Here is a 72,089-nt window from a genome sequence, read left to right on the forward strand (position 1 = left end):
TGTTTAAAATTACAATGTACCCCCCTTTGATTCAAAATAACTCTATTTTTAGTCGTGGAGACCTTGACCTTGGAAATATTAACGTAATTCTTTTGTGCGACAAACCGTCCAATGATGGTGAACAAATGTGCCAAATGATTTTAAAATCTCACATTGAATGACATAGTTATGGCCAGGACAAGCTTGTTCCGCCTGCCCGCCGACATTCGCCAATCTAATAACCAGTTTTTTCCTTCGGAAAACCTGGTTAATAAGTAGCCCATAGCTGGGCTCTAACCACTGGCCCTTGGATTAACACTTGAACCACTTGGTCATCTGTGTTCATTCAGTGATTGGTGTATTTAAAAACATTGCATCAGCAATCCTCATGTCACAAAATATAATGACAATAACAGATATAGATCTCTCCAAATTATTCAATTGTTTTGAGTTTTTAACACTCTATAATTTTCAAGTTTTTAAATCGTCAAAAGATGCATATAATGGATATTTTCGAGCATGATAAATGTTAAGTTTAACTGTTTTCTTGCAAATATAACTACAATGAAAATTTGCAAATCTGAATTCTTTTTTTTCCTATTTTGTCTAAACTTAAAAAGGTCCCTTCAAGTGTAAGAAAAAAAAGGCACACAGATTAAAGTCATTATGAAAAGGTTTTTCATCTATGTATTAATTGTATTAACATTATTATACTTTGAAGTGATGTTTAATTGTCTGCATTTTAGTATTTTATTTAACCAGATGCCTCTTAAATACTTATGACCCCAGAACAGGTTTTGAAACAAACAAATCCAGCAGTAAGTTGAAGATTACTTACTTAATTCCACAAAATCATCTGTTTTACAAACAACTCTTTTAACTTGGCAGGCTTTAGGTGTACAGTATAAGAATAACTGTCATCTCACAATGAATTCTGATTACTATTTTTTTTGCTAGGACTACACAATTCAAGCTGAAACAAGAGTTTCACGATCGGAGACATATGCCCCCCCCCCAACAGGGCTTTGACCTAGTGACCCCAATTTCAATTGGTTATCTACTGTCTAAGGCGAGTTCACAAGTGAAGTATAAAGCCAATCGGTCAATCGGAAACGAACTGGTCTACCGACAGACCGACATCCAGCAAAACAATATACACCTCTTCTTCGAAGGGGGGCATAACAAAACAAGAGCCAAAAAGACACATTGACAGTAAAAATGGTTTATTAAAAACATCATTAACACATTGTATTTATACTGCAAACTTCATGTTAACACAAGTTCTATGACACAAAACCTTTTCTGCCATGTGATTTTGTTTCTTATTAAAAACATAAAATAACCTTTTAGCACCAGTTCATTATATCTGATAACAAATCTCGATTTACAAAAATAAAATTGCATATAAAAGAAATCAGTATGTGCTTTAGTGTGAAATATATCTCCATTACTTCTTATTTATTCTTATGTCTTTTAAACAACTACATTGCTGTCGTCATTGCTCTGAAATTCAGCGATCACATGTTTGTGTGTATACACAAATGTTTATTCTAAAATTATGAAAAACAAGACTATTGTCAAGCAATAAGTCCCCTACCGGCTCCACCATTGTCAGAAATTCCAGATTTTTTTTTATATATATTTGTTGCCATAGCAACCAAATTTTGTCCATAATGTCCATATTGCCATCTTTCCATGTTTCAAGTTTCATAAAAAAATGTTAAGAACTTGAAAAGTTATTGCAAGATCCAGATAACCACCATTTTCAGCAGTATTACTAGTCTATTTGTTGCAATAGCAGCCAGAATTTTTTACGTCCGAACGCATAATGTCCATATTGCCATCTATCCATGTTTCAAGTAACATGAAAAAATATTAAGAACTTTAAAATTTATCGCAGGACCCAGAAAACCACCATTTTCAGCAGTATGTCTAGTCTAATTGTTGCCATAGCAACCAGAATTTTTTACGTCAGAACGAAATGAAATTATGTGCATAATGTTCATATTGCCATCTATCAATGTTTCAAGTTTCATGAAAAATATATAGAACTTTAAAAGTTATCCCAGGATCCAGAAAAACCACCATTTTCAGCAGTATTTCTAGTTTATTTGTTGCCATAGCAACCAGAATTTTTGACGTAGGAACGAAATGAAATGACGTGCATAATGTCCATATTGCCATCTATCCATGTTCCAAGTTTCATGAAAAATTATTAAGAACTTAAAAAGTTAGCGCAGGATCCAGAAAAGTGTGACGGACGGACGGAGACAAAACCATAAGTCCCCTCCCATGAAACCAGTAGGGGACTAAAAAACACTTGTATTTAAACAAACATAAGTATGCACAAAAGAAAAATAATATAAAAATGGTTAGAATATTTCTCAGAGTTTGGCACACACAAGAAAACAAAAGAAAAAGTCTGTGTTACTTAAAGACTTTATTTTAAAAAGTTATGTTTTTGAAAAAAAGCAAGCACCAACCAAAAACATTTATAACATATAAGTTATAAAAGTGGGCTGAAAATATTATTGTTCCATGAAAAAACTATTACATGCTCGCATGTTTTGGTATATGTAAACAGGCCTCAAAATAAGAAGACTAAGAAGTTGGTGATATGTTCCACACACATATATGTGCAGGTATGTGTAATAATACAATGCTATGGTTGGGTATACCATACTAGATTTTGAGACAAAGTTTTGAATATATACTTAAGAAATAAATAATAATACAGGTTTTTAAAATTGATTGTTGCAAAGGATTTAGGTTTTGCGCTGATCAAATCAACAGAAAATACAATAACAAGGACAATTTGAATGAACAAGGCTATTGTCAAGCAATATTGTCCCCTACCGGCTCCACCATTGTCAGAAATTCCACCATTTTCAGAATTTTTTTGTTTGCCATAGCAACCACAGATTTTGATGTAGGAACGAAATGAAATGACGTGCATAATGTTCATATTGCCATCTATCCATGTTGCAAATTTCATGAAAAAATATTAAGAACTTTTACAGTTATCGCAGAATCCAGAAATCCACCTTTTTCAGCAGTATTTCTAGTCTATTTGTTGCCATAGCAACCATAATTTTTGACGTAAGAACAAAATGAAATGACGTGCATAATGTCCATATTGCCATCTATCCATGTTTCAAGTTTCATGAAAAAATATTTTGAACTTTGAAAGTTATCGCAGGATCCAGAAAAGTGTGACGGACAGACGGACAGACAGAGCGCAAACCATAAGTCCCCTCCGGTGAAACCGGTAGGGGACAATAAAGAGAATTACATTTTGACAAAAATGATCATAATTTACACTATTGTAAGTAAGTCAATTTTACATATATATACATTATTATTCTGTGGTATTTTGATTTCAAATGTAAGTGCTGTTAGCTGATTTTAACAGTAAGAAAATTACAGATTCATAAAAAAAAATATTCTATAACTACTTAAAAGCATCTAGTGTCATATGAAAATGATATTTACATTTTTACCAGGATATATTTGTTCAGCAAAACAACAAGTTATAAAAATTGTTGAGAGCCCAGATCTGTTAGTAAAATGATTAGTAAAACTTAAAGATTGGTTTTACTTCTCATTAATCCAATAACTTGTAAATGTATTACACTGTAAATCCAGTCTAATGCGCTCCACTATACCGCTGATTCCAATATGACACGGGTGGGTCTTGGCTCCCCTTTTTTCTCAAATCTTGCATTTAGATCAAGAGCATTTTCTTGAAATTCAAATATTGCCCACAACTCATAACGCAATACCGTGTATAACTCTGTCTTGTGGCTTGGACCCCATATTCCACATTACATTGGAGCTACAGTGTAGACCAAATACTGTAAAAAAAATCTTAATGTATATTATGGCAATTAATTTCATAAAAAGGGTTATTACATAAAGGTCAGACCTACAAAGTCTAATATGAATTGTTCACAAAAGCGGATTAGACGTTTGTCATTTTAAAAAATTGTAAGATTATATACAGGTAATATAGAGCGCATGAGTTATTGTACGATTCATGTCTCAATGTACATTGTATGTACTGGTATTATGCATCAAAGGTATTCTCCATATACAGCCCACACATGACATACATGTAAGGTATTCTCCGTATACAGCCCACACATGACAAAGATGTAAGGATATGCATCGCAACTATGTGCACAAACAAAAAATTCCACAATTCTGTTACATAAGTCTGGTATACTGGTCTTACAATAAATGTCTGACTTAAACTCAAAATTATGATTTAAAATAAATTGAGCCTTGAGTTGCAAGTAACATAAATTTTAGGTGTAAGTTTTTATGAATAATTTATCAGAAGAGAGCGAACAAATATTTCATTATTCAAATGGTTGTCATAATAAACTAAGACAAAATGTGTTTATAATATCACCAGTACTTTTTTACAGAGCACACACAAATGGACAGAAATGAAATCCAAGCCACTGATGCCTGAGATAGGATACCAGGCTTTATACATATACGGTCTGCACATTTAGTATTGTTCTGGATAACATTGTCAATTTACAATGGAGTTGAGTTTGCAGCAGAATATACAATAAAAGAATATCTGAAAGAGTCATCACATATAAGCCTGTTTGGCTGCATTAAGTGATCTGTGGACACTGCAGAGTCATCACATATAAGCCTGTTTGGCTGCATTAAGTGATCTGTGGACACTGCAGAGTCATCACATATAAGCCTGTTTGGCTGCATTAAGTGATCTGTGGACACTGCAGAGTCATCACATATAAGCCTGTTTGGCTGCATTAAGTGATCTGTGGACACTGCATATGCATTAACCCATTTATGCCTAGCGGACTCTCGCATCCATCTTAATTGGATCAATTTATTTCCAAAATTAGGGATGTCTAGTATATTTATTTCTATAATTCGAATATTTCTAAAAGAAACTCCTTTAAGCAAATAGCGCAGAACCTGATGAGACGCCGCATCATGCCAAGGCCTTATTTTTAGACGCTAGGCATAAATGGGTTAAATATGGTTATCAAATCAGAAGCAAAATATATCTGATGTTTGTTCATTAAAGGATATATATTTACATGCGGGTAAATACTTAATATGTAATTAATACAATTTTGACTAGGAAATTCTATAATGCGCATTATGTATAGCAGCAATTTCTATGACAATACTCGTAAAAAACATCAAAACATAAACAATTTAGTATGATTATCACAAAGGCTGAAAATACCTGACAGGTTGGTGTATAGGCTTATCAGTACCTAAGTACGGGGACAAAAAAGCATATAACCACAAGAAACAAGCATCAGCAACTGACAAATTCAAGTACATAAGTACCTACATACAAACTAACTAGCTATTACAAAAAGAAAATCTCAATGTTGAACAAACATATATCAGAACACGCAGATATCTGGCTTTCACAAGTCGCCAATACATGTCCATATGCAGGACGGCTGAGTGTATGCTTGGTGCAGGAGATTAGAACTCATCATGTCTGTTGAGGGCGTCTCCAAAATCTGTTGCTTGTGACCCCACAAATACATCGTACTTGTCAAGAATCTCTTGCTTGGTGAGTTTACCATCCTGAAATAGAGTGGAAGGATTGATAAGAGTAGAAGGATTGATAAGAGTAGAAGGATTGATAAGAGTGGAAGGATCGATTACAGTATGAAAGGGTCAACACGATGGCAATGAATCTAAAACAGAAAATTTGTCTGTAGTTAATTGTATGATTTACAACTATTTGTTCATCATATAAGCAATTTTTTTCTCCATTCTGTCAAGCTATCAAACTCTTGTACAAAGCTTGTATATACCGGTACATGTATGTTGAATCATGCAATTATGATTAGGGCATTACAATTTTTTTAAGATATCCATTTTACAAGACAGTAAGAAAGTCTTGGAATAGGTGGTAGATAGTAGAGTGGGTACATTCCATTCAAAACTTATGTTACACAAAATTTCTTCGACGTAACATTTTTACTTAACATGCACAAGATATATACAAAAGTGTCTTCAACAATGTGTCAATAAGAAGAGGTAAGATGACCAGATTCCAGCAACCGAGGCTTGGCTTTCCACCAAATGACCATTCAGAGACATGCCAAGAGGTTAAGCATGTAACATGTGAAAGATTGCATGCAGCATACTTAGTGAAATTTTTTAGAACATGACCTAACGATAAAAACTTATTCTTTAACATTTCCAAACAAAACATATATAGCAAGTTGGTGCCCAGCTGATAAAGTATTTTTCACAGTTGTATACCCTTGATTACTTTTACCATTTTTTAAAATGCCTCTCAATTTAAAGCCATATCAGCAAGAAACTTATAAGTATTTATTTTGTTTTCATATTTGTTATATATCTCGACTTTACTCGCTACATCTCTTAGCTGGACCACAAAATTACAGGTCCTGTTAAGAAAATTTGCAGCAAGTTAAGTCGAGATATAAAGCAAATATAAATAAAACAAGAGATGTGTTTGTAAGAAACACAATTCCCCTCATTGCACCGCTTTATAAATAAAATTTCAATATATCATTTGGCAGGTTTAGAAATTATCTCCCTTTTAAAGCTTATTACTTCCCTTGGATTGTATTTTTTTAACTTTTGACCTTGAAGGATGACCTTGACCTTTCACCACTCAAAATGTGCAGCTCCATGAGATACACATGCATGCCAAATATCAAGCTGCTATCTTCAATATTGCAAAAGTCATGGCCCATGTTTAAGTTTTCAGACGGACTGACGGACGGACAGACAGTTCAAATGCTATATGCCACCCTACCGGGAGCATAAAAAACATGTTTATAACTTTCTTACTCATATGGGTGTAAAGTGAGTGGCATTTAAAATTTAATTAAAAGTAATAAAATGTATTAAATGTATTAAGGTGAAAAATACCGGTCCTGCATTGACAGTGCCATCTTTACTGCCTATGTTTACCTAGTTATTTTATACCAGTACTGCTATATTTTGAAACCAATATTATCTATTAGACACTTATATTCATAGATTTTTGAGGGTTCCTACCTCCAAAAATTAAAAAGTTTGACAATGCTTATTTCTCAAGTCTAACATTCAAAATATGTGCTCAAAATTGTGACGTAAGCCCCAAAGAGGTGGTCCATTGAATGTGTTTGCTCCTTTGATTTACATTTTAACTCAGTTAAAAAAGTGCCTTTTAATAAGAAGCCGATGAGCCTAGTGTGTGGAAACAGAGTTACTATTTTCAGGTCCACATATAGAGACGTCTTGCTGATATATCTTTACACATGGAAGGGAAATGTGATTTTACAATGATATTATCCATTAAAGTTTTAAGTTGCAATATTCACCTATGCAATCTTGACATAAATTATTTCTTCTGATGTTAATAATCATACAATGTTTACTCCTGGAACAAACATAATAAACTGACATAATACATGAAAGGTACAGATGGCTTTATTGTCAGTGCCTATTAATTTGCAGTGTGTTATTCGTTGATTGTCACGAGTCCTCTCTTAAGGATGTTGTGAAGAAACACAGATACATGAAGCAATAAATCACTCACTTGTTAATTGTCATGCACTTAACTGCAACCATATCTAGCTGTCTGAAATGCACTGTTCTTTTTATTAAATTACACAAGGCACGATCAGTATACCTAATTTTTTTATCAGTTAGTTGCGATGCTAGAAAATTTCACCTACTGATAATCCCGCAAATTGGATGTCACATAACCCCTAAGAGACTACATTATAACAATATTTTGATGATAAGAAATGGACACAGAACTTATTGAGACATTACTGTTTAAGCATGAGTTTGTTGGTCTAAAGGGGTTTAGGAATTGGCCAAGTGTTAATAATAAAATAAAACATAAACAATTAAATTGATTGCAATAGGGTTAACACTTTTTAAACTTATTGTCATTTAACCCATTTATGCCCAGTGGACTTTCCCATCCTTCTAAATTGGATAAATGTATTTCCAAAATTAGGGATGTCTAGTATATTTATTTCTATATTTAGAATATTCCTTACAGAAGTTTCCTTAAGTAAACAGCGCAGACCCTGACGACATCATGCGGAGTCTCATCTGGGTCTACACTGTTTGTCAAGGTTTTTTTAAGACGCAAGGCATAAATGGGTTAAAGAAATCAAAGTTTGTCAGTATTCATTAGCGCTCAAACGGGTACCCGAAAAAACCCGAACCCCCGGGTCAAAAAAATACCAGCGGATCCGGGTCAAAGTTTCTGCGAACGATACCGGTTTGGGTCGCAAGCTACGAAGAACAAAATTACATGTTCAACGTGTATGTAGTCAGACCATCTCTTTTAAACAAACAAATTAAAATAACATCCTTTATATTAAGCAGTGCTGTTATAGTCATAAATGAATAGAAGTTACGCACTAAAATAACGAAACATGTATTATAAAATATATCGACTTCAAAGTAGAAAAGGCAGTTAGAGCTTACAGTGAAATTTATTTTGGCTTCTCACCTCAAAATAAGACAAGCTTTAATTTTGCTTGACAGGTTGATTTTCCTATACATGCACTTTTGATCGCCAATCAAAGTAATACTAACATTTGCTGATTAAGTTCAACAACTTTGTGTGAACCTAATGAATTGGTATATGCAGTTCAGTATTTCATTCATAATTAATTAAATTAAAACAATAACAAGTATAATATTCTAAAAAATATACTTGACAAACAGTTAAATATTTAAGAACACTAAAACATGATATCACAATTAATTTAGTTTTATTTTAATTAACTTATGTATTATCTGACCCGACCCGAATTTTCTGGGGTATTTAAATTTTGACCCGCCGACCCGACCCGAAGAATATTTTTGACCCGTGTGAGCCTCATGTCACCATCAGTGCTTTATCAATTTTACAGAGCAGTCATTAAGCTCATGGGTAACAAACATAGCCAGAATCAAGACTGATGTGTTGCCATGAAGATTTATTATCAAAAAGATATGAGCAAGACTTTAATTTCGTTATTATCAGGTTATTGAAAACAGAAAATACATTCACTATAAAAAATATGCTTATTCTATGATTTTCAGCTTCCAAATAAACTGACCACATGTGTCATTAAAGATCAAGGTTTATATATATTTTTCCATAGATACAATTATTATATTACCAACCACCAGACCACCAACATGCAGGATAACAATGCAAGCACAAAGCATCTTTGACCTTGTCATGCAAAAGCCCACATGCATGTACACAAGCCTTACAGAAAAGTATTGGTGCACAAACCTTATTTGCATCAGCTTCATATATCAAATGCTTAGCCTCTGCTTCTGAATGGTCATAATTTGGGGGAATAATCCAGTTTTTCACTTCGGCGTGGTCCATAAAGCCATCACCATTAGTGTCCCGATAACTGGAGAACTGAGTTCTCTCCCCCTTAACCCATTCAGGTTCCTCCTCTTCTTTATTGGGCCACATGTCGCCTAGAACAGTCAAGACTACATGAGAACCTGTAAAGCATCTATAGGGAGTGTTGCGAAATCAGCTGAAATGCGGCAACCTTGAGAAAATTTTCCAGTCTCCAAAGTAAGTCACAGAATTTCAGCTGATCAGCATATACGCACAACCAGCCAAGCATTCTTACTGCATATTTGTCATTGGCAACTCTTTTAATGTAAACAATTATGTATTTATCTTAATTATTTTAGTTATGAACAAGTTGCAAATAAAATAAAAAAAAAGTTTATGACCCTTCAACAATTCTAACAGTAAGATAGCCTTGCATGGTTTATATAACACTGAATACAAGAAACAAACCCCATCTTGATCCGAGACCATGGTCAAATGCTTGGCCTCAGTAATGCTGTTTTCGTAACTCTCTGGGATAATCCAATGGCCGACCTCATCTGGGTCAAGATGGCCATCACGATTTTTGTCCCGGAAGAGTACAAACTGCTCTCTCTCTGAGTCCACCCAGTCCGGTACTCCATCATGATTCTCATCACCTCCATTATCATCATGTTCATCATCATCATCTTCCTCAGGGTCATATATATCGGCTAGTAGTGCCAACCAAAAGAAGTCAGCATCTCAAATTTTAATAGCTTTCTGCACATTTTAGTGTGTGTTTTTTATCCAAAGTTCATGTGCATTTTTTTTTATAATTTACAGAAATTAAGTTAATGTTCACAATTTAATATTATAGTTTTGAAATAAGTATTCAGAATACATGTTTTCTACAAAAACAATCATCAACTGTTTGTTTTGGGAGTATGCACATTCAAAATCACTCACCAATGTACTCTTCAAGGCTGATTTTGCCGTCCTTGTCTTTGTCAATATCTTCCATGGTTTCCTGCAATTTTTAACAACCTTCTGGTATTTATTCCATTTAAATGTTTTACATCCTTATGCTTATTTCAAATGCCCTGCTATGAAAAAAGGTTTATGTATGTTCATTCAAATTGCATTAAGTGTTTAAGAATAATACCTCACTTATTCGATCTTTTTTCATTTTTTTAAATAACAGCAAGAACTTCTAACAAACTTTATTATCAGATCCATAAAAATAATATTTATTCAATGTGTGACCTTTTTTAATACCATTTAAACAATCAAGAAATATAAAACTAAAATGCAAATGTCAAGAATATAATAATTGTTTGATGAAAACCTACAAGAACAACAATTTCTTCCATGTGTTTCACATTCTCCGGGTGCACAAATGTTGCAAACTCATCAAATGACAGTTTACCATCCTTGTCAACATCGGCGGCGTGAAACCTTCTCTCATCTCTCATTAACATGTTCTTAAACTCCTCACTTTGATCACCTAACTCTGGCAATGGAGACCAAGAACTATTACTTTAATATTTTATTGGTCTGTGCTTCTAATGCAAATACACTAGACAAAAGTCATAACACACCAATAGAGCAGATTTCACTGAAGCTATCTAAACTCTAATCTCGACCTTGCCACGACTTACAAGCAATTATTGCTTGTTTACATGTTTCATTTAAATCAAGCAATAAAACCACATGACCGAGTTACTGAAATTATTGTGGACAGCATTTTTAGCTAAGCATTTCAACTAGGTGCATAGAACTGTCCCCTATGGTGTGTTATTTCTTTTGTAACCCGTGTAAGTTGGCATTATTTTTGTTAAAAAGCCATGCATAGGGTATAACTTTGAAATGTTTACACCCACATGTGTAGGCATGAACACATTTCCACACACTACACACTTACTAATACAACAATGTCTTTCATATGATCATGCTCTTCTGGGTGTAAAAATGCAGCAAATTCTTCTTTTGTGAGCTTCCCATCACCATCTTGGTCAGCCTGTTTAAATTTGCGTTCATCTCTCTTGACCATCTCTGCAAAATCTTGTTCCTCATCAGGGTCTAAAAGTTGCATGTTAGATATAGGCAGGATGGGTAGAAAGCATTTTGCAAACATAAAATTTTGCCATATTTTTCAATTACCTGAAACAGTATTAGAGTCTTCAATATCAATTAGTTATCCCCACGCTCCAAATCGGAGCGGGGGAATTATGTGGTTATCTCCGCCGTCTGTCTGTCCGTCCTGGCCACTATCTCCTCCTACACTATTAGCACTAGAACCTTGAATCTTAAACACTTATTAGATATGAGCATATGATTGACAGTGCACTATTTGGAATTTTGATCTGACCCCTGGGTCAAAAGCTGCTGCATGGGTATATGCCTCGGCCGCGTCCGCGACATTTCTAGTTATGTTATGTTTTTGTTACAGGCAATAACATAGATCTAGTCAAATAACTCTTGTTGGTTGTCAATCTACGTATAGAAAAAACTTGTAGGTCCTAATAAATACCAATTAAAGATTGAACATAATCAGACAGATCATATTTACATGCAGTTTAAAATAGATTTAAATGCACAAGGCTTTGTTATGGTTTTCTTCATGACCTCTAGTCTGTCATTTTCGCAAAAGCAACAAGAACCTTTTTTTTTTAGAAAATCCAGTCCCTAAATTCATAATTAATGGTCAGATGTTTGGAAATAGAGCTGATAAGCATAAAAAGAAGAGTTTTTCACGGATATCTTTATGTTAAGTATTTTCTGTTTTCTATAAGTTTTATGAAAAATTATTCAACGGATATACCGTAATTACCCTAAGTTTTCGGACATCTCCATTTTTGGCCAAAATAATTATATTTTGTGATTCTTTATTTCCAGACATGTGCGTTTTCGTCTATAATTAATCACTCTAAATTTTCGGGCAGTATATTTTACAGCGCTATTATACCAGATATTGCTTAACTAATGACACTTTTGATCATGGATTTTTACAAACCTATAAAGGTCATAAAACCTGGGAGACTCATGCCTGAGGACAATGGACGCACGTTTTTTTCTGGGGACGCATCATTCTCAAACATTTGCGTTCTCGGGATGCATTGTTTAAAAACTCAGATTTTCAACATCGTCGAAGTTGTACATGATACCGAGTACGATTCGTGGATATAAGCAAAACACATGTCAACACTGTTTTGAAAAGTAGAACGGAAGTCACATTACTACATTGGGAATGTAGTACGCGTATTTTGATTGGTTGAAATATATCAATTATCCAATCAGTTACGGCGTTTTATTAAAAGTTCGTTGGACAATTAATTGGCTGTCCCAGATGGTAAACAAAGAAAATGCGACCAAAAAAGGTTTTCGAAATTGATCCTCAACAATTTAAACTCGCTGTGTAGATATTTATTGATAACGCAGCCTCGGTGTAAACCATGTGGTTTAAATATGAAGAATAAACGGAGGAAAACACAGTTTGCGTTTGTCTGTTGTGAGCGCAGACAGTTATTATTTATATAGTAAAGCAATGTCATTACAGTGACAATTCAAATTTGCAAGTTCTGAAATAAAAAGCATCTTTTATTTTTATACGGTACATACATAATAGTGATACAGATCGTACAGTATTCCGTCCTATGTTACGTAAAATTGTTAGCCATGTCACCCACCATATGTTACGTAGAAGGCAAGTACATATAATAACACAGACATCTGCTGTTCATACTGCAGGATGTGAGAGGGGTTTTTCTATACAGAATAAGGTCTTGACCAAATTCAGGAACAGGTTAACTGTAGAGAAACAAGACAAACTCATGAGAGTGAAGTTGTGCAATTTTGCCCAGAATGAATTTGTGGAAAAAGCTCTCCCTGGTTGGAGAAAAAACAAGGCGAGAAGGCTATACACCTTTAATACAGTATGAGTGTTGTTACACTAAATCTGTATTGAAGTTGTAAACCTTTTGACCAAAGGAGAAATTGTATCTTGTCACACTGTTTAAAAGGGCTAATTTTGACCAAATCAGTCCGAATTGTTAAAAATGTTCTCTGTTTAAGATGCTATATGTTTCACTTTTTGTTATTAAAAGTAAAACAAAAAAAGATTTTACTTGCTATAAACCTATGTCTGTTTTTAGCTGTAAAATTGCATAAAAGAGCCCCTGGCTAAGGTGTATCATGTTAAGTAGAATATTTGTAACGAATTTACAAAGATACAATTTGGACCCATTGTTTCAAAATATGCGAGTCCATGCAGGGACTCATTGATGTAGATTTCAAAATGAATCACTCAAGTGTCTAAAAACTTAAAGAGTACTTACGGTAATTCAAGCAAATATATACCAGGCATAGGACATATTCCCAAACAGTGAACAAAAGACCTGATGTAGCTGATTACAAAAGACCTGCTGTAGCTGATTACTTGCAGTGATATCACATGCATAGTGTTAAATAAAAAAGTATTAAGTCAAAACAATGTCTGTACTTTTGTGTTTCATACAGATTTTCAAATTGATTTTAAAATTTGGAAAAAAATGCTCGCACAATCATATTATTCTTTTTGATACATTGTATACATTTCATATTATTCAAAATGCAAAAGACATGCATTATTTGTACAGAATAACCATACATTATTTATAAAAAAAACTCGCAATATTTAAGCATATATTTGACATATGCTAAAAAACTTCAATTATTAAATCATGAAATTCATATAACAACCATGCTATGCATGCATTTTCCTGATGTTAACATAAACTAGAGCTTTGTCACAGACGTGACGTAAACCCCCACATGCCGCATTGACACAGACTATTTTGCAAGCTGTCTTCAAAAAACAATCTAAATGTTGATTTTTAAGAATTATTATGCCATTATTATTTATGGTCATTTTGACCTTTGAACTCTTGAATTCTTTCGCATGACACGCTGTCCAATTACTGTGAACAAAATAAATGTACAGTCATTTTAAAATCTAACAATGAATAACATAGTTACGGCCCGGACAAGCTCATTTATGGCCATTTTTCACTTTTGAACTCCAAGTGTGACCTTGACCTTGAAGATATCGACGTAATTCTTTCACATGACACATTGTCCAATGATTGTGAACAAAATGTACCAAGTAATTTTAAAATCTCACAATGAATGACATAGTTATGGCCCGGACAAGATCATTCACGGCCAGTTTTGACATTTGAACTCACAGTGTGACCTTGACATTAAAGATATTGACGTAATTCTTTCGCGCGATACACCATCTAATAATGGTGAACAAATGTGCCAAATGATTTTAAAATCTCACAATGAATGACATAGTTATGGCCCGGACAAGCTCATTTATGGCCATTTTTGACCTTTGAACTCAAAGTGTGACCTTGACCTTGGAGATATCGGCGTAATTCTTTTGTGTGACATACCGTCCGATGATGGTGAACAAATTTTCCAAATGATTTTAAAATCTCACAATAAATGATAAAGTTATGGCCAAGACATGCATTTGACCTTTCTTTGAACTTTAAGTGTGACCTTGACCTTGGAGATATCGACGAAATTCTTTCGCGCAACACACCGTCCAATGATGGTGAACAAATTTGTTAAATGATTTTTAAATCTCACAATAAATGATAAAGTTATGGCCCGGACATGCATTTGACCTTTGAACTCCAAGTGTGACTTTGACCTTTGAGATGTTGACGTACTTTTTTCACATGACACACTGTCCCATGATGGTGAACAAATGTACCAAATTATTTTTAAATCTAACGATAAATGACATAGTCCAGAAAAACTTACGGTTTAAAACACACTAAGTGACCCTGTAGCCTTGTTTTTGACACCGCATGACCCATATTTAAACTTGACCTATACATCATCTAGATACAACTTGTGACCAAGTTTGGTGAAGATCGGATGAAATTTCGGGACAGACAGACAGACCGACCGACAAAGTGACTCCTATATAGCCCCCATTACCAATGGTAATCGGGGTATAATAATTTACAACCTATGGAATGCATTCAGAACAAGACATGTATTCTTAAGCCTACATGTAGATGACCCCACATTACTTTTTGGCTTAAAACTCCACTTAAGTTTTATGTCCAAAATGGACCTTTTAGTTCTTAGTTTGACCTTGACCCTTGAGGTAGGGAGACAGATGACCACATCATCTGATGATGCTTTGCATGTGCCCAAAGTCATTTTAAAATCCATCATTGATAGTATATGTCAAAGTTATGGCTGAAACAGGAATGTCAAGCTATTATATAACAAATCTTATGTTTTTAATTTGTTCCAAATATTTAACAAGAGTTCCGCGGTCGGAGATGACCGCATTGAAGCCGGATTTTTTATTTAAATGACAGGAAAGTACCTTTCGTGTTTTTGTCAATGCAATACTTAAATTACTGAAATATTGTTCAAAGGTCAAAATGAAATGTAAGTACTTTTCAAGGCATGAGCAAAGTTTGAGATTCTAGGTCCAAGCATACCAAAGTTACAACAATTTTAACATTTTAACATTTAAGTTCACAGTGACCTTGACCTTCAAATGAATGACATTGAAATGAATGACCTTGAAATGACCAGTGGTCATCTAAGTGTGCTTGCAAACCTTTACGTCAAGTTTGAGATTCTAGGTCCAAGCATACCAAAGTTATAACAATTTTAACATTTTAACATTGAAGGTCACAGTGACCTTGACCTTCAAATGAATGACATTGAAATGACCAGTGGTCATCTTCTAGTACTGGCCAATCTTTATTTCAAGTTTGAAGACTCTAGGTACAAGCATACCAAAGTTATAACATGAAATAAGAACTTTAACATTTTTACATTCAAGGTCACAGTGACCTTGACCTTCAAATGAATGACCTTGAAATGTCCAGTGGTTACTTACTAGTTCTGGCCAACCTTCATGTCAAGTTTCAAGACTCTAGGTCCAAGCATACCAAAGTTATAACAACTTTAACATTTTTATATTGAAGGTCACAGTGACCTTCACCTTCAAATGAATGACCTTGAAATGACCAGTGGTCATCTGTTAATCCTGGCCAACCTTCATGTCAAGTTTGAAGACTCTAGGTCCAAGCATACCAAAGTTATACCATGAAATAAGAACTTTAACATTTTTACATTCAAGGTCACAGTGACCTTGACCTTCAAATGAATGACCTTGAAATGACCAGTGGTTACTAACTAGTTATGGCCAACCTTCATGTCAAGTTTCAAGACTCTAGGTCCAAGCATACCAAAGTTATAAGAACTTTAACATTTTTTATATTGAAGGTCACAGTGACCTTGACCTTCAAATGAATGACCTTGAAATGACCAGTGGTCATCTGTTAATCCTGGCCAACCTTCATGTCAAGTTTGAAGACTCTAGGTCCAAGCATACCAAAGTTATACCATGAAATAAGAACTTTAACATTTTCGAGCACGCCGCCACCCCGCCCGCCCGCCCCCCCCGCCCGCCCGACAACATCAATCTATAAGCCGAGATTTTTTTGAAAAAAATCCGGCTAAAAATCATTAAATTATATTAGCCATCGCTGAGACAGAAATGTTTGCCTCAACATCGCACTTTGGCAGAGACAGACAGTTTGACTGTGCCGTGTGGTATAAACCCTTCTTCAGGGGTGGGTGCGTGCGAGTTATTTTATTTTGTTATGGTATTTCAACAAAATTTATTGCATAACGATGAAATGTCTAGTACATATTATGTGTTTTCCAGGAAAAAAATGCACCGCAAAATTATCTGCTTTTTTGTTTCTATTTCATAATATTAAAGCATAAATCAAAGTGAGAGAAAAAATTAACAATGATTGAAAATGATTGCCCTGGCTGACATACTTACCATACTCGTAGCCATATGTTCTCTTGCGGTAGGAGTCCCATGAGAGGGCCCCACCGTCCAGTTCATGGTCCTTCCACATGCGGTCCGTGTCCTCCAACACGTACTTCTTCTGTACATACTGGATCCACTGCTGGAGCTCCTGCTCTGTGACAAACAGGTCATGGTCCTTGTCAATCTTGTCCACGATCATTCTGGAACAAACAAGCAAATATATTTATGTCTGTTCATTTGATAAATTTAACTAACAAAAGAATACAGTGTTATCTTGAAATACTTTTTTTTATAGAATTTTGTCTAAATGATATTTATCAAAAGGTCAATCCATAGCTTACAATGAATTTGTTTATGTACATAAAGGTCAAAATTCTTTGCAATCGTGAAATGTTGGGAGATCCATTACTTTAACTTCATTTTATCAAGAACAAATTAAGAGTTTTATGGTTGTGATAATAGTCCTTCTTGTCCACAATTGTTATATTTATTTTCGATGTATTTAAAGAATAGCACCCAATTACTACCGTTTCATTTAATACAATCCAAATTCAAAATTGTATCTCCTAGGTAAAACTAACAAATTTACCATTTTTGAGTGAGTAATTGTCAATTTGAGAAATAGAATCTGTGTTTTTTTCTCCCAAAATTACAGCCACGGGAGGAAATCCCGTATTTCCCAATGGCTGTTTCCCAATTGCATAAAGTAACAAAGGCTTTTTCCCAATTGCAAAAAAAAACATTTTCTCAAAAATCTTACAAAAATTTGCCCCAAAAGTGTGCCAAACTTTTCCAATAAACTAAATTATTGGTTATTTGAGTTTATTACAAAGCAGTTTAATTCCCTAGCACATCATAATACATGTATAAGTTTAAGAAAGCAGTTAAACATGCACATATACAAAATTTGTATACTGTTTTTTATAATCATATTAATATTTTGTTTCTCCCAATTTCATGGTCTTTCGCGTTTTTTGCTTCACGTTTTCTTCCTTATCAAAAAGCAACACTCTGTAAAATATTTAGTTAAAAAAAATCACTGTGCCTTTGGGTTATTTTTAATACATTATTTTTGCTATTTACAGTTCAAACTTGAATGCATGATATGGGCGGGTATATAAGATTTTACTGCAGTCTAAAAAAACTAACTTTTTAGTCTTCATAGCCAATGGGGCTATGAAACATTCAACATTTCATATCCTCTTTATGATAATTTTAGTTGCATTATCATGACATAAATATATACATACTGGTATTATAGTATACATGTATGTATAGCAATGAAGTTGTAGTGTTCACACATAAAGTTCATTATTGATATTCTCGCTTACATGAGTAAATCTATTTTGACTTATTTTCAAAGTTAATTAATAATGTTCCAGTGTTTCATTGTCAACTTCTAGTCTATCGTAAGAGGATTTGTTAGTTTTATTCAAGTATATGCCAGACCAGGCATTGAAGAATTTTTTCAGAGCCACTCACCCTGCAGGGCGAGTAGGCATGACAATCCACTCACCCTTCACTTAAATCTACTCGCCCTGCATTTAAAACAAGAGGGCCTAAAAGGCCCAAAGTCGCTCACCTGAGATAACAAGATATTATTGGGACAAATCTTCTTACCAAGTTTCATGAAGATCGGAAAACAAATGTGGCCTCTAGAGTGTTAACAAGGTTTTACTATAGCCATATAAGGAAAAATGCCCGCCCCCTGGCAGCCTTGTTTTTCAATCAACAGGCATCATTTTTGAACTCTTCCAAGATATAATCGGCATGAATCTTCTGACCAAGTTTCATGAAGATCGGACAGTAAATGTGGCCTCTAGAGTGTTAACAAGATTTTACTATAGCCATATAAGGAAAATTGCCCCGCCCCTTGGAAGCCATGTTTTTCAAGCAAATATAATTATTTTCGAACACATCCAAGATATCATTGAGACCAATCTTATGACCAAAGTTCATGAAGATTGGACAATAAATGTGGCCTCTAGAGTGTTAACAAGGTTTTACTATAGCCATAAAAGGAAAATTGCCCGGCCCCTGGTGTCCATGTCTTTAAAGCAACCAAAACAATTGTCTTACTCATCCAAGATATCATTGGGACAAATCTTCTGACCAAGTTTCATGATGATCCGAAAATAAATGTGACCCCTAGAGTGTTAACAATGTTTTACTATAGCCATATAAGGAAAAATGCCCCGCCCCCGTGGTGGCCATGTTTTTCAACCAACTGGCATCATTTTTTAACTCGTCCAAGATATTATTGGGATGAATCTTCTGATCGAGTTTTATGAAGATCGGACCATAAATGTGGCCTCTAGAGTGTTAACAAGGTTTACTATAGCCATATTTGGAAAAATGCCCCGCCCCCTGGTGGCGATGTTTATAAACCAAAGGGCATCATTTTTTAACTGGTCTAAGATATTATTGAGATGAATCTTCTGACCAAGTTTCATGAAGATTGAACAATAAATGTGGCCTCTAAAGTGTTAACATTTTTTAACTATAGCCATAAATAGCCATGTAAGGAAAAATGCCCCGCCCCTTGGCAGCCATGTTTTTCAAGCAAAGGTTACCATTTTCCAACTCATCCAAGATATCATTGGGAAAAAGCTTCCGACCAAGTTTCATGAAGATCGGAAAAAATGTGGCCTCAAGAGTGTTAGCAAGGTTTTACTATAGCCATATAAGGAAAAATGCCCCGCACCCTGGTGGCCATGTTTTTCAACCAACCGGCATCATTTTCGAACTCTTCCAAGATATTATTGGGATGAATCTTCTGACCAAGTTTCATGAAGATTGGACAATAAATGTGGCCTCTAGAGTGTTAACAAGATTTTACTATAGCCCTATATAGCCATATAAGGAAAAATGCCCCACCCCCTGGCGGCCATGTTTTTTCACCGATCTGGACCATTTTCGAACTTGTCCGAGATATCAATGAAACCAATGTTTTAACCAAGTTTCATGATGATTGGACGAAAATTGTGACTTCTAGAGTGTTCACAAGGTTTGTCTATAGCCATATAAGGAATACAGCCCCCCCCCTGGCGGCCATGTTTTTAAACGGACCGGAACCATGTTTGAACTCAACGAACATATCATTTAGACGAACATTTTGACAAAGTACCATGAAGATTGGGCATCAAATGTGACATCAACAGTGTTCACAAGTTTTTTCTTTTTTTTTTACCCAGTGACCTAGTTTTTTACCCAGCACAGGGGTTTTTATCTGATTTTGGGGAAAGGGCCTGGCATTTTTTGAGGGGAAAAAAATCGCGCAAAATGCCGGATTTTGGGGGAAAAAATCACGCGAAACGCCAGATTTTGGGGGAAATAAGGAAAGTCTTAAATAATCAATTCAACATATTTTGCTGTTTTTAAAACAAAATCAAGGCAACAGATAATTTAATTATGCAATATGTTATATTTTCTACACTGGATCAGGTTAACTTATGTATTTAAAGTTTTTTTTAGGGGAAAAAAATGAAGTCTGGGGGAAAATTTACCTGCTGAGGGGAAAGGGCCAATTTTCAGCGGGTCCCAAAGAAGGAAAAAAAGCCCTGCAGCATGACCCAGTTTTGAACTCAGTCGAGGTATCAATGGGACAAATCTTCTGACCAATTTTCACGAAGATTAGACAATAAATGTGGCCTCTAGTGTGTTCACAAGGCAAAATGTTGACGACGGGCGACGCACGACGGACAAAAGGCGATCACAAAAGCTCACTATGAGCACGTTGTCCTCAGGTGAGCTAAAAATATATTTATAGTTATGATCAACCAGAACCTTTTTAACCTACATAACATAGTGACATTAAACTGCAAACAAATTCACTACATTATCTGATGGATTTTATTTGCTTTCCTTACGTTTTCTGCACCTGTTTGCTTTTCTCAATACTTTCTGCTTCTTGTTTTGATGACCTTTCTTTCTGTTCCCTGTCTCCACCACCTTGCAGATATTTTAACATAGAACCCTTTTCCATGTCAGACAAACTTTTACTGAATGACACACTTGATTGACAAATGGGTACAATATGGTAAATTTTGGCTAAGGCTTCTGATCATGAATTATTCTTTTTATTAATAATTATTGTTTCTGTTTATTTTAAAATAAATATAAGAAGTATTATAATTAACCAGTTATGTATTATTTTTGTATTGATATTTACATTAAAATGAAATTTTATTCTTCATGGAATGACCAATATATTAAACTGTTTTTTTCACTTCAAACCGATTAGCTAATTAGAGCACAGACACCTACGAAAAGATCGCAGCCGATTTCGATTATTATTTTTACTGTGTCTGTGACGTCATTTTTCATTGTCAAAACAAAAGTGCAGTTTCTTTGTGTACTTAACCTATTATTTTGTTCGTTCGAAAAATTCTTCGCAATTTGTATCTTTGTGGCAGGAGTTCTGGAACAGAATTTATATTTCTCCACTTGAACAAGAGCTGTCACCATAGGATGACTTATGCCCCCTATAAACGCTTGATAGAAGTTATGAGCTTTTTTCGAAACCTAAACACAGATTTCAAAACCTAAACGCGGACCCTAAGTTCAAGGTCAAGGGGTAAAAATGTGTGTGCCTATGGAAAGGCCTTGTTCATATACACATGCATACCAAATATGAAGGTTATATCTAAAGGGACATAGAAGTCATGAGCATTTTTCGAAACCTAAATACAGATTTCGAAACCTAAACGCGGACCCTAAGGTAAAGGTCACAGGGGAAAAAATTTTGTGCGTATGGAAAGGCCTTTCCCATATACACATGCATACCAAATATGAAGGTTATGTGTCAAGGGACATAGAAGTTATGAGCATTTTTCAAAACCTAAACGCAGATTTCGAAACCTCAACGTGGACCCTAAGTTCAAGGTCAAGGTCACAGGGGTAAATATTTTTGTGCGTATGGAAAGGCCATGTCCATATACACATGCATACCAAATATGAAGGTTATATCTAAAGGGACAAAGAAGTTATGAGCATTTTTCGAAACCTAAATTCAGATTTCGAAACCTAAACGCGTACCCCAAGGTCAAGGTCACAGGGGTAAAAATTTTGTGCGTATGGAAAGGCATTTTCCATATACACATGCATACCAAATATGAAGGTTTTATCTCAAAGGACATAGAAGTTATGAGCATTTTTCAAAACCTAAACGCAGATTTCGAAATCTTAACACGGACCCTAAGTTCAAGGTCAAGGTCACAGGGGTAAAAATTTGTGTGTGTATGGAAAGGCCTTTTCCATTTACACATGCATACCAAATATGAAGGTTATGTCTCAAGGGACATAGAAGTTATGAGCATTTTTCGAAACCTAAATGCAAAGTGTAACTGAAAGAAAGACAGATGGACAGTCCGATTACTATATGCCACCTTTTCTTCGAAAGGGGGGCATAGGAACAGCACACGCCCGGTCGGTCAAGTATTTAACAAACTTTACTCGCCCCACCGTCAACTTCACTCGCATATGCTAGCGGCCGAGTGGATTCTTCAATGCCTGCAGACAATTTAATTTATAAGTAGCTGCCTGTACAAATAAGATTTAATGCAAAACACTTCCAGTTCATATTTAACCCTTTATCTTACATTGAGACATCTGTTGAATTTGATTGTGGCCCTAGATTTTCAGAAATTTGACTCAGACTGACTGAGGTTTGAATTTGAACATTCCTTTTGATGCAACTGTGAAAAAACAAAGGTTATTGATAGCAAGTAAATTCCATACTTAAGGTTATCAATCGAAATTATAAATAATAACAGGTTTTTTTCCACTTTTTGGGAAGATAGCCCATGGCTTTGGATTTGGGAATTTTATCGGCATTTTCATGAAATTGGGAAAATAAATTCATTAGCCTTTTTTTCCACACGAAAAGTCCACAGATAAGGGAAATACTTAATTTGATATAACTCTTTAAAATCAAATTAAAAAAACAAAATCATATAATACTTTGTTTATAGTAATTGAATTAAAATTGAGATAAAATAAACATTAGACACTTCTACAAAAAAAAAAAAAACTTTTTTTTTTGTAAATTGGGAATTTTTGGCCACATTTTGGGAAAAAAGTATACTTTTTGGGATTGGAAACAAAGCCGAATTTCGGCTATAAAATCGGGCCAAGAAAAACCCTGAATAATGATTAATCATGTTACAGTTACTTCATTATGTCAATGCTATCATAAACAAAAAGTAAAGCTATTTACTAAATGTATAAATTAGCTCTTTAGAAACACAAGCTCAGTGCATCAGAAATTTATATTTTAAGTTATTTCAAAAACCTGAGTTGATGATAATACTTTCTCTGAGAACTAAAGGAGATAATATGGATAGGAAATATGCTAAAGAACTACCTTCAAGTGATGTGACAAACATTATTTACCTATAAAATGCATTATTATTTTTTTCAAACAGTCTTTGCAGTGCCCCAGATAAGCTGCGTATCTGCGTCTTTCACCCTATTAAAATGTTTAAAAACGCAAAGAAATACAATATCATGCGTATTGAAAACGCACCCGATTTGCCTTTTACGCACATTCGTCTTATTTGATGCGTACAATACAATAGCTTTGATCGAAAATACTTTGCTCATTTTCGGTATTTTTTGTGATTATTTTTGTTACGCGGCGACGCTTTTATTCAGCAAGCGCCTAGATGACGGAGCAATAAAACAGTCAAAGCTATTCAAACGCTCTGCGGACTAGATTTCATAGTTAAATAAAGCGGCTGACCAAATTATTTACGACGACATACATGCGTTTTCAATCTGACTTAATCCGTCGTTCATTGTGCATGTATTTGTTAAGTGTCTGTACTTTCAGTTTCTAATACGATGCGTAATAAAAATGTCTAAGAGAAAGACGTCAGCAATTGTTGCGCCATAATATCAGTCGATCGCTAACTTTTTCGAACCAAGAAAGCAAGAGCCAATAAGTGCCGAATCATTCGTGTTATCGATTTTTTTAAAGTTTAAACTTTATTGACAGTTTCAAGGATTAAAGATGTTATGAAACATCAGTTTATTAAAGTTAATTATATTAGTTTACAGTTTTATTGAATCAATACAATTGTGTGCAGCTTCAACAGAAGTAAAGCAGCGATGGTTTTACTGTATGCATCTTATAACTCATTTCACCCTATTCCAAGAATGAAATCACCCTATTTTTCAAAATCAGTGGGTGAAAACCCTATTTCCGAAATAATTATCTGGGGCACTGGTCTTTGGAGTTTTTTTGTATTGCATATCAGACTTTAATAACCAAGTTTTCTTTTGACTGAGCTGAGATTACATTGCATTAGTAATCAGGCAATGGGTTCATATTGCAGACTGACACTGAGATTTGTTAACATAGGTACCATATTATTTACTTATATTATAATTCATAATTAGACACATATAAAATGAAATTATACGTATTAAAACTGAACATACAGTGATCTAACAATTACCCTAGTCTTTTTCTGCTCTCCTCTGGTGTCAGGTCTTCAAACTCACCAGCCTCCTTGCCCATGAACGCATCATGGTCATAGTCAGCGTTGTGTTCTCCATTCAAATCATGTTCTTTATTGCTCAATTTCTGTAAATAAATTGTATATTTTTACGTCTAACTTAGTATTACTTTATATGTATTACTTGTGCCATAATCAAATAAAAGTCAATACAAATGACATTTTCTGTACATTTTAATGATTTTGTAAATAACATACAACTTTGCTTGACACAAGCAAAGTATACCAATCTAATTCAATTTGCCAATTTAATGATCATTCATAATACTATTTTCCTGAAAGAACATAGTCCAATCAGTATAGGAATGTGTTTACGTTTTATGTTCTATGTTTTTTGCACGCTTATTTTTCCCATTGGGACTGGTTCTTTTCCCTATCTGGCAACAAAAACTCGCTGTCTATTCATTGACATTTCTCTAAATCTGCAAACACCATGAAAAAAACTATGTATATCATGGACAAACCATCTTTTGAACCTCTTAATTTTTGACATGTCAAATATAGTGACGATTAAGATTGAAAATAGTGAAACATATAACTTGTTTCTACATGGCGGGCAACTTTAATTGTTATGTTAATCCTCTTTTGATAACATATTTTTTGCAAGTTTTCAGCTCCACCATATCATGTAAAACTTTCAATGCCGCCCAAACAATGAGTTCCTGTTTTCAGCCTTTCAAATCCTTCAGTGTACACCATTAATAATGCAGTGCTCCAGCTAGGACTAAATCGAAGGGCACTGTGCCCTGCCCTCCCGAACCTCCGCCCTGCCCCCCCCCCCCCCCCCCCCCGAACCTCCGCCCTGCCCCCCCCCGCCCTCAAATTTTTTTTTTTTTTTTTTTACATATGATAATTCATTAATCTCTTATTACATTGTAATTAGTTTAATCCTCATTGTAGACATTATATTTGGATTGTTTAATAATAATGGGAATAATACAGTTATTTATAACATATAAATTAACATGCAATAGGAGGCATTCCAGAAACACCCGCGCGCTCGAACGTGCCCTTTTCACAAAATTCTACGCGTCGAAAGTAAGGGTAACACGTTTAAACGATGGCGTTTCGTGTTTTGCTCAAAAACGTTTACAAAAACAGTAAACATTTAAACGACAGTCAATGTCAACAGAATCCTTTTTAGTTCATTACATTACGATGTTGCAAAACTCATTAAAAGCTGCTGAAAAAGACTCGTATTTGTATCACGTGCGCCAGATGGCCCTTATTTACAGTACCCTAGACATAACAATACACCTGTACGACCTAGACATCTTGAATATTTAACCTGCATCGGCACAAAGTGCTCGGGAAAAGTTTCCCGCTATTTCTTTTTGCATGATCATGCTTCTAATCGTCTTGAACATTCAACACGCGTCGGCATGAAGTGCATGAGGAAAATTTCCTACAGTTTATTCATCGGCATTCATTTTTAATTTAATGAACAGATACTCGTTTTGATGTTCATCTTGTTAAGTAAGACAATATAAATAATTAACACCAGTGTACTCTTATTGAAGAAACGTGGGTTAAATATTAATTCATCTTTGTTACAAAATATAACGGCATGTAAGTAGAAAACGCGTAAACCAATGGTTAGACAACGACGAGAACAGTTGGTTTTAATATGACGTCATTGTGCAAATGGGTTATGAACTAAATATAACTTCAGGATATAATCACTACTTTCAGTTTGGAAATGTGATGGCACTGATGCTTTTAAAAGGGACGTATGGATACCGTTTAAACGGTATCGTTTCGTTTATTTCATTTCTTTTAAACATTTAGAAAAATCTGTAAACGTGATACCCTTAGTCGAAAGTGCCATTTCGACAAAATACTGCGCGTTGAAAGTGCCCTTTTGACAAAAAAAACCCTGCCCTTTTCAAATCCTAACTGGAGCACTGATAATGTGACTTATTACAGCAGCCGATTTGTGTAAATTGTCAAGCAAAGTTGAGAACGAAAATAAGACCATGTTTTATAAGTTTTTTTTTAATGAAAATCATTACATATGTAAAAAGTATTAAGGAATACCCTGATTTGTACATGTTTTATGATTAATCTACTTATTCTACAGGTTTTTGACACATTTTCAATTTGGCCGCTATGTGTGAGTCAGAGTAAACAATTTACTAATTTAAAAAAAACGGTGATGAAGTGCATGTCCGCGCATAAGTATGAAATGTAAACAAATGAAGGGTTCGAAAAGAGGTGAGGTTCGAGAAGATGTACTTGAAAGATACTTAACATTTTTATTTGGTGGGTATTATCAGTGCTTAAATCTTCAGTCCTGTAATATGTGTATTGCAGGAAAACATTTCCTCATTGATTTAATAATCATTCTCAGGAGACATTTTAACATTTATAAAAATTTATTAGCTTCATATCATTGACCAAAGTTCTTCAATAAGTATTCATTTTCAGCTTACCACATCAACAACTCTTTCCTTGTGCTCCTTGTTTGGTGGCAATGCAATACAGCAGCTGCTTGTAAGCAGAGCAAGAGCAACTCCAGCAGAACCCAACTTCATTCTGAAAATGAAATGTTCGCCAAGTAAGTCACTCTTTGTCAATGCCAGCTTGATTTGCAGTGTTGTTTATAAACATTAATATGTTTAATAAGCGTTTGATTGAGTATGATGCAGTTTTGACAGCTTAACAATCGCACGGTCAATAACAATAAAACAATCGAGTTAAACAGAAAACACTTTCCAGAATGAAAACAAAGTTGTGTTGCTTACCTGAAATATCTACCCCGGACAACACAATGTCTATTAGGCACCAACTTCGAAATATTCTGAGCAGTGTTTCGTCAGCTAAAGAATCAATTCTCGGCTACTGACACTGATGAAATCGCTAATCCAATCAAAGGAAACAAATCAGCTCACATGATTTTTTAAGCCAATGGTATCTTGTCAACGTGGAGCGGAAGTGAGTTGGTATATAGCTCGCGTGCCGGCGGGTACTGCGTGGCAGTGAAATTTGATAGCCCGTACACTTCATAAGTTGAAACAAAAAGGAACGTTCTGGAATAAGTGATCCACTTTCATGTTGATATATCTCAGAATAGTTTCTATTACGTAAAGATAGTAACTTGTGTCAGATTTAATAATACATCTGGCAAAAAACTGTTTACATCACAGTGGAAATCTGAATAATGTCCCACCGAATATATTGCTTTTAAACTTACAACATTATTATTGCCAGACGATTAGTTGAGTAATTAAACAAACACATTTAGATCCAGATCTACGATCTAGCAAGATTATAAAAGATTGGTTCTGTCTTCGTCATGTTATTTTACATATAGAGATCTAAATCCATATTTAAATTTAAAGTAATTTAATTTAAAAATAGTGTTTTGTATTACCATTTATAACGTTTTTATACCATTTGCAATCTGCAAGCAGCCGATTGTATAAAATTAATTTAAATATGAATATATATGCACATTTTATTGATATACATTTCGAATAACAGGACAGCTATTCAATGCTGGACATGCACTAACACATTTCTTCCTTTAGGTCTCTGTGTTTGAATCATGGTGCCTGTACCACGTGACTTTTTCGGCTATGTGTGGGACAATCGGATGTTAACAAACCATCGTTTCAGGTACGTTTCTGATAATTTCTTCATTAATTCAAAACCATTAAAAAAATAAAGACGAGAGCCCGGTCATTGTCAAAGTACACAACTGTGTTAAGTTTGCGCAAAATTAATTAAGTATTTTTTTCCAAAAAGTGCAACCACGTGTTTGAAAACACACAAAGTGAAATGTTATGTGTGGTATATTTGTTATTCAATCAACAAAAACGTTCATTATAATATTGTTGAAGGTTTAAAAAAGAGGGCGGACATTGTAATTCTTCATAGAGAAGCTACATATATTGTATGTTTGCGCATATACATCTGATTCGGAGTCTGTGTATAAAAATGCAATAATGCTATGTGTGGAACACATTTTTGAAATGGTACGTGTGGTATGCAAGAATTTTCCCGTCAGTTCTGCATTTAATCTGAACACGGTTTTGTAAGAATCTAAAACATATACTTCAGTCTGTACTGCAAATATATCAGATTAACCAAATGTTACATAATGAAATACTGAAGTAATTGTGTAATGTTTAAACAATTTATGTTAAATTGAACATAAATTTTAAATAAAATACACTGCGTATTTGTTATCCAACCACTGGTCTTTTTTAACAAACACGTTATGTTGAACTATAATATTTTCTTTTTTTGTTTTGACGTATTGTCTTTAAATAAATATCATGATTGATATTTCTGCCTGATTATTAAATTCGGTCCTTTTTTACAAATGAATGACAAAGAAAATAAAAGCACTTGCTTTAAAATGGGTTTTACTTATGTTGTTTTTCAGACTTGACAAGGATTAGTCGAAGGATTTGTAACGCTTTAAGGCGCGAAGCTGTGTTACAATTAGATGAACACCATCAAACCACACGGAAGGTGTTATGCGGCAAGTTAATTATCAAAACCACAGTGACAGAGACGGACCCAGCATCATTCTGTGATGTTAACGGAAAGCTTTTTCAACTAACTATGCAAACATACCATTTAATATGTATTTTGGCATAATCAAAGCAAGTGTATGTATTGATATTTGTGTATATTTATGTGTTTTGTATCTATGTTATTAATGAAATTGATTAGATGAATTTAAAATCTGAGCATATATGTTAATAAAACAATTGTTTCATAACAAATAACAATATAAATCCAATGATGATTGTTTGTGGTCTATTAAGTTCATTTAGTTTCCAATATCATCTCCATATGAATATCTTAAGTATATCAAAATAAACACTTTATTAATAATAACATTGCTTTATAACCAGCATGCACATGTTACAATAGAAATTAAAGCACCAAGTACATAAAGAAGTACATCAGTATTCGCAAAGTAACAAATCTTGCTATACAAACATACACGGTGCCTATACCACGTGACTTTTTAAGATCTGTGTGGGGAGTAAAATATCAACAAAAGCGCGACGAAGGTAAGATTTTTAAGAATAACTTTTTAAATATGTCACCATTTTTAATGGGATAAAGCGGAGAGCCCGCTCATTCATGAGAGTTTTCTATAGGTATCATGATTTTATAAAACAAATAAGTATTTTTTCAGTAAAGTGCAACCGCGCGTTTGAACGGTTAGAAAAGGGTAGGATCAGTGTGGGGACATTATTTTTTTACACAAAAACATCACCTCTGGTGAAATTAAGAAATAAATTTTATGGGCGGAGCTTACACTATATCATTTTGCATCCATTTTCAGGTTTCTGTTATTTATTTACGAAACAAAATTCAAGAAAACTATTCTTACAGTTATATGATCTGTGTGGTATACGTTTTTCAACGGATCTGTGTGGTATACTGTTTTTAAGTTTTTCAGTTCTATTTAGTTGTTTAAAAAAATGCTTGTCAACAATGTATTTGAAACGGGATTTTTAAATGCGCTAGCATGTAAAACACATTATGGCTTTACACTACGCTTGCACCGCTTGTTGAACTAATACATAATTATGATTTACAGGCATTCTGTACAATCCCCATTATAATATTAAAATCTTACGCTGGAGCATCTTAAATCGATGACAAGTCGATGCTTACCTTAAATAAGTGTACACTTTATGTTATTGTATCAAATTTCATTTTTATTTTGGCGCCAAACACTACTGTCATGTGAAGTAATGCATCGTATATTATTTTTGATATTATATTTGCATTAAGGTATGGCTCAATGCTCCGAATGCGGAAAAATGTCGAAGACCAGAGCTGGATTATTGCGCCACATTAGGGGACACGCTAACTCTGGAAACTATAACTGCTGTGGGAAAGCATTTCAGGTAAGATTAAATACCTTAAAAATAGTTACATTTTTATACAGTTATGCTAACCAGATGAACGGATTTTCTTGAAACAACACAAATATACAATATATCTCATCTCTCAGGTTATCATATATTTTGAAATAACTCAATAATCGTCAAATCGTTTGTAATTTAAAACTAACGAACGCGTGTCCTCAGATACTAACATTTTGTAAATAGCGTGTTTACGCATTGAAATGTCACGTGAATAAAATATGTTGTTTTTTTCTCAGGATGCCTACAATCTTAGAAGGCTTCAACGAACAAAGGACCCCAATGTCACGTGTGTGTACAGTGCGGCAGGAGCTTTGCGGACAAGTACCTACTCGTGGCTAGAGAGAAAAGTGCAAAAAAGAGGGATTGGTGAAATGTTACCAGTGTGGGTTGGCAGTTAGGAGTGAGAATGACCTCAGAGAGCACGTCAATACCCACATGCATGACAAGTGTTACAGTAGTGAGGAGTGTTTCAAAACGTACAAACGCAAAACAAACCTTTCTCGATACGTGAGGACATAAATCCGTGAATACTGATTAAAAATCATAATGGTTTACAGTTTGTCTGTGTAACTTCATTATCGTTTTACGTTATTTTATTCGTTGTTTTACTTTTACTTTACTTTTCAAAATGATTCTAAAGTTATCCTAATTTGATTAATTTTTAGGTTTCGTTTAGTTCGTTTGTGTGTTTGAAAATATTATCAAATAATTGTGCAATAATTTGGATTACGTTATTCATTAATATATCGCATCTGTGATTTGTATTATCGAATCTGTGATTCGTTTTTATCCCCACGCTTTTTGAAAAAAAGGTGGGGATATTGTGGTTATCTCCGCCGTCCGTCCGTCTGTCTGTCTGTCTGTCCGTCCGTCCTGGCCACTATCTCCTCCTACACTAAAAGCACTAGAACCTTGAAACTTACACACATGGTAGCTATGAGCATATGTGCGACCCTGCACTATTTGGAATTTTGATCTGACCCCTGGGTCAAAAGTTATAGCGGTTGGGGTGGGGCCGCGTCAGAAATTATCACTCATTTTTTTAGGTTATTTTACATTTACTTCTTTATTTCTACACCGATTCACTTTAAATTGATACTGGACCTCTCTTATGACAATACGGTCAATCTCAACCATGCATGGCCCCATTCCCAACCCTGGGGCGCCCCGCCCACATAGGCCACACCCACCAAAAATTTCCATTTACTATAATTTTTTCATTTCTACACGGATTCACTTCAAATTGATACTGAACTTTTGTTATGACATAAGGGTCAATCTCAACTATGCATGGCCCCAATCCCAACCCTGGGGCGCCCGCCCACATAGGCCACACCCACCAAAAAATTCCATTTACTATAATTTTTTCATTTCTACACGGATTCACTTCAAATTGATACTGAACTTCTCTTATGACATTAGGGTCAATCTCAACTATGCATGGCCCCATAACCAACCCTGGGGCCCCGCCCACATAGACCACACCCACCCAAAATTGCCTTTACTATAATTTCTTCATTTCTACACCGATTCACTTCAAATTGATATTGAACTTCTCTTATGACAATACAGTCAATCTCAACTATGCATGGCCCCATTACCAAGCTGGGGCGCCCCGCCCACATAGACCACACCCACCCAAAATTGCCTTTTACTATAATTTCTTCATTTCTACACCGATTCACTTCAAATTGATACTGAACCTCTCTTATGACAATACGGTCAATCTCAACTATGCATGGCCCCATTACCAACCCTGGGGCCCCGCCCACATAGACCACACCCGCCCAAAATTGCCTTTTACTATAATTTCTTCTTTTCTACACCGATTCACTTCAAATTGATACGGAACTTCTCTTATGACAATACGGTCAATCTCAACTATGCATGACACAATTACCAACCCTGGGGCGCCCTGCCCACATATGTCACACCCACCCAAAATTGCTTTTTACTATAACTTCTTCATTTCTACACCAATTCACTTCTAATTGATGATGAACTTCTCTTATGACAATACGGTCAATCTCAGCTATGCATGGCCCCATTACCAACCCTGGGGCACACCTAGGTCAAACATTCGGCGTGGGGATACGCGTCGGCCTCTGCCGCGCCATTTCTAGTTAATTATAACTTGATTAAAGTTTTGCGATGTTTTTTCGTTGGTTTCAATTTTAAATACCGCTGCCACGAGCTAGTTCGATAATCATAAGCAGCCAGGGTTTCTAATACTAGGGTTTTACACGATTGCTTTACATAATTTACTGCCTGCTTATAATTACTCTAGGCCGTGGTAATTGGCAGTAAACAATGTATGAAATGTGGTTGTGTATACAATACAATACTCCTTAATTCGAAATACGTCTTGACATTCTTCAGAGCTGCATCCATCCACAACACAGAATCGTACATATATAATCATATAATATAATATTTATTCATTTACTTTTTATATTCTCTTCAAAATAATTAACGCTAAAGATAAGCACTTGTTACACTGAATACAACGACATAATTTATAACATGACATTATCACCAACACATGGCGAATGATTGTCAACATGTATACTATGTAATAAACTAATGCAGCACTATGAATTCCGTATATGAAATAAAACACACAAACACACACATACATATATGTTTCTACTATGACCAGTATTTAGTTTTTAATAAACATACCGTTTACATTAAACTTTAAATAACAACAAAATGACAAGCCAATACGTCTGGTGGATTCTGTTTTATCAGTTTGCATTCCAAATTTGATTTTAAAACATACGTATTACTCAGGAAAGAACATGCCTTTGCTTTTTGTCAACCTGTGTAATATTTGACACAATTTCTATTGCAGAATTTGTGTCAGAATTAAAATGTCCATTGTGTTCGTTTATCCGCATTCTTATTGTTGGCAACAGTTTGCTATCGTTTCGTCTCGCCCGCTCCCACCTTACTTCTAGTGTCCCCTTCTGTATAGCATTCCTGTCTCGTGAAACTGTTTCCTCTATTTTTTCTTCCCTTAACCCTTGTCCGCTCACTAGTGCCAAATAGGTGATTACTGAAATGAATGAATTTTTAAATAATAATAATAGATCTACTACTACTACTATTACTACTACTACTAGTAGTAGTAATAGTTGTAGTAGTAGTAGGAGTAGTAGTAGTAGTAGTAGTAGTAGTAGTAGTAGTAGTAGAAGTAGTAGTAGTAGCAGTATTAGTAGTAGTAGTAGCAGAAATAGTAGTAATAGTAGTAGTAGTAGTAGTAGTAGTAGTAGTAGTAGTAGTAATTGTTGTATTGAAATAATTGAAATTAATTAAAAAATATATATATTGTCGTTATTATCTCAATTTATCCGTAAATTGTAGAAACACGGATACCACACAGATCCTTCTAAACACGTATACCACACAGATCATATTACTGTTAGAATATTTTTCTTGATTTTGTTTTCATAAATATATGAAAGAAACCTGAAAAAAGAATGCAAAATGATATAGTGTAAGCTCCGCCCATAAAATTTATTTCTTAATTTCACCAGAGGTGATGTTTTTGTGTAAAAAAAATAATGTCCCCACACTGATCCTACCCTTTTCTAACCGTTCAAACGCGCGGTTGCACTTTACTGAAAAAATACTTATTTGTTTTATAAAATCATGATACCTATAGAAAACTCTCATGAATGAGCGGGCTCTCCACTTTATCCCATTAAAAATGGTGACATATTAAAAAAGTTATCCTTAAAAATCTTACCTTTGTCGTGCTTTTGTTGACATTTAACTCCCCACACAGATCTTAAAAAGTCACGTGGTATAGGCACCGTGAACATATAAATGATCTAATTAACACGTAACAAATGATCATCGCAAAAAAGTCTTGGCGTTGGGGGTTTATTATACCAACAAACATATTTAATTGTATTAATACTTCATGAACTCAATTTCAAATGAAATCTGAATAACTGAAAATAGTGTAAGATGTTTAATGAAAATACTCATTCGACCCGGTCATGAAAGGGGCTGGAAGATCTTGTTACCACCGCACCAAGTAATAAACAATACATGCTGTTCAATTTGTTGAATTATCAAATGTGTATTTAATGTTTACTTTGTTTGTTTTCTTTCACTGCAATACTTGCACCATCTGGTAACAAAACAAACAGTCTTTTAAACTTTTGAACATTAACTATATATGACAACTTTTCATTGATCAAGATATCAGTACGTTTCTTGAAGGTTCTTCCAAAAATACTTTAATCTTCCTGAAAAAACAAAATACACATGAAATAAACTGTAAAACTTAAAAAAAATAAATAAATAATTGTCATGCGTGATATATAAGATAGCTCAATAGGATTTAGATACGAATACATGATTTTACAGAAAAATAAGTTATTGATCCTTTTGTCTATTTGTTTAAATAATGCTGTATTATCTCTTTATGCTTATTTAATAACTCTCGTTACGGTCTAATATGTTTACACATTCCTGATAAAAAGCACACAACCATAAGTTCAATAACACTTTTTGTAATTTTGTTACAATTATATTCACATGACACCTTGCACAAACAATACTTACGATTTTGTGTATTAAACAAGTGCCTTAGTTGGAAGTAACAATTCACTGAAAATTTAATATTTTGTAACAATCAATTTTATAGAAACTCACAAGAAAAGGTTTGCCGCAACAGAAATATTTTCCTTCCCGTGCGTGGGTGGCTTTGTGTTTGGAGATTCCCGACTGTGTTTTGACCTCTCTACCACACTGTTCCCAAACAAATGGCATTTTACAAGTAAAAAGTATGAATGTAAATTATCGACAATCATGATTATTTTGAGTAACATGAACGTCGTGATTATCATATTTTAAGCACGCAAAACAGTACCAAAAATGTTTTATTGACCAACTTTTGTTATTTAGACAGACTTAAAATATTATTGATGTTTATGTCAATCTTTCGATTCTCTAGTTTAATTTGTATACCACACATAGCATTTCAAAAACGTGTCCCACACATAGCATTATTGCATTTTTAAGCACACACTCCGAATCTGAAGTATTTGTGCAAACATACTATGTATATAGCTTCTCTATGAAGAATTACAATGTCCGCCCTATTTTTTAAACCTTCGACAATATTATAATGAACGTTTTTGATTGAATAAAAAATATACCACACATAGCATTTCAATTCGTGTCTTTTCAAACGCGCGGTTGCACTTTTTGGAAAAAATACTAAATTAATTTTGCGCAAACTTAACACAGTTGTGTATTTTGACAATGACCGGGCTCTTGTCTTTGTTTTTTGAAAATTATTTTGAATAAATGAAGAAATTATCAAAAACGTTACCTGAAGCGATGGTTTGTTGACATCCGATTGTCCCACACATAGCCGAAAAAGTCACGTGGTACAGGCACCTTGTGAATAGTTACCCGAGTAAACGTATGCAAATCGTGAATCCACGCTGACTCTTGTTTCTGATAAAAGGGCTGTTGCTGGTCTGATCATGCATATTATTGCGTAACACATGAGGTAGTATACCTTGATCTATGTAATTATATAGGGATTGTTATATACATCTGCGAAGACTGCATTTCAAAGTGTGTGATCATTTGATCAGCGTAGGTGACTGGGTAAGCGTGGTCATAGTGTATAAGTAATTAATTTGTATGTGAGTGTTAACATGGTACAGATTTAAAATTAAAGTTGCGTGGTGTGATTAATAAGTTGATAAGATCAAGCATTATCGACAACGCACGCGATGCAAACATATACCCGGCGATCCTTCTCTCCTTCTACTGGGCTGCTGGTTGTCGGGGGTAACATGTCGGTTCAGGAGGGGGGGGGGGGTTATGAGTTCGTTTCAGTTTTTCTAAAGTTATTGTCAGGTCTATTTCGTTTTCGTAGATGAAGCTTATGTCGTCCGTTTGTAAGTTCAAATTTGATTGGCTGACGGGTTCAAGGGCTTATTCTAAAAATAAATGCTGGTCGAGCAGGATTTTTCAACTGCAGCAGAAAAAAAATGCTGCTCGGGCAGCAATTTGCTGGTCGAGTAGCATTTAAATGCTACTCGAGCAGCATTTTTTTCTGCTGCAGCAGAAGTTAAAGTTTCGACCCCTTTGGTGCGCCATAGAATGCTAGGAGCGTCTGCTCTACTACTGCAGTGTGCGTATTTAATTAATCAAAAGTGTTTAACAGCTTGTAAGACGACTTTGGCCAGTCTAGTGGTTATCATTGAAATCTGAGCATATTGGCTGCTCTCAGGGAAAACGGGGCTTACTACATGTCAAATAAGATTAGCCTGTGCACACTTATTAGCATGTGCAATGCGGACAGGCTAATCAAGGACAACCCTTTCTGATTTTATGGTGTCTTTCGTTTAAAGACAGTCCCTGGTACTTGGATAACAATTAATGCATATTCGTCAAGCCCTGTTTTCCTAAAATGAAGCTTAAATTATATTTTTTCTTAATGATTTGAAAAAAAACACACATCTCAACATGTGCTTAAAGACACACTCTTTATCAATTTAAATGGAATGTGTTCATTTCAAACTTGCGATATAAAAAGCTATAACATAATTTTGTAAACTGAGTTGCGTCTAAGATTATTCAACAGCGAACAACTTCAGTGCCTTCAGCGCTTTGATTATCGGTTTGTAAAGGCTTTCAGTGAACATAAATAAATTTTCTGGAACTTCAAATTCCTAAATAAATTGATATACAATCTATAATTATTCTGTAAAATTGGTTTGCGAAAAGCTTAAAATACAATATTTTCTTTGATTGAAAAAGTTCCATTTTTCCCAGAAAATATCGACAGTTTTCTATCACTTTAGCGTTTCCAGAGAAAACTTTTTTACATTCTTAATGGTTACCATATTGTATAATATCATCAGATTAAAAAAAGGTATTTATTCAAGCTGTGTTATTTACGTAAGGAAATTGTGTACTTTGCCGATTGGATTTGATATATTTGGTAAAATATAACTTCCTTATAGTGTTTTATTTGAGTTCATCATTCTAAACATTGTGCGATGACCTATATATATGATTAAATAATGATGATGATCAATTGTGCTTGGGTTTTTTGACGAGGCTACAGCATCGTCCAAGGTATCATAACCATCCTAAAAAATTTCACAATGGCGACCTATGTAAAAGAACGAGCCAGTCCGATTGAGATAACTCGATTTTTCAGTTACTTCCCTTTTGCATTCGCCACTGCGTAGGAGATTGCTCGTCATTGATAACATTCTCCTAGCAGAGTTGTCGTTCGTGTTTCAACATTCAACAATGGCCGCCCCCATGAGAGTCTCGATTCAAAACTTTCTTACTGCATAAATTGTAGAGCTGCAACGATTCACCAACAGCTCGATTCGATTCGATTTCGATTTCAGACACTCCGATACCGATTTTTTCGATTCGATTCATCTTTAAACCTAGTTTCATCATATATTCACTCTTATGCCTCAAAATTAACATTTCTGTTCAAATGTGATTTCAATAAAACACATTAAAAAGAAAAGCAAATTAGGAATTTTAATATAAAAACTTCTGACTAGAAGATTGTGTTAATTACACAATAATATAAAAAATAAATAAATAATCATAAGAACGTATCTGGAATCAGTTGAATGGTAGTACTATCACATAATACTTTTACCCAAAACCGCAATAAGCATGTCTGCCATTGTGACATGACAGCATCACCTGTTACCTGTAGGACAAATCACATTCTCTGATAAACTTAACAAAATTCCAACAGAAATAGAACTACTTTTCTGGCTCGCGACTTCAGAAGTTGCACTTGTGCGACCTCTTAGTCTTGCTAAATCAACGTTATGTTTTTGTTTGACATGTTGCATTAGATTAGTGGTTAAGCCGGACTTTGCGTACGCCACATCCGTGTAGTACAGTTTACACTTTGCTTTATCGGTAGGGCTACCAAACCCAAAATACTGCCACACTTAGGCGCATCTGATAATTTCAATTTGTCGGAAACAACTTGTTCAGCCATTTTGACGCTTTTTCCGAAAGTAGACCTTAACGCGCTTATTGATTGGATGACTAAAGTAATAAGCAACCAATCGCGCGGGTCCTAATTACAGGTAAACATAAAACCTTCACCTTCCCGTATCAATAGTCAGAATACAGCGTTCTTTACGTATTTATGTATATATGTATATATTTTAAAGAATCGAATCGAATTTGGTAGGTTTGGTATCGTAATCGAATCGAAGCATTTCGAATCGATTTTCGATGAATCGGATCGAATCGTTGCAGCTCTAATAAATTGGCTTGTTTCGCTATTTAGAAGCTGTCATTTAGGATATATGAATTATTTATTCACTAAATCTCCGCTTATTACAACAATAGTTGGAATTCGAAGGATATATACTCGATATGAATGAAGGACTTTCTGGATTGTAACAGCTTGACTCGGCAAAACTGGCATACTGGTATTTTTAGTTATCAATATAAGTCACATTGTGCTTTATAAATTGTATTCGAGCATTTTGCGACTTATTGAATGACTATGATACCCGATATCAACATTTCATCGGGGATTTGCAGATCACCAAGCTGTCCTGAAATTCAACATTGATTTCAAACTCTTTACTGGTTTGTACTTAGTGTTAGTACTTTTTATCATTTTAAAGTTAAATGAACTGTGTCACAGTAAAAGAGACATTAAGGCGATTGTGGCCAGTTTGGATCTAGATCAGCCTGCAGTCGCTTGAAAGCTGTTCCAGCAGCTGGAGTTTCACTTATATTGCTTAAAAGCGTTTTTTCTGACAATAACAAATAATTTAATTGGATACTGATTTGACTGCGCTTTTCCTGTGACCTGGCTCAAATAATAGAATTGTCATTAATCAAATTATTTATTTCGAACATTAATCAATTGTTTTTCTTGTCCCTCGGGATCAATGACTCCAGCACTTTCCTGCTGAGAATTGAATACTGCTAAAGGCGATGCTAGGGGGCGTGAGAGATGTTGCACCTTCCAGTATCGCTCGATTGTTCATTGTCGGCTCGAGTACTACGTACATGTACCCCGGGTACTCTTAAGTATACTTACATGTATCCCGGGTACGGTAAATATACTAAAATGTACCCGGGAAATTTAACCCTAAATCAGTCGTTGTCGACTATTTTTTTGTAATAATTATATATACACATTTATGTCATTTTTCTGTAGAATGGCCTCTATATTATCGGAACACATACTCAAAAAGCATGTTGATGCAGTGTTTTTTGAAGAGAAGTGTGTTTACGATAATCGGTTGCGCGTTTTACGACATCGGATTTTGGGCGCGAATACAACTCGGGTACAGTCTAATATGGACCGAGTACAATAACGTTTATTTACCGTACCTGGGGTACATGTTAGTATACTTAGAGTTCCCAGGGTACATGTAAGTATACTTAAGAGTACCCGGGGTACATGTAAGTAGTACCAGAGCCGACAATGACCAATCAAGCGCCATTATCCCTCATGAACCGACTCAAAAAACCGAGTCGGCAATATTTGACTTAATTTTTGGTTTGGTTGCTCTCGAGGGATCGAAAATTTCAGAATCTTCCTAAAAGCCCTCAAGTTTAATCCCCAGAAGCGACATTGAAAACTAGCATACTTTGTTATCTAAAAGGCTGCTTAACCTGATATACAATGATAATGTGAATTTTCTCTCACATGATGTTCATCAGTCATATTATATAAAAACTTACAGCAGTAGTAAACAACTGGACAATAATTAATGAACGCATCTTTCATTTGTCTTTGACACTTTGATTTTGACATGGCCTAGATTTAAATATGTGACTGGACTTTACCAGCACTTTTGTAACAGAGCTAAAGTTTAAATGTACCATTGAAGATCACCTAAATTCAGATTTGCTATTATAGACGTGTGGAAAGTTTTAAGGGTGTGACAAGTAAGCAAAAATTGGCCATTACCCAGAGGCCACAACTGATCTGTGACTGTATTAAAACAAGAAAAATCAGTGCCTGATTTAGATTTCCTTAGATAGTTCAATAAAAACTAATTTCATAAGCCTGGTAACAGTTTAACGGTAATGCTACCGATGTGTCACACCAGGGCCTTGAATTTGAAATCTAGGACATGCATGGTCATTTCTTCATGAAATCAGGACACAAAATTGTATTTTAAGTCCTTAATTGACCTGGCTATAGTTCTCAGATTATTATAAGTTCAATCAGTATATTTATATCATTATTTATGCTTTGTGTATTGTAAACATATACACAATCATGCAGTTACATGATAGCAATAAATAATATCAAAGCTACCCATACAATAAAGGTCATTGACAAAGCCTATGGTCAAAATGTGAACACATTGAGTGTAATCGCCCTCTCGTGCCAGCAAAAACAACACGTTGACAGGTTGTCATTTTTGACAGTTCTACTCTCACTTTCATTTTGTGATATCAAACTATTAACAATTCTGTGGCTGTGAAAAATATCGTCATTGCTTTTTATGCCCCCGGTAGGGTGGCCTATATCAGTTGAACTGTCAGTCAGTCAGTCAGTCAGTCAGTGTGTCAGTCTGTCCGTCCGTCCGAAAACTTTAATGGCCATAACTTTTTTAATATTGAACATAGCAACTTGATATTTGGCATACATGTGCATCTCATGGAGCTGCACATTTTCAGTTGTGAAAGGTGAAGGTCATCCTTCAAGGTCAAATGTCAAATATAAAGCGTCTGTCTGTCTGTCCGAAAACTTTAACAGTGGCCATAACTTTTCAATATTGGCGTGCATGCGTATCTCATTGATTGGTGAAAGGTCAAGGTCATCCTTCAAGGTCAAGGTCAAAGGTCAAATTTTGCAATATTGAAGATAGCAACTCCATATTCGGCATGCATGTGTTTGTCATGGAGCTGCACATTTTGAGTGGTGAAAGGTCAAGGTCATCCTTCAAGGTCAAATGTAAAATATATGGCTTCAAAGCTGCGCAGCAGGGGGCATTGTGTTTCACAAACACAGCTCTTGTTTAATATATTTTCTGCACATTTCTTCAAAAAACTTGCATCAATACACGATTTTCTTCGTTAATTCAATCATTCCTGACAGACTTGTGTTCATATTTCGCTTACATTTTGACGCGCGTAGGTAGGACCGCATTACCGCTTCCGAAATGTGTATTCATTCTATTGCCTTCGTGGAACTTGTCTGATGTTTGACGGAAAGGGCCGAAAATGTGCGAGTGTGGGTTAAGTTCCCCACAGGTACTACTTTCCCGTTCCCCCATTTTTTTTCCGTACCTAAAATTTTTCGTACCCAATTTTTTTTCGTACCCAATATTTTTTCGTACCCAATTTTTTTTTCATCCCCAATTTTTTGTTCGTACCCAAATTTTTTTCGGTCCCAATTTGTTTGTTCCCAAATATTTTGTTCGTACCCAAATTTGTTTTCATACCCAAATTTTTTTCGCAAATTTTTTGTACCAATTTTTTTTTCCTACCAACATACACAATTGTGGTGATTGTGGTGATGTAGATAATCTTAACTTAATGCTTTTAAATCCATTCTCTCAAAAGCATCGTCATACCAGTACTGTCAGTACTTTGATTTTAAACACTGCATTATCATTTGGAACTCTAACATCTATGGCTTACCGGTACATAGTCAACAACTTTTATCAGATACATTCTGGAATAATCAGACATAATCTGAGCTAATATAACTTCCCAAGAAGAAAACGAAACTGAAATAGGCGACAAAAGGCAACAAATATAGTTCGAGGCGGAATCCGTTCGGCATAATTGCAAAATGTATACATTCAAGTAAAGGAGGACGCATGCAGGCTTACGTGAATGTAAATTCTATTTTGCACTTTGCACTCAGAAGACTTCTTTCGCAAATATGTTGGCACCGATCATTGTTAGTAATTTGTGTTAGTTCATGGGAGTTCATCTAAAATCTCCTTTAAAATAATCCGTGTGGATAGTCGCTTTGGAGTACTTACTAGACATACATGTTCTTATAAGTCAGGTTAGTCTGTATGAAGATTATTTTCTGTAAGTATTAGCTAGTTTTAAAGTATTAAAATGTTAATTGAAAGGGAAAACTATATCCTGCGTTAAGTCCGCTGAGCTCTTGGTTATGCGCAGCCTTTATATAATATGGATGTATGCGTCTGTGTCATTTGCGATATTATTTCATACATCAACAAGATAAGTATTGATGCAAAGCATCAAAGGACGTCGGGAATTTCAGTGTAAATGGCACTCAATGAAGTTACATGGAACGATTTTTGTCTACTGTAAATATTAATATATTGGCCGATTATTTTAAACAAAATAGAAAAAGATACTGGTATAACCATTATCTATGATTTTGTTTTATAACCCCAAAAATAACCATTATCTATGATGCTATTTTATAACCCCCAAATAACCATTATCTATGATTTTGTGTTGTAACCCCCAAATATTTCATAGAACTTTTATTTACATTGGTTTCCTTTTTTTTTAACTGGCATCCGTGTGCAGTTTTCATTAATGAAACAGAACTGTGTAGGCTTTAAAAAATCGGTTTCATCTTGTAAGCGTAATTTCATATTTTTCCCAACTTCAAGGGGAGATGATTATGAACTTATTCTTACGTTGCTCATTTACGATAGGGGTTGAGTACTCATTGATATGAAAACACTGTAAAAGTTTTAATGCGTTTACGAACCTCCCCCCCCCCCCACCCTCTCACACATATATTTCATGGGCATAATAAAAACAAAAAATGGTTATAATAAAACAGCATATTTATTTAAACCAAAATGTCTACATCAAAACAAAAAGTTAACACAGAACACAAATAAAATAATTTGATTCTACTGGGGCTCGAACCTTGGGCCTCTCACATGTGAAGCATGCGTGTAACCACTACACTACGGAACCGCTTGAAAAATCACCTTCTAACTAAGATATTAATAAGCTATTAATAGTCGGTTTAAATGTAAACCCGAAAGTTTAAACGGTGGATAGTGAGCGGGGTTAAAGGTCCATACCAAAGGGTCCATACCACTGGCAAGATACGGGTCAGGCATGCGGCCTTCTATATGTGGTTCTTAAAAAAACCTGTAGGAGGACTTGATAGTAATGAGACTGGGGTGCTGTGATGGTGCTCCTGATTGATAAGCGGCTGCTTCCTTTTTCAAGACTCATTATTACAATTAATAATACGTGTCGCGCTTCGCGCTCTAAAGCGCCTTTATTAGTAACTAGGTGGTTGCTATGATAGTGGAACAAAGAAATGTTGTTTTTATACAAAACAATAAAAAGTTTCACCGGTTCGCGTATGTGCCCAGTCCCTGTGATCTTTTATTATTGCACAGTCCCTATGATCAGTTATAAATTAAAAGAATTAGCTTAGCACTCTTGGCAATAAATGTTGTAGTAAATGTAATAGGCACAAATGCAGTACTTATTTACAATTATTTACACAAAAAATCACCACTATGCAAGATATTCTGACAACAAAAATAACTTCTCCTCCCATAAGCGAAAAAAAAACGTATTACATACTAGTCGCCGCACTTCAGTGCGACGCCAACAAGATACAATCAAAGCGCTGAAGGCAATAAAGTTGTTCGCTATTGCATAAATAAAGACGCAACTCATGTTTCAACTTTAAACGCAAGATTGAAATGAACACAAGCAATTCAAATTTATAACGAGTGTGTCTTAACGCATGGGTCGAGATTTGTGTGCACTTTTTATCATCCTATTTATTTAGAGATAACTTCGACAAAATAACATCAACATGGCCCTTTTTTGACGTTCTGAAAGCATAGAAAGTATATTGACAATGGAAATGCTCATTGGGTCATTGTCGACCTGAAATGGCTTGAGTATACCCGGGGGTGACTAGAAGCCGATTCATGTCACCCTGGGGTGAGTTCAAGCCGATTCTAGTCACCCGGTCGGCTTGAAGTCACCACAGGGTGACATGAATCGGTTTGAAGTCATCCTAGGGTGACAAGAATCAGCGTCTAGTGACCCCCGGATGACTTCACGCCGTTTCAGGTCAACAATGACCCAATGCGCTATAATGATTGGGTCAGGGTAACTTCAAGCCGATTCAAGTCACCCGGTCGGCTTGAAGTCACCCCAGGGTGACATGAATCGGCTTGAAGTCACCTTAGGGTGACAAAAATCGGCTTCTAGTCACCATCCCGGGTGACTTCAAGCCATTTCAGGTCGAAACTGACCCAATGAGCAATGGTAATGAGAACTTAATATAAAGACAATTTGCAATCACAATCATACTAACTGAATATTCGGAATATCGAATACCTATCTCACTAAGAATAAAATTTCATGATGGAAATTCCTTGTACAGAACTTTTGATTTTTGACACCAAATACAAATTCAAAATATACAAATAGATAATTGATGAAAATAAATAAAAAATAAATCTGCGAGCAATACTTTTTACTCACGAGGAATTCATTCATAAAGACAGCCATATTGACCCGTACTTTGTTGTTTATGCATTACTTGCATTACCCTAACAGTTCACACGGTGTCAACAACTCTGACCTAAACATGGGTAAAGAGCACTAGTAAACGCGCTTTTCGGCGTTACTGTTTTACACAGCTTTTTACCTTAAGTGACTTTTACATAACGCTAGCAGACACGCATGTGAATATATTCGAATATTTCATAGGCTGATTTGATATAAAAACCTCTGAACTTGGACTGCATTCATCGTGTCTGCGCTCAACGCTGTTCAGTGTAAGACTCAAATTGTGTCCAATTACAATTACGCGTTAAAATCCATCTTGCAGAATGTCTGGGTCTGTACTCGGTCACTTAATCGTCCAGGGAAGACAAAATTGAATATCGATAAACACAGGTTTGCTTTCAAGATGAGAAAACAAACACTACCGAAATAGTATAGTGTCTGCTCGGTCAGCACACCTGGAAATCGTTCCTGAACGACTGGATAGGCTACCCTTATTTACAAGTTTGCTTTTTGAATTTAATTTTGTATCGAAAACCATTGTGCTAAAATGTGCCATTTACATTTCGCAATTAGATTTTTAAAGACCCTCGTCATGCGATGAAAAAATAAAACTCTTAATAAGCTATGTGAGGACACATATAATGTGCACTCCCGTAGTATAATTGTTATCTACTTACACGAATGTGTAGTTTGACTATAATAACACACATTTCATGCGGTGAATATGCGACTAACAAACAAACAAAGGCAATAGTTTAGCTTTTGTTTTCAATTTAATTATTTAGAAACGTTAATTTCAAACTTTATTTCAAAGTCAGCATTTACGCCGACTACCTTTTAAAAAGATATTTCTGCTTATACATGTATATATTAGTTGTTTTTTTATATTCGGTTTTAGCGATTATAAAGCATTTTTGTTGTTGTCTATAGAGTATACCTGTAGTTATTGATGAAGTCGTGTTCAGCGTTTTACAACTTAAGAACTTGGGATATAAACAAGCTAAACCGTATACTATTGCGTTGTTATCACCGGTGCAAATGAGAATACAGGAGAAATCGCAGCTACCAGTTGAGAACAAAAAAAACGTTCCCGGACATATCAGATTTAACACCGCTGTACTAGCAAGCACTATCAACGAGGTTGCGCAACAAACGCGTGATTGTGTACTGGACTCTCGATATCCCCTGTTGATCGGCAGTAGTTGTATTTTCCCTTATCTATCAATAGCCTCAGATTTCGAATGACATGTGCTGCGTAAAATACCACGTGATTAAGACGTACGCAGCAAATAGTGGACTATTTTAATCATTCATAAACATTCTCTTCCGCGACCCTTTTAATTAAAAAAATGTTTTATTGTGATTTTTATATACGCTCCGTTCAAAAATATCCCGTTTAACACGATATTCACAATCACATTATGTGTCAATTTGCGAATGAATAGTGGAAGAACTGAAACCTTTGACATACATGGTAAACTTTTTCTCAGCGCGGATGCGGCAGTTATCAGGGTAAGGGTCTTTAGCAAATCTGGGTTGCAAAATATATGTTCTCAAGCAAAGAACAAAAAACTGAATGCATGCTTATTAGCTGATGTTAAATCTGTTCATTTTCATAAATTCACCTTTGTCAGAATAATTAAGTTATTTGAAGCCACAGTACGTGGATAGCGATGTTAGTTTTATCGCCGCTTTGCACTCAGCTAATACTCCACTGATGAGTTTTATAGACGAAACAACGTCAATGAAAACATTATCACTTGATTGTATTTCAATCGAACCCTTATGCTATGTATATCTTTTATGAAATATCTGCGTTATAAAAATTAATGAAATAAATAACGAATATATTTTTAATTAGCAAACAAGATTGAAAAAGTCCCGAGAAGTGAATGACCTCGATCACGATCTGTAAATGAATCCAGCGAAAATTGTAAGCGCTTTATTATTGTAACTGTATGTTTCTGCGTATTTAAATGTGAGGTCTGTCCGAGCTTACGACTCGATGTAATGTATCTTCTTGATCGGATGCGTGTTGTTTTCTTTAAACTGACGAGCCCGAAACTGATACTTGCTCTCAATCCCGTTTGCTTTTAACTTTACGCTCAATATGATTAATTTTGGGCTAAGTGTTACGTACTGTTCAACTTCAACCCGGTTAAAACCCTCCGTCCTCTGTCTTGACCGTTTCAAGAGGGTGACTCTTGCTTTAATCATATAACTTAGCTGTTTGTTTCAATATGGAGAGAGAGAGACGCGCGCAACCGGAAGTGTCGTGTTTTTTAACAGCGGCAACTCGCACTAATATTTTTCAATAATTAAATTTTTTCAGTGTTGGTAAACCCCAGAAAGTGTTTCTTAACCATACTTTAACACATAAGCCCAGTATTTAACGTTAATATGTCTGACTAAACCACTCAGGTAGGGAGAAGAACACTATAAGACCTTGTCTTCCGTTCTCATCCCATTCAAACATGTTAATATTTATTATAAATGTTGTATGAAATCGTATGTATAAACATGTTTGTTTGAAATAAATATGTTTAAACTAAACCACTCAGGTAGGCTGGTAACCACCCCCGACTTCTGTCCACGCTTCCAGAAAATTCCAAGATGGCGGCCAGTTTGGCCAAATCAACGGAACACACACCTATCCTGCTGAAATTCTTGCTCTTGATTATACTGCTTTCCTACGTAACCAAATCGTACCCATCTGCACATCATAACAAAACAACATTGATCGGAACAGGATTGAAAATATTTCCACCAAGAAACTTCTCATTTGGCAGTACAATGAACATATCTTTGAAAGAAAAACCTAACACGTCGAGACAACGCAAGTGCCTTATGACATTATTAATACTCTTGTCAGGCGACATTGAATCAAACCCGGGCCCAGGAAACAAATCTATATTCCCCTGTGGACTATGTGACGACCCTGTGAACTGGTCCCAAAAAGGCGTATGCTGCAATAACTGCAGTATTTGGTATCACAAATCATGTGAAGATATTGGCACCAAAACAATGTCTCACTTGGAGAAATCGCAAGTAGTCTGGTTGTGCTGCAAGTGTGAAAGCATAAATGTGGACAGTTTTACTTTTAACAGTTTTGAACTCTATACAACAAACTTTTTCACTCCACTCTCAGTTTCGAACTCTACAATGGAGTCAGTATCATCATCGTGTTTTTTGTTTTGATCCCCCGCATACAAGCAGTCCACTCAACAGTAACAGACGAGACCACATATACTCGCCCGGAAACACTGTATCACCACCACGGACTAGCTCAAGAAATTACTCCAGTACATCAGCTGACCCTGAACTTGGGAGACCACCACTACCAACAAACATTCGGTTGTTAACCGTGAACTGTTGTAGCGTACGGACAAATAGCTCATCATTTAAAGCATCTTTTGACTACATAAAGCCAGACCTTGTTTGTGGTACTGAGTCTTGGCTACGAGGCATCAAACCAGGAAAAGATCCGGAGCCAAATGCTATCAAGAACTGCGAGGTATTTCCAGAAACTCTAACCGTCCACAGAAATGACCGGAATATACAAACGGGTGGAGGTGTATTTACAGCATCGCGTGAAGGCATTGTAATGGACGCACTACCTGACCTAACAAGTGAATGTGAAATTGTGTGGTCCAAGGTCAAAGTAAGAGACACCAGGGATATTCTCCTATGCTCCTTCTACATGCCCCATAGAAATATGAATGACATCAAAGAACTAGACATTGCATTTAATAGACTATCCCATAACCAAAAAGACAAAACCATCATACTAGCCGGAGACTTTAATTGCCCTGATATAAACTGGCCACACCAAACTGTATCCAAAGACGCACCAGACAGAGAAATCCAACAAGCACTCATTGATTTCGCCATCGAACATGGTCTCTCACAGATACACGATCAACCGACACGAAACGATAACATCCTAGACCTCGTGTTTACAAACAACCCCTCACTGGTTAAAACATCCTCATCAGCACCAGGTATTAGCGACCATGCTATGATTGTCACAGAATTTAATATTATCCCCCATGTGATCAAGCAACATCCTCGAAAAATATATCAATACTCTAAAGCGAGTTGGCCAACCATATCTGAAGCCACAAAGGAACTATCATCCACCATATTAGCATCTAACCCATCACTACCAATTGAAAACCTTTGGGAAACATTAAAGTCAGGAATTCACAAAATTGTAGACAAACATGTTCCATCCAAAATGTGTAAACACCGGAAATCCCTACCCTGGTTCAAGAAAGATCTACACAGGATGACAAAGCGCAAAGCAAGCGCTACCAAAAACACTACAAGAAGGCTTTTAAAAAGGCTGAAATTGATTACATAAACAACACCATACAAAGCGGACTAGACGAAAACAACACAAAGCCATTCTGGAGATATGTTAAGTCACGCCGCCAAGACAACACAGGCGTAGCACCGCTTAAAAAATTGGGTCAACTTATGAATGATAGTAAAACAAAGGCACAGATACTATTAGACCAATTCAGCTCAGTTTTCACCAAAGAAGATAAAGATGGGGTGTTACCCAATCTTAACAAGAAAACAAGATCAATACCCCCACTACACATAACAGAGGAAGGCGTAAAGAAATTACTTGCTGATTTGAACATTTCCAAAGCTAAAGGCCCAGACAGTATCCCAACCATTGTTCTCAAGAACTGTGCAGCTGAACTAGCCCCAGCCATGCAATATATCTTCCAGAAATCACTGGACCAAGGGACTCTACCAAGTGACTGGCGGAATGCAAACATCGCCCCTGTCTTCAAAAAAGGAGATGTTCACTTGGCAGAGAATTATCGTCCTGTATCTCTAACTTCAATATCATGCAAACTTCTCGAACACATAATCTGCAAACATATACTTAACCACCTAGAACAGAACAAAATACTTACTTCACTCAACCACGGCTTTAGATCTGGCTATTCCTCCGAAACGCAACTTATTACAACCATCCATGACCTCCTAATTAACTACGACAAGGGAAGCCAAATAGACATGGCCATACTCGATTTCTCGAAAGCGTTTGACACCGTCCCACACGAGAAGCTCCTGAATAAACTTTCCGGTTATGGCATCGATGGCCCACTGAATACATGGCTAAGAGATTTCCTCACCAATCGCAACATGCAAGTTGTCCTAGAAGGGGAGAAATCCACAACCGCCCATGTTGACTCAGGAGTACCCCAAGGAACCGTCCTCGGCCCCCTCTTGTTTTTGTGCCACATACATGACCTCCCTGACACAGTTAAGTCACAAGTACGACTGTTCGCAGACGATTGCCTCTTGTACAGGCCCATACGATCCATACAAGACCACATAGCCCTCCAAGACGATCTGAAAGCGTTAAAAATCTGGGCATCTTCATGGGGAATGCATTTCAATGCCAAAAAATGTTACATCCTGAGCATTAACAACAGATCATCTCACTTCTATGAATTAAATAAACACATCCTCCAACAGGTCGAAGAAAATCCATACCTAGGCATCACAATATCCTCCAACTTAAACTGGGACACCCACATCAATAAAATAATCAAGAAAGCTAACTGTACCCTAGGATTCATACGTAGAAACCTCAAACACTGTACGATCACCTGTAGAAAAACAGCTTACTTAGCGTTAGTCAGATCAACACTTGAGTACAGCTCTGTGGTATGGGACCCACATCTAGCAAAGCATATTGACAAGATCGAGCGCATCCAAAGACAAGCGGCTAGATTCATCACAGGGGATTACCGCTCGCGGGACGAAGGCTGTGTATCTTCAATGTTGAAAACACTGGAACTCCAAAGCCTACAGGACAGACGAAAGACAAATCGACTCACCTTCCTGTACAAAGTTGTCGGGGGGAAGGTGCCAGCCTTACCTTGTCATGACATATTAACACCAGCAAGAAATAAAAGAAACGTTAAATTTAAATTAATGACTATCAAGCTACAAACATTCTAGAAAACCAAGTGACAAATAATACAAAGTGCTTTAAAACTTTTGTGTGCAAAACCGAACAATTTAAAAACTCCTTCTTTCCCAGAACTGTATTAGACTGGAACAAACTTAGTGACAGTGTTGTGTGCGCGGCTTCCGTCAATAGTTTCAGGACTGCGCTGCTTAATCCACAATTGGACTAGTCTCTCTCCCGTTGCGACCTACGCCCTTCAAGGCCCTGCAACGTATCGATTCAGATCAGACAAAGATTTTCATTATCGTATTATACTTGCTCACGGTTAAAGGAAATACTATATTGAAAATGTTCCTGGAGTTTCATTTATACGTTAAATTTACGATCATTTGGTAGAATGTAACCCAGTCTTACAGAGAGAGTAATGCCCCTTCATACGCACACCTGCTCGTTAGACGGCAGTTTACAGTAAATAAAGCCTTGACCATACCTGCATATTATGAATCACAGTTTTGAAAATGTTACCTAAACTTCTGTTGATTACGATCGTTATTACGGTTCTTTTGAACTATGGTAAGTTTTCGAATACCTTTATCATGTATTTGTTTTTACAATTAATCGTTTCAGGCAAGTATGATTTACCTGTATTTTCAGTGTTAACAATTAACAACTTATAATGAGGAAGTCAGCCATTTTCTGTTAGTAGCTTGCGACACTGTTACTGTATAGTCGCGGAACTAAAAGAGTTCTTCTCGAATACAATGAGCTTTTATGAGTACATAAGTACAGCTCAAAGTGTTTCCTGAAAAAATCTATTTCCATGTCAAAAGATAACCACTCAAGTTTGTCTATTAACTCAATTTCAATCAACATCAAACTTAAAAGATTGTAACAAACCCAATACCTCACAGGTACTTGAAACAATTTTTTGGTCCTTATATATATAATAAGAGTAAAGGTACCCAACGATGATTTCACAGGTGTATTGAATAACACAATGCAACAGCATAATAGATCAAACAATGCACACATATGTCGTTGTGGTTGCCAGCAGGAAGCGTCTATCTATGATAAAATACCTTTTATTTGATGAAAATCGTCCAAGTATGTCCAAAACAGCCAAAAGTTTCACAAATAGCACCCCAAAATCAAAGTGTGTAATTCCTGACTTCAAGCTGTCAGTAATGAATGAAGGCGATTTTCGGTCGATTGTTCACAATTAAACAAGAATATAAATAACCTGCACTATTGAAATATTAAATTTGATTGTCCATACCCAAAAAAGGACTCAATAACTTTTACAATCAAAATATTTTGTGAAATGAACATATGAGCCACAATCCACTTGGATTGTTGCTCTTTAGATGGTCTACTTCTAAGATTGTTCTAATTGTTTGGGCTCTCTCAATAGATCACTTAATTGAGCAAATTAATCAATATTTTGAAAATGTTTTAATGTTCATCCCTGTATAAGAATGTTTTTATTTAATAAAATGTGTTAAATTAAAATGAATGAAATTTGTTGTTATTAACTAGAGCAAATAATACAATTTTCTCTTAGTAGAAAATGCATTGCTTTGCAAATTATAATATGGTATTGTATGTTCATATATGTTCATGGCTGTCAAGGATTGCAATCATCAGTCAGTACTTGGTAGAATACAATGCTCAGGTCTATACCTAAATAACCCCAAGGGAAAATTGTGAGGAATTGTGCATCTGCTTTGAAGTGTATATCATGCAAATTGTTAATTATTATTCCCCCTTTCAAAGAAGAGGGGGTATATTGTTTTGCTGGATGTGTCGGTAGACCAGTTCATTGGCCTTGGACATTAGATGACCCCTATTGAAATTGGGGTCACTAGGTCAAAGGTCAAGGTCACTTTCACAATAGACCATAGCCAAAACTAGTAGCGGCAACATAGCCCAAACAAGTTGCGAGAGCACAGCCAGAACTAGTAGCGGCAACAGAGCCGCAACTAGTAGCGGCAACCGAGCCGCAACTAGTAGCCAGAGCAGAGTCAGAACTATCAGCGGCAACATAGCCAGAACTAGTAGTGGCAACCAAGTCGCAACTAGTAGCCAGAAAGCTCATTTGCATATGAAATACTACAGAGCGGCTACAAAGTTGCAACTAGTAGCGGCAACTGAGCCGCAACATTGTGGCAACTTAGCCGCTTAAAGTTGAGCCTATATATGAGCCTATTCAAGGTTTGTTGACCTTGGCCTTTTATATGTTACATAATGTTGTTTTTCCCACTATCAACTCCACAAAAATGAAGATACATCGGTCTTTTTCCGTTTACTTTTTTGTATAATACATGTTAAATGTTCTTATCTTACATATAGGATCTGGCACGAGTTGTCATATCATACCATATTTTATTAAACGAGTTCAGGAATTTTGTTAGTAAGCGAGCCTTTGGTGAGCTTGCTAACGAATTTCCTTGACAAATTTTATAAAATATGGTATGATATGACAATGAGTGTCAGATCTTTTTTATCACATGCTTTTAAATGAGCAAATTAAATAAACATTTACGCAAACATAATGATAAATCTCGAATATTGTTTACATTTCCTGTTTTCATTTGGAATGCCTCGGCTTTAACAAAGCAAAATAACAAAATGTAATTGGTCAATAAATGAAAACTGAGCCAATGAAAACGCTTAAAAATGTTGTATTACACATGTGTAATAAAAAAAAAATATGTCATGGTTGTATTACATTGGAAACAGGGTATACATGTAGCATGTGATAAAAGTCATTATTAGAAAACTACTTTTTTCTAATTAAAACACACGGGACTCAAATGTGCTAAAGTAGTCAACTTAAAAAAATAATGTAAGTCATGTAAACATATTAAAAACCATAACATAAAATATTTCACTTTAAAAGCAGCTTTAAATGTGCATTGGCGCCACCTCCTAATCTGAGCGCCACCGCCTTGGCATTGGCTCCATCGCTTTTTGAAAAATGCAAATTTATCTATTAGATCGGCTAGAAGCCGATGTTTTTGTGTGCCCATTAGCTTGTACAGGTTCAAAGCAATCGTTACATGTAATGAGCAGGGAATTTGCTTATCACACAGGCAAAACACATCTATAAGCTTTTACGAATTCTACAATGCCACAACTTATAAAGGTCCTCACGTATGTATGATTCTGTACATCTTTGGATGAATTTGTAATCGCTGAATTGCACTACATAATGGCCGATTTTTTAAAATAATGCGAAATGAGTTAAAAATACATATAAAACCTAATAATCTTTTTAAATTATCACTTAAATTTCAAAACATTCCGGCCTGAGCGCCACCTTGGAAGCAGCATTGGCTCATTTATTAACACATCTCAAAAAAGAGGTGGCGCGCGTGATTAACGGCCATGAATAATCCAACTCCCATCTTATACTAATGTCTTACCCAAGCACCTTCATACAGAGGTTAGCCAAAAAATAAAAGTGAAGAATTTTAATGACATTTTAGGATGGCTTTTTAGTACAATTCAACTTCAATTATGTTCTCCATCATTTTTGGACATAAAATTTGCAAGAATATTTTGGTATTGGCAAGCAGACATGTTTTCAAGCAGACTTAACAAGTAGATTGTAATTGTATCTAAACAAAGCCCAATGGGGATGCAGGCAATACATGAGAATAGCCTACAGTACCTTCGACAATACCAGGTTTTAGCTGTGCTTTCTACAGGCATTTAACGGTCCCTAGCCAGGGCGCTTGAGTTTCCAAATCAGAGTCAGGGGGCGCTTAAAATCTACTGATTAGTGTATTTTTCTTCAGCTATCCCAAGAGTTTCCCTACTCAAGCCTGCCTTAAAGCAGAGCATCCACATATTTGATACTTGTAAGTTGATATTGGCCAATGAGAGTGCACGCTTTGCACGAGCGACAGCTCTCATAGGCAGTCAATACCTGCAGTAAAATCATGCAGAGGAGTGACGTGATTGCCATAAGTGTTTGATTTTGTGGTAGTTCATTGGCTTTGTATTCTGACAGACCCACCCAGATTATGGCGACCGGGTGTAATCTTCATGGATATTGTGCATTTCAAGCATAATTGTTTGGTGTGTTTATTTGTTTCAATAAAAACAAACGTAAATGTATTTGCTGACAGATGTTTTATAGTGATTCCAGAGACCAGATTCAGAGGGGGTAATCACGTGAGCGTCATGATGGCGATGTCCTTACTGAGACAGTTATTTTTCACCGTTTTATACCCTTTATTACTTCTGTTGTTTTTTTGAATGACACTCACTTTCCAGCCATATCCGCAAAAAGGTGATAAGCGTTAAGTTTGTATCTAAATTTGCTTTATACATGTATCTCGACTTTACTCCACGCAAATTTTCTTAGTGGTGCCCTAATTAGGTCATCCCGCTAAGAAATTTTGCACGCAGTTAAGTCGAGATATAGAGTGAATATGACTACGAAATAGAAGCCAGAAACTTTCTTCCTAATATGGCTGGAAAGTGAGCGGAATACAAAAAAATAATACAAGTAATAAAGGGTATAAAATGATGACAAATACCTGCCTCGGCATGGACGTCGCCATCTTGTTTGTCATGTGATTACCCCCTCTGAGATTCAAGACTGGTTATTTTATTGCAGTTTAATTCATGCAGGCTCATACCTTTCCAGTGAGGTTTAAAGTAATTGTATATTACATATTGTTCATTTATAGACATCATAACCATTGATAATGCCATTTGTTTAGAGGAGTTCAGAGAGCAGTTCAGTTTGGAGTTGTTTCTTTCAGTTACAGGGCTTCCTGTGTAGGGGTCATGATGTATCATTTTCCTGCCTAGAATGTCTTGTTAATGAACAGAAAAATGTTAATGAATGGTTCTACAATTTAAGTCCGTCTTCTAAACTGAAGTACCTTCAAACCTGTTTTTTTTCTAACACTTAAATTTGTTTAAATTTACATTCATGTTCATTTACAATTGTAATTTCTCAAATTTCACATCCAGTTTGTTTATCGTGTTAATCACATGGACTCCTTACACATATAATCAATCAACTTCAGGAAGTTTTAAAATCTTTTTTTATAATTTAGAATTTGTTGCAAGTAAAAACAAATGTTTAAGTGATGCAGGATCAGTATGGTTGAACACCACAATTACCACAAACTTTACACCATGTAAACATTTTCAATGGCAATTACTACACTGACCTTTGGTATACATGCAAATGGTACGTCTATATTGAAAAATAATTGTGTAATATGATAACAGCATTTTCAAGAAAGGATTAATTTTGCTTCAATATAAATTATTTTGTTTTATTATTATTAAACCTTTGTTTTATAATAAGTTTAGTATGCTTACAACATGTGATCTTTATGTTCCTCATATAAAAGGTTGACCATCTGTCTGATCCAGAAATCTGTTCAATAGTGTCTTACACCTGTAGCTTTCAGTTCAAAATAATTGCTTGAACATTGTTTATGATATTTTAGGAGAGGCCATTATGTGCCACCGTTGCAACAGCGCCATGGGAGGTTGTGGTGCTGATGGTGTGGTGTGGAGAATGTTTCCATGGAGAGATTGTGGCGATTCTAAGTTCTGCGTCAAAGTAATCACTAAACAGGATGGTAAGTTTTCACATGGAATACTAGGAGCAGTCTGGTAAAAAATAAACTGATAACCAATGTGATGAAATCTCGGCTCGAGAAAAATTATAAATTGATCACTAGATTTGCGATTAAAAATAAATCTGTTTACAACTTTACACTTTTTGAAAATAAACCAATAAGTAATCAATTTACACATTTCAAAGGGAATGTTTACAGTAACACCTCTTGAAGTTACTTCTATGGCATATTTTTGATCTGAATTGATCTTCCTTAGATCTTAGAAAAAATGTAAATTACAGATTCCGGTTTTCAAATAACAGTATAACATTTCTGATAACATCAACTCGTTTTACTGAGAGGGAGAGGCTTATTATAAAAATTTGTAAATAGGGTTACTTTTGGGAAATTATTAAATGACCTTAACCTGATGTATCATCATCGCTTATTAATTTTATTGATACCAAACGTTACCAAATATTTAATAAGTGTTGATGCTGGCTGCAAGAAAATAAACTGTGTGTTGTTTTGATTTGTCATGGTTTAGTCAGTACAAATGGTAACATCAGAAAAAATGTTCAATCTGAAACCTCCATCAGCCTATATTAACTCAATATTTATATACATATATAAACAAAGAGTAATACTGGCAACTTAAAAGTTGTATTGTGTTTCTCTTCTTTGTATTGTAACAAATTTTACTTCTAATTGAACAGATGACGAGATTTCTTTGATATAATCTAGCAATTTGGTTATACAATTATTGAGAACTCAAGTTAAAGAAGTTTTGCTGTTTATAAAAGTAGACATACATATCTCTTAACATAATCATGGACTGCCATAATATAATATTCTCTAAAGATTCATTATATTAATATTTTCTTGACTTGAAATGTTAGTAACTGTTGATTATGATTAAAATATACATTATTTGTGCAGGTGAGGAAAAGATCTTACGTGAATGTGAATCAGAATTGATGAAGACTGCGTTCCATCGTCTCAAGATGCCTGTTCTCCGACGCCATGGTTACTGCAGGCCAGCTCGCAAGAATGACTTTTGGAATCCGCTACAGACCACCGATGAATCAATCCAATACTGCTTCTGTAATGACTGGAATGGGTGCAACTCTGCCTCCAGACTGTTCAGCACATTAGTGCCAGTGACCTCCCTTGGACTATCTGTTATGCTCCTTTTGAAAAACATGCTCTGAGTTTACCAATGAGGGTATTTGTGGACAAAACTCAAAAAGCACATTCCAACATCACAGATTTTTTCCCCCATTTATTGTATGTTGAAAACATGTATTAGGATCGTTGCATTTGAATAAGTTAATATGATATATTTATACATTGTATGAAACCCTTCTTTAATTTCATATTCCACAATAATTCAGGAAATTAAAGTTATTTAGCCGCAAAATTGACTTAATTTTGAATGTCTTTTTATTTCCATGAGATTAAATGATTAAATAAATTATAAATAGCATAGTTATTGACATCTTACACACGTTATTGATGCTTTTGAGTTTCTAACGATACTTTAGATTTGAGTCTTATGGTAAATAATGTTTATGTCGAATAGTAACTATGGTCTGTATTTAAAGGTTACTAAGATTTGATTAAAAGCGTAACTTAGGCTTGAATCTAATGGTAGCGGCATCTATGTTTTGAGTCTAACAGTAACTAAAGTTTGAGCATGGGATTAAGAGTATTCTCTTAAAACGTGCTGTTATTGTTCTTGATAATATATACAATGATATTTATAAACAATTTTCACCCAAACATTAAAGAGGAAAAACAGTAGTGCACTTCAATATATAACTATGGTTTTTCTTATGATATGACCTATATATTTTGATAAATGATAATTCTTTCTGTATGCTTTTTTCTTTTATATATTGTATAGTATCGGGTAGATACTGTTGTTTATATATATTTAAAAACTGACTGTTAATGTACAATCTGCTTAAATGATGCAAAAAGCGACATCTTGCAAATACTGTGACTGAATAGTAATGTTAAGCTGCAGCAGAAGTTTTCATATCTATCTTTTAAAAGGTGTGGACTGGAAGCAGCAAATGATTATACCTTATCTTAAATTATGTAATTGATATTTTTTAATCATCTCAAGTTATAGAATTAAGAAAAGTGTGCTCTTTCGAAATATGTCATTTATCAGCTTTCCACTGATTACGTTAGACTCCTGGGTCAATTTTTACAAGATTTGATGAAACTTTGTTATTGTCACAAACTGCACAAGTGACAAGAGAAAACAATAAAATTAATTCCTCAATTTCGATTTTCAAGTTTTACAGAACCTACTTTGTATGTGACAGTGTGTACAGTCATTGTGAATACCTTTTATACATATCATTATATTGTTGTTTCTACTGATTTTTATTTCATGTGTATATTACTAATATTTGTCCATGTCACATCCAATATATGCAATATATTTTATGTACAAATCAATAGTCTGCAAATAAACATTTTATACTTTATAAAGAGTTGTTCTTCTATATATGGATTTAAGTGATATTTTAGCTGGGCTGTTTTAGGAGAAAACCCGAAGTATTGTCATAGCCAGCTCGTCGTGTCGTCCGCTGTCCGCCGTCCACGTCGTGCTAAAACCTTAACATTGGCTCTCAAATCAAAGTGCTTCCATATACAACTTTGAAACTTCATATGTAGCTGCACCTTGAGTTCTACACGCCACACACATTTTTGGGTCACTAGGTCAACGGTCGAGGTCGCTATGACCTCTTAATATAACAGCATTCTTCTGACAAGCTTTCATTTATTCAAAACTGCACCGCAGCCGAGCGTTGGCACCCGCTGTGCGATGCTCTTGTTTAGGTTTACTTGCAGTTAACTACGTTATGAACATTGACACAGAAATATCTTAGTGATACATTGAATATTATTGCAAAATCTGATATGCACATTAAAGTGATGAGAGGCTTATGCACTGCAAGTCGTTTCTGAAAATGTGAAATGTCGGGTGACTTGTTTATAATAGGATCACCTAAAAATTCAAGTTTTCTACAAGTTCATGACACATAATCATGAAACTTGGTATGAACATGAAAAAATATTACGGGAATATGCACAATATTTTTCATCAGATGTCAAATGTCATGTGTATGTACAAAACTCCTCTAAAGATATCTGCGCAAAATGAAAATTTGATTTCATTAGAAAATAACACTGGTGTACGAATGTTATGCGATTGGTAGAGCTTCACCCCCCCTCCCGAAAATTAGGGCATTTATACATTACGTGGGATAAACAAATCTTTGTTATGAAAGAACTGCCACTGGGTCTTACGCACGCCATTAAATCGCCATTCAGTGTGGCAGTTTAACACAAACACGTGTAATGAACATGACTTGCCAAAGACACAAAAAACAACAACAATGGATACTATTCCGGTCGCCGCATTGGAACGGTCATTGAGAAGCATAGGGGATTTAAAGCGTTTTTGTATCTGAAATAAGGCCAAGAAATATTCACAGAACATTAAATGACTATCAAATAAAATAAATAAAAAGCTAAGGTTAACACATGTTTGTAAGCACAATATGTGTTTTCCTAGCTGTAATGTTCTCGTGCATCAATTCGATACAAATATTAAAATATCTTGAAAATGTTTTATTCGCGTTCCACAATAAGATGACGACCGTTCAAGTCGAATGTCACGAATGAAGGTTGAAACGTTAAATTAGAGAAGTGTCTTTACAATATTCTGTGTGTATCCAGCGTACCAAAAAATATATTGAAATCGACTAAACAAATCAAATTAAAATTATGAATTGCATTTACTTTGGAAAAAACACGATTTTCCGGAAAGTTAAGTTTTGCTACAATTTTATCTCAATTCCCAATATGCACAAATAGTTTAAAAACAAGTTCTCTTTGATTTGCAAGAAAACGACAGTCGGTACATTAATCTGTTTTTATTCTTGAATAAATATAAATACAAAGGATGGATGTTCATTTAAACAAAATTACTCTTTTGCATAATGTAGGATATTGAATCGATTACACGTACTTACTCTCATTTTCTAATGCCGATCTTGCTAAATTTAATTGGTAATTTTGTAGCTTCTGAAATTATGGAGGGATGCGTCATTGTACAGAAGAAATAACACATACGGCAACGTTATAATAATGCTATCGATGTTGAATTTTTGGTAAATCAGATAGCGTTAAAATATGTCTAAACAATATCGCCGAAGGCCATCGATCATCATCTATTATATGACATACTTGAATACGGTGAACCACAAGAGATATGAATAATCTGGATTCATGCACAATATTGGGAACATCTTCTTAATGAACAAATGAATGAGTTTTGAGAAAATCTCTGCAAGAACAGCATATTAATTTGACATTTGCTTATAAATAAATGTAGAATTAAAAACAAAACAACAAATATAATCTATTTCCATATCGTTTGAAACCAATAAACAACATATTTTATTTGCTAGTCCTTTTCAATGGAGCCCGAGTTTACCTCTGGTCATATCATTACGTTGACTTACATCACGTCCTCATCCCAGGAAACCCGATTCCTTGTGAGCAGCATAATACCATCCGAGCAGCTTTGTATATTTAAGCGTGAACTTATATAGGGTAAGTAAATTGGGGAAAATAAAAAATAATCAAAGTCTAATTTCAAACAACTGTGTATTAACATTGATAACAAAGGTATTGGCCTACATGTAGACGAAATCCTGACAAATTTTCTTTAAAAATGAGCGAAATGTGGCTCCATGAAGTAGAAGATCGGGCAAAATGGGCCATGTTCAGGCATTAAGTGGATAAAAACTGCTTTAATTTGCAAGCCACTACAATAATTAAAGGATTTGTACAAACGTACACATGTCTGCCATAACCTCTCAGCAGGGTTTCTCCGGAAAACTATTTTTTGGGGAGAAATTTGCGCTTTTAATGACCATGTTGGGAAAACATGGATACCATCTGGAGAAGAATAGGAAACCTTATATGAGCAGCAACTTTATAATTCTTTTTTGTGACAAAAAAACTTATTTCCAGCCATTTATTGCAATTTCTTTGCTTTGTAGAGGCCTATAGTAAGTGTTTGTGAACACATTTATGCATGCAAATGTACTTTTAATAACTTATATATTATCAATAGTGCCTTTTCAACATGCGCCAGTTTTATTTTATTTTACCAACACTATTTTAGAAAATATAAAGAAAGACTTGACTACTTTGTTACATAAATTAATTGGTTAGGTACATAGAATGGTGTTTTAATAAGTGTATGTGGGGGTTGTATGTATATTATTAACCTAACCAATTAATTTATGTGACAAAGTCACATTTTACTTACCCCATGTAAGTTGACGCTAAGATACACAAAGCTGCTCGGATGGTATTATGCTGCTCACAAGGTATCGGATTTCCTGGGGTGGTCCTGGTATTTTGTTACTTTTCTGCAGTGTTGCTATTGGCTGTTATATGGGTAAATGTGAGACTTACATCAGCCACCTTACCGGGGCACATTTTGACATTTCTTAGTGCCTTTATGTGTAAATGGCAATCGAATGTATTCTATCAATTATCATTATCATAAATTATTTTTAAATAATCGGCAACTTACTTTTTACATTTCACCGGTCATAGAAAACAAAATTCATACTATTAACTGGGAATAGTTCTAAATTGTGCGTCCATTTAACTGTACAATAAAGTACGTGATGATTGCGAGTGCGCCCAAACCACCAAACTGTTAGGAGGTCACACACGTGAAGGAAATGAGTATTTTAACATGAGGTAACTTTGTGCCTTCGCCCCGTCCGCAATTCCATTTTCATGTTTGAAGATAGTTAAAGTTTGTGAACAAATGATGTCCTCTGCGTAAGTAATACATTCAACACATTGTACAATAATTTATAACAAACACTTTACACCAAAAATATCCATAAAATTGGAACACTGCTGTTACTCTGCATTCATTTACACACATGACGTCTATTCGAGGTGGCGGGTAATTATTGTCAAACACTTTGACAATTGACATCAAAAACGATGATGGGTTAATCCTCTGTGTTTGTGCCAACAATCAGCGCCATATTTGTATAGAGACAATCAAATCGTTAACGGATCAGTACAGTATGTTTTACACTTAATGATCTTGTATATTTAGGACAAAAAAACATCAGTGTTCAGTTCAACACCAAATAGTTTTTTAAAGAAATTTCTTTTTTAAATAATAAGACTTTGTAATTATATATTATAAAAAGTTATAAACGAGATTTGGTGTGCGATCCGAAAGCCAAACATAAGAAAGTAGTAACTGTCCCCAAAGTGCCGCAATGTTTTTACAAACTTAACGCCAGCTGTACGATACTTCATGCAGATTTACTTTTTCGGATTGATTATTTGCTGAATACGTGACAGGATCTTTTGGTATATCTGATTGCCAAGGTGCAAGATATTAAAGACGCCTTTTGCGTTATTTTGCTTGAGATCGCCCATCAGTCGTACGTAATCAACCAGGTCTGATCGTCCGGCGAGCCATTGTCTGACCCAGATGGTTCTTCTTTTAATTTAATTCACTTTAGATAAAAACATTTCGCGAATGTCCTATGTCTCTTCTTTCATTCTCCTAGCTTTTTGCAGTAGAAGCTGGCATCTCATCAGCATCAGCATGTCCTCAGTCGTAATCTCATCGCCCATGATACATTGACTGTAGCACAGGAGACAACCGTACAACTGCCGTGACGGTCCTTGAAGGACAGGGGTCTGATGTGTTCTCGGGCTGTCGAGGGCACACACGGACCATCCCGGATGGTGCTTTCATCCCGGATCGTCATGGATCAATACGGCAGTTTTTAACTTCCCAAAAAACTGCCGCGTTGGCCTCCCGGAACGAAAATAACATTCCCAGACGTCGCAGTCCCTACATGGATCGACACGAAGCTACGCGGCGGCTACACGGTTCACATGCCGGATTATCCCTGATATGAAAAATGTTGATCCGACACCTGTATGGAACTGGGGCTTAATCTCATGACATATGACTATTCCGGCGCTGACGTCGTTTCCGAGAAAAAAACGACTTTAAGTTGTGACTATCGTTTCGCGTACATTGTCAACCAATTTCTTAGTTATTGACAATTGTTTTATTTTCAAGTAGAGCATACAGCAAGATTTTTAAGTGCTGGGAATTTAAAATGCCGTTTCTTTTGATTTTGTTTATGGTTTAAATTAACCTCAGCTTATATACCAATGAATACTGTAAGGCAGATTTGGCCATTGTCAATTTTCGGATAAAATTCCTGCGTTTTGTCATGGTAGGTTTTTCTTTTTTTTTACAACCAATATAAACGTTTGTCTGTGTGGATGGAAATTTATGTAAAATAAAACAAACATTGGTATATTAAAAAAAGTCACAAACATGTACAATTGCCATGCATAGAAATCTGCATGATCTCCAGATAGAAGCTCTATCCAATTGTTAAACTAAACAATTTTTGTCCCGCGCATAACTTTGTCGAACATAAATGCTTTAAAAATAGAACATGCAGTAGGGACATTGTTTGACAATGTTTAAACCGTACGACCTATGTCCAAGTCATAGTTCATGGTCTAATGTCAAAACATAGCGCTCGACATGTAAAATGTTCATTTCCAAACGTAGGTTTATGATCGAAGCATACTGAGACTTAGTGTCCCACGCAAAAACATATCCAGTGGTTAAAGATCTAGTTTTTAGATTCAAGTTGAACCAATTGGATAAATAAAACAAACATAAATACATTTTATTGAGACTCTAAACTCTTTGATACTTTAATATGTATGCATACTAATCATTGTATTTAATATTTTATTTTATAACCGTAAACAAGTCCGCAATTATTGACGCACAAATAAATAAATAAATAAATAAATAAATATATATATAAACTAATAATTTACTGACATTGAATGGAAGTAAATTATTTCTTCTGTACTTTAGTTTAAAGTTTACCGATAAGTGATTGACATATATCACAAATATATCACAAATATTTATTGAAATAAATGAAGATATGATTTGTACTTGGTAACCGTTCCAGAATGCTCAGCGTCGTTAAGATTAACGGTACCTGTTCAAGCGACAAGACGCAGTCATAAAACGTGTATTGATCGCCATTTAATTGATGTTTTGTCAATATTTACGCTCTCAACTGTCTTTCAGGAGCATCAGATATTTGATGCCGAATACTTTGAAGAAATGTTCATGTAAATAAGACAATTACCACGGGCTATAATTTTGTTTCTAAATTATACTTATGTTGATAGTGTTAAACCATTGCGTACAATAATGTTGTACTGTTTGATCGTAAACTTTGGAAGCGATTATCTTTGGTGTAACGACTCCGAGATATATTCTTTTAGCAGTTTTTTAATTGGTGTTGACTGTCTTCTTCATTTGTATTACAATAGCTTTTGAATTTCTCTTTCGACAGTAAAAAACATATGATTTTCTGTTGCACGCTTTAAAAAAATCGTACCCCTATATGAAAAACGAGTTACGGTGGTAGAGAGGAAATACAAATTAATTTAGACGAGTGTATATATAGAATCTGGCACGAGTTGTCAATTCATACCATATTTTATTAAACGAGTTCAGGAATTTTGTTAGTAAGCGAGCCTTTGGCGAGCGGGAAGAGGACAATTACAACGAGCGAGGCATGGTATAGGGGGTATAACCCTGGCGGTTTAGGGTTAAGGTATTGGTTAAGACTAACCCTAACCCAAACGCTAACCCTTACCTAACCATAACCCTCTCACCCCCCCATGCGCATTGCAACACCATGCCTCGCTCGTTGTCGCTGTCCGCTTCCCTTGGCGAGCTTACTAACGAATTTCCTGGACGAGTTTAATAAAATATGGTATGATATGACAACTAGTGTCAGAACTTTTTTATCACATGCTTTTAAATGAGCAAATTAAATAAATATTCACGCAAATATAATGATTAATCCCAAATGTTGTTTACATTTCGTGACGTCATTTGACGTTGCAACGTCATTTCAGCAAAATAACAAAATGCGATTGGTCAATAAACGAAAACTAAGCCAATGAAAACGCTTTAAAATGTTGTATTACACATGTGTAATATAAAAAATTATGTAATTGCTGTATTTCATGGGAAACAGGGTATAGCATGTGATAAAAACGGTTATTATTAACGTCGTCAAAGATAAATAAATAAGATATAAAAGCATAACCAACCGCTGCCTTTTCAGCTATTACAATAACAAGGATTGATATCCACGCGTGGTGTAACTCGCAGTCTGTTCAGGTTTTATGCTGTTTGCTGCTCATCAGTACCTAAGGTTTGGAAATATGGCCTTTTAAACTTGAATTTAGTAAGAAAGGTCTTTAATTAAATTTAACTATATCTGGGACTACAGATGCGTCAAAATACGTATCTAAGTGTTAAAGGGTTAAACTACTGAGTACAATGATATAGTTTTCTTGTGGTTTAATATAGGACATTCAGTAATTGGTATCTGTGTATTATAAAGGTGATAGACCACTGATGTACATTGTTTTAATGTTATGTTAGTATCTAATATAAGATCCAGAAAAAATAGTTGGCAAATTTATACCCAAGTTGAGAAGGGTTGTGCCATAGGCAGTCCGTTGTGTTTGTTAAAAAGTTAAACTGTGATAAAACTTGTTGGATGTTATATACTGAAATACGCATTATATCGTTTGCTTTTAATACAATTGCAAAACTACTCGTTGTTTCTCATACATTTTATTCTTTGAAATTAATCGCCGCATATTTACTATTCAGCAATCCGTGTTTTAACACATATACATGTAGAACGATTATGTTATGTATCTAGTATATTTAAAAATGAACATTTATTGATACACTTGTACATCTAACTAAAGAGCCTTATTAATGCTAAGAAACAAGGATCTTTGATCAACCTGTTGCTTTTTAACCATGTTTCAAAATTTGCCTTATGTTTATGGACATTTGAAAAAAAGGGATACACATAATAACTCCACTAAAGCAATTGTGGTTGTCATTCGCGTGAATTGTAAAGGAGAGCAATACATAATTCCAATTATTAACATACTATAAAAACAATAAAAGTCACGATTCGATTATATTGTTTGCTTTACAGTACGATTTCATGACAGTTAATGCAATATTTTATCCACTTTCGCTGAAATTTACTTTGCCGTCGAGGTCTTAAAGGGATCTTTTCACGGTTTGGTAAATTGACAAAATGAAAAAAGTTGTTTCAGATTCGCAAATTTTCGTTTTAGTTTGATATTTGTGAGGAAACAGTATTACTGAACATTTACCATAGTCCAATATAGCCATTATATGTATCTTTTGACGATTTGAAAACCTAAACATTATAAAGCGTTGCAACGCATAACGATTGAATAATATGGAGAGTTCTGTTGTTGTCGTTTAAATTTACGAAACTACGAAAATCGCTTTTATAATGTATGAAATACTTAAACTGTGTATAATCGGCGGAATAGCCAAGAGGGCAAATGCGTTTTTACTTCAGACTTAATCCAGGACTCCGGGTGTCACTGGTTCGCGCCCTGGTACCGGCTACTTTTTTTCCTTTTTTTAATTTTATTCTTGATTTTTTTACTGGAGCTTTTAAGATCCAATGTTTACATTTATCAATATAAAGCATTTAATGACAAACTTCAAAATATGCCAAAATCTGTGAAAAGGCCCCTTTAAAAGCATCAGGAATCGAAACCAATGTTGAAATAACCGAGACGGTAACCAGTTGCAAGAACATATACAATTAAAATAAAACAGTGCAGTTGTTAATAACAACTGAATACTAAAATAGATTTAATTGACGTTTTGCACAAGTGTACGCAAGTTGATTAGCATATCGCTTTATTTGTCGGTTAAATCTATTTTTTTGTTTGTTTTTATTGGTTGTGGTAGGCTTGTAATTTGTGTTATGTTATAATATTTCGTTTTACAGTTTTTGTTCATTTCTCGTTCAGCAATCATTGGAATCGGTGTCCTGATTATTCGTTCAGCAATCATTGGATTCGGTGACCTGATTATTCGTTCAGCAATCATTGGATTCGGTGACCTGATTATTCGTTCAGCAATCATTGGATTCGGTGACCTGATTATTCGTTCAGCAATCATTGGATTCGGTGACCTGATTATTCGTTCAGCAATCATTGGATTCGGTGACCTGATTATTCGTTCAGCAATGATTGGATTCGGTGACCTGATTATTCGTTCAGCAATGATTGGATTCGGTGACCTGATTATTCAGCAATGATTGGATTCGGTGACCTGATTATTCGTTCAGCAATCATTGGATTCGGTGACCTGATTAGTCGTTCAGCAATCATTGGATTCGGTGACCTGATTATTCGTTCAGCAATGATTGGATTCGGTGACCTGATTATTCAGCAATCATTGGATTCGGTGACCTGATTATTCGTTCAGCAATCATTGGATTCGGTGACCTGATTAGTCGTTCAGCAATGATTGGATTCGGTGACCTGATTATTCGTTCAGCAATCATTGGATTCGGTGACCTGATTATTCGTTCAGCAATCATTGGACTCGGTGACCTGATTATTCTAGTTCAGGCAGACTATTCAGGCGTTTTAAATTAATTTAAACCATAGACAGGAAATGTAAGTTTGCAGAAAAAAATGCAATTACGTGAAAAATAGCATAATAAGAGGTCGACGTTTACACTGACAATTATGATATTCACATACTGTTCATTACTACAACTGCAAAACTTGACCGATCCGCTTTCTTCTCATAGGCATGTTCATGAATATATCTCTAAATTTAAACAAATGAACACATCGAATTCTAGTTCCCTTTTGGCAGTTTACTTGTGTTTTTTTTCTCTCCGAATTCTGAATTAACATGATTGTTTTAAGTATTTTCAATAAACTCTATACGTTTAAAAAGGTTTTTAAACACGTAAACAATGTATGCGATACACTATCTATGCAGTCACTAATTGAATTCGAATTAAATTGAATTCGAATCTATTGTTTTACTCAATACATTTAAATACCAATATTTAATTGACACACGAATTGATTGCAGGGTCATATTTACACTAGAAATAAATAAATTCTAAGATACTAGGATTAACCTTATTTGTTCATAGAGTTTACAAATTAAGTTGTGACATGCCATGTTCTTGATCAACGTTTCCTCGAGGCCATTTCGACATGAAAAGGCCAGTTTGCGCTACACGACGCGGTCATTAAGTTACCATTGATCAATAATGGAAAGGGTGTTATGTGTTAATTAACGCTCTTATCTGTCGTTCAAGAGCATCAGATAATTGTTGTAAAACGCCATCCGTTATTTCGACACGTCAATTGGGTTCATCATAGAACTATTAGTGGTCTTCACGGCCTTTGCTTAGAATGTAAAATCACCACTTCCGAGTATTATTACGTTTCGTGGGCCGATTGATTACATGTTGTTTTCGATTTTTTACTACTAGTATACCTTATTATGATTATGTCAGATCTCATGTTGCATGTAATAGGGCATTGATTCAAAAATGCGAAAGAAAGCTTATTGTTCATATTGTTTATATCATTTACACATATAAACATGGATAAAACAACTTTTTTGCTTTTTGTTAGCATTTTTAAACTGATTTTGTCAGTTGTGAATGGAGCAAAAGACTAAAGGAACTTATGTTTAATATTCAATTTCATTTTATGTCAAACATAAATTATTTATCATCTAACCATTTATAATAAAAACAAACACATTTGTTTAGGTATCATGACAAGCAAGGTAATTTATTTCTTGAAAACGCACGCACAAACACTGGTTCCAAAAAAACACATTGCCATTAAGTATGAATGGCAAATAAGTGTCATTATACATAGAACTGTGAAAAATGGAGTATAACAAGTATACTCGTTAATGTCCGGAACCAATGCCCCTTTCTATCTTAGTCATCCTTCTACTCTCTTAACACTCACTGAAACACATAAAGCATAATATTAGCCTGTAAACAAAACATAGCATTAGCAAAAATAAAACAAAACAAAACACGATTTAAAGCACGTCAACGCTCTACCCTGCTTGCCTGTCGAATGAACAAACCTACAAATCTATGCACGAGGAAATCTTGATTTCCGCATCATTGAACATGCGCACCTTCAAAACCTGTATAACAACTTTATTCAATCATACACCGATAATAAAAACATATATATTTACAGTTTGATATCTAACTGAAATAATCAAACATATATCGTTTTTACGTAATAAAACATACAACAATTTAGATTATTGTATAACTATTACTGTAAATAACGACTGAATTAGATGAATAAGAGAATGAAAAAATACACAAACAACAGCTGTAAGATTTAAGACCCATAAACTCTACCAAATGCTATTATGCTATATAAAACATTGCAACTAAAAAGTATCATACAACGGTTAATAACAAAAAGGACCATAACACAAGTAACATTGGTGTAAACACGTTAAATACAACCACTTTACAACTTGTAAGCATCTGAAAATCGTTCAACAATGTGTTTTTGTTTCCTTTCACTGATGACCTCGTGTCAGGTTCGATTCATTCGGTTTGCGTTAATTATCATAATTTGGAGCGACTTGAATGTGTTTTAGTTCCTCGCGCTATTATAATATATAACGGGTAAATTAAAAATCATTTGAAAACCCCATTCATTCATTGACGGAGTTCTATACAGTTGTGTATTGCACCATATACACTTTTGCTTAAGCGCTAAAACCAGGATGTCCTCGCTTGAGCACCGCTAATTAATAACATAATGATTATTCATGAGAATTACGTCATGCTTCCGACGCTGCCAAAGGCCAATCTTGAGTTCGCTCTTAAAGGGGCCTTTTCACAGATTTTGGCAATGTTTTCAAGTTTGTCATTAAATGCTTCATATTGATAAATTTTAACATTGGATATAACATGCTTCATTAAAAATATCAAGAATAAAGTTTAAAAAAAAAGAAAAAAGGTTACCCTCAGCAGGGCTCGAACCACTGACCCCTGGAGTCATGGAGTAAAAAGTCTCCCACGTAGACCACTCGGCCATTCTTCCGTATACCATAAAAGGTGTATTTTATACTTCATATAACCAATCCTCGTAGTTTCACAAAATATAACGACAACAACAGAACTCTCCAAATTATTAATTCGTTTCGCGTTGCAACGCTTTATAATTTTCGTTTTTTTTTTAAATCGTCAAAAGATGCATATAATGGCTATTTTAGAGCATGGTAAATGTTCAGTATTACTGTTTCCTCACAAATATCATAACTTAAACGAAAATTTGCAAATCTGAAACAACTTTTTTTTTCAAATTTGTTAATTTACCCAAACGTGAAAAGGCCCAGAAATGGAATAGATTGTCCCATAAAAACAGTTTGTATCTCGTTAAATCAATGTAATCAGACCATATCTAGCGTTAAATTGTTGGCTATTGCTTTAAGGTACGTTTTTTGTTAAATTTATTTAACGAAGTATTCGTTAATTTATAATGTTTATGGATCTGAAAGAAATGAAATGAAGATGACTGAATTCCAGACCTGTCAATAGCCAACGAGGTCATGACAGTTTGGTACATCTTCTATATTTACTGCCAAAATATTAACAATTCTATGACGGTAGACGTGTAACGTATGTTAAAACATCGATTGAGCATACAATGAAGTCTTCTAAATGCCAGATTAGCACACATATATATAATAATAGATTTATGTATAATCCAAATAATAGCCCGTTACTATAAATTGCCGTCATGACCATAATTCTTATGTGAATCTTACCAATATTTTGCAAAGGCATCATGGTGCGTCTACTATTCATATTCGCGGGCAACGACCTGGCCAAACATAATTCATTTAGCAATCCAACATAATTATGTCGACATTTCTGATAAAATACGCAGATTCTATAAGATATATGATTAAACTAAACGTTTTTAAAAACTTTTTTTTTACTTGGTTCTGTAATTGCATATTTACAATATTGTTGTGAATGTTAGACGAGTTTCTTACTCTAGAAAATAAAATGTAATATTTAGTTATAAGTGTGTACCTGACAGCAGAACAGAACATAACACAAGACATGTGTTCGTCAGAAACACAATGCCCCCTTCTGCGCCGCTTCGAAATAAAATTTCTATTCATTATTTTGCAGGTATAGAAATCATCTCCCTTTAGAGCGTATTACTTCCCTTGGATTTTGTCCAATCCAACCGGGGAAGGGGGTGGAGGAGGGTCTGTAAACAGTCATAAATGACCAAGTCAGACATTACTGACAACCAATGCCTGTGGTTTATCAAAGAGATCGTGTATCTATGGACATTTTTTTTTCTTTTTCATAAAAATCTATGGACATAAGTCCACAGGTATGTAATGAACCCTACTATTCACAAATTAGTACAGGAAA

General features: G+C 35.1%; 2 protein-coding genes and 2 long non-coding RNA genes across 5 annotated transcripts; 3 read left to right on the top strand and 1 right to left on the bottom strand.

Moving 5' to 3' along the window:
• Positions 1–1,185: 1,185 nt before the first annotated feature.
• LOC127868323 (calumenin-B-like) lies at positions 1,186–27,595 on the bottom strand. 2 transcript variants are annotated; one of them, XM_052409976.1, is made up of 8 exons: positions 27,430–27,595; positions 27,118–27,220; positions 24,626–24,753; positions 17,175–17,365; positions 11,223–11,380; positions 10,268–10,328; positions 9,260–9,456; positions 1,186–5,571 (listed from the first exon to the last, which is right to left on the bottom strand). In XM_052409976.1, exons 2-8 carry the CDS (start codon positions 27,217–27,219, stop codon positions 5,467–5,469), a joined length of 942 nt encoding a protein of 313 aa, XP_052265936.1. In that variant the 5' UTR covers position 27,220; positions 27,430–27,595; the 3' UTR covers positions 1,186–5,466. The 2 variants fall into 2 exon arrangements, with proteins under 2 accessions (XP_052265936.1, XP_052265935.1); XM_052409975.1 differs by lacking the exon at positions 9,260–9,456 and adding an exon at positions 9,791–10,032.
• Positions 27,596–27,633: 38 nt separating this feature from the next.
• LOC127868325 (uncharacterized) lies at positions 27,634–29,438 on the top strand. The gene is made up of 3 exons (XR_008044078.1): positions 27,634–27,723; positions 28,216–28,303; positions 29,076–29,438. It is a non-coding gene; the product is annotated as an uncharacterized LOC127868325 (long non-coding RNA).
• A 182-nt stretch (positions 29,439–29,620) lies between these two features.
• Positions 29,621–31,164, top strand: LOC127868324 (uncharacterized). The gene is made up of 3 exons (XR_008044077.1): positions 29,621–29,715; positions 30,449–30,564; positions 30,822–31,164. It is a non-coding gene; the product is annotated as an uncharacterized LOC127868324 (long non-coding RNA).
• Positions 31,165–51,446: 20,282 nt separating this feature from the next.
• On the top strand, positions 51,447–59,118 carry LOC127868326 (uncharacterized). Its single transcript, XM_052409978.1, has 3 exons — positions 51,447–51,595; positions 56,500–56,634; positions 57,553–59,118. Exons 1-3 carry the CDS (start codon positions 51,541–51,543, stop codon positions 57,822–57,824), a joined length of 462 nt encoding a protein of 153 aa, XP_052265938.1. The 5' UTR covers positions 51,447–51,540; the 3' UTR covers positions 57,825–59,118.
• The last annotated feature ends 12,971 nt before the right edge of the window (positions 59,119–72,089 follow it).

Source organism: Dreissena polymorpha, chromosome 2, assembly GCF_020536995.1.
Source record: "Dreissena polymorpha isolate Duluth1 chromosome 2, UMN_Dpol_1.0, whole genome shotgun sequence".
Taxonomy (NCBI): domain Eukaryota; kingdom Metazoa; phylum Mollusca; class Bivalvia; order Myida; family Dreissenidae; genus Dreissena; species Dreissena polymorpha.

Excerpts from the sequence above, each read along its gene's own strand:
- LOC127868323 (XM_052409975.1), bottom strand. The coding sequence starts at position 27,219 with ATGAAGTTGGGTTCTGCTGGAGTTGCTCTTGCTCTGCTTACAAGCAGC. Across the intron at positions 17,366-24,625 it reads GAGAGCAGAAAAAGACTAGG|AATGATCGTGGACAAGATTG; the intron begins GTAATTGTTAGA and ends TGTTTGTTCCAG. Across the intron at positions 11,381-17,174 it reads AACATATGGCTACGAGTATG|ACCCTGATGAGGAACAAGAT; the intron begins GTAAGTATGTCA and ends TGCAACTTTTAG.
- LOC127868326 (XM_052409978.1), top strand. The coding sequence starts at position 51,541 with ATGTTACCTAAACTTCTGTTGATTACGATCGTTATTACGGTTCTTTTG. Across the intron at positions 51,596-56,499 it reads TACGGTTCTTTTGAACTATG|GAGAGGCCATTATGTGCCAC; the intron begins GTAAGTTTTCGA and ends ATGATATTTTAG. Across the intron at positions 56,635-57,552 it reads AGTAATCACTAAACAGGATG|GTGAGGAAAAGATCTTACGT; the intron begins GTAAGTTTTCAC and ends TTATTTGTGCAG.